Below are 72089 nucleotides of genomic sequence, written 5' to 3' on the forward strand. Positions count from 1 at the left end.
ATAATTATATTTGTCATGATTTATAGGACAAACTGTGTTTGTTTTGCAAATGACCTTCAGTGGTTAGTTGTCTGGTTTACCTTCAGTGGTTAGTTGTCTGGTTTAGCTATGTGATGTTTGCTCATACTTTTGAGTACGTGGGTAAAGTGCTGCTATTCATCTTTGCCTGGTATAGTTTTATGGTATGAGTGTGTTGTGTCAATGGACCTCTCTGTCACAGGCTACCTTGATGTGGTACAAAGACTATTTGGGGGCAACACCTTAGCTTCTTACATATCAACACTACTGCAAAAAAGCAGTCATGTGACCACTTACATGTTTGCTGTCTGGAGGCTGTGCAATGCTGAGTTAAAATGTCCTCATGAGTAGTCATCAGGGTACAGTTACACTGTTGTAAGTTCAGCCATAATGTACATGGGAATCTACACTTGTACTGAAATGTCCATTTTTGTTTTTTCATTATATAAATGATTAGCATCCTGGTGTATATTTGCCAGGGGCAGATGAGAACAGCATTGTGAAGGGGTTTTGGCAGAGACTGACATGTTGAAGTGGGTGTGGCTTGTGTGTGTGTGAGAGGGTAGCAGATGGAAGCTGTGAGTACAAATCAGAAAATCCTGGCTACACTTCTGCATTGAAGTAGGTATGACTAATACAATTTGGGGAAGATACACAAGTCATTGATTGTCACATTTGCAGTGCTGATCACATTTACTTAGCAAATGACATATTAACACCATTGCTACAGAGAAAGCTAGGCAACAGGTCTATTTTCCATACTCAGTACTGTCCAGAGTGCTGACCACCTTGCAGTGCTGTTGACCCTGTTTGCATGGAGGAAGGCGTATTACATTAAATGTTTCACTGTTTTACTTAAACAGAGAACCGACACTCGCTCAGCTGTTAATAGTGCATGACAGGAGAAGGCAAGGCCAACAGTTATTGATGTAATAAAACTTTGGCCCCAGCATTTCAAAGATAGATGACATCATACTAGCTGCCAGCGATTTCTCCCATAACACATCTTTCAAGCCTGACACATGAAAAATGATCAAAAACAGATGTATTTTGCAGTTAATCCCAATCAGGTCAGGTACTGAATGTCCCTGTTTGCAAACAGTTTGTCAATGAGCACCAGTGATTACTGCTACTTCACAAGTCTAAGCCGAATTCCTGCAACTCGAATCAAGTATCTGCTAATATTTTACATCTTCTGCTCAAATCAGCTTTTTGGCAATGGGCTTTATGAAGAACTGTATAGCATGTTTGGTTACTGGGCTGTAATCTTCCAATATATGAAAATGTATTCATATGTATGCTTCACTGAAAACATACTTTCTGATATTCATGTGTGCCTTGCAGCAATGCACTTTCAAATGATACATCAGGATTTGGGCCATTGTCAGACTCCAACATTACACAGCGTAACTACATTGTTAAATTTGGTATGGGTTTATAGTGACAATGTACATTGGTAAGTCATGATCATATTCTACTGCTATTGTCAATAACTGTATTAATGTGGACATACCTTCATCTGAATACGAAGACACATAACTCCATTCCACTACTGCTGTTTTCAAAGTCTGTGCATGTGTGTGTGCATGTGTGTGTGTGTGTGTGTGTGTGTGTGTGTGTGTGTGTGTGTGTGTGTGTGTGTGTGTGTGATCTACACAACATCCTGAGAAACAGGTGCATATATGTCTCACTTCTGCAATATGCAGTCATGATACCTTCATTCACCCAGGTTGCCAGGTTGTATTTATACATACTTTTTCAAATTGCACTCACACAATCATATCACAAACTCTGGCTTTGAAAACAATTCTCTTAACAGTATATGTAACCTGTGACACTATGACAATGTCATCCCCTATAAAGTATCTGACATTTTTACAATCAGATGCATGTGGTGGCATGTTTGTTATATAATGTGTTCTCTAGCTTGTGTAATTAGATAGGTTGGGGGGTTTAATCTCATAGCAGTCAACTTGTATGTGTGTTTCTATGTCTGAAGTGTGTGTGCTTGTAGTCAGAAGTGCATTAATCCAGGTCCTGCTGCCCTCATTCCAGTAGCATTCAGAAGATACTTTTACACTGCTGCAACTCCACAGCCCTCTCAACATTCACTTCTCAACATACACTGATGAATCATCCTCTATAAAGTGGACTCAGACTTCTGTGGTGGTGTGAGCATTAAGTATTGTGTTCTGTAGCTTGTGTAATTAGGTATAGGTATTCTAATTTCACAGCAGTCATCTTGACTGCATGTCTGTGGGTTCATCCAACTATTAGTCGGGAGACAATTTTACACCAGGATGTGAGTCTACACCTATGTCAGACACTCCTACCAACATCTTCTCTGCATACATTGATGATGTCATCCTCTATAAAGTGCATTCTGATACTGGTAAAGATAGACTTGTGTGGTGATGCTAGCATTAAGTACTACGTTCTGCATATTGTGTAACTACATAAGTAGGGGTTCTAATTTCACACCATTCAACTCATGTGTGTTTCATTCAGCTATCAGTATGGAGCCAATGTAAGTCCACAGCTATTTCAGACGCTTCTATCCAAGCATCTTCTTCTCACCATACACTGATAATGTCATATCCTATAAAGTGCATTGTGACACTGTTAAATGCAGACATCTGTGGTGGCAGTAGTCTTACATTGCATGGAATAGAGCTTCTATACCTACACAGGTGTGGTGGTCAAACCTGACCTTAGTCAACTGGTTGTGTATGTTGTTAGTGGTATATTACAGTCATTGTATGATATGAGTATGATATTTTAAGTCTCCTTTCATTTGACTCATGCTCAGGAAAACATTTTACAAAGCTCCCAAATCCAACATCCCAATTTTCTCTCTGTACACATAAAGTCTGTTCTGAGGAACACTGAGGATGTCATCATCTCAAAGATGTATACTCACATCATGAAGCAGAGATCTTCCATGATCCTTTGCATGTCATCTCCAGACCACTGGATGTGTAATTGTTAATTCTGTCATGGGGTCATGCACATGTCACATATGGACATAGGCAGTCTGTATTAAATCAAACACATACACACATACCCCTACTATCTTTCATCACATAGCTATAGCGATTTCTGTTTAAATGGTTTAATAATGGTTAAGATTTTATGTGCTCTTGGCTCGTATCCTAGTAATGTCCTATGACCCTCTGAACATGACACATATCAATGGTGTTGTTGCTATGTTGAGGTGTGGATGAAGTGTTTCCCAATCTGTAAATTGAGCTACTGTATTAATGGTCACTGGCCATTTGGTTAAATGCTCCTTCCATAACAGCTGTAGTAATCTGCCTCCTGAGGCCTGTTGACATTGGATGATGTTATGTATAATGTTGCCTTACTAAGGCATGTGTTCTTGTACTGGAGTATATCAACAATCTACATGGTTCTCATTCAGTCATCACATGCAGTATGGCAGTTGTGTGCATGTGTATATCTAGCATCTGGAAATATCTGACATACAACAATATTACATCATACTGATTACTTGGCCACATATGCCTGGGTTCATACACATGCTGTAAAGCTGTTATATAGACAAACATAAGACATGTTGGGATTCACCTGCCACCTTGTGGAATTTATTCCATGCACTATTGTGCTGCTGTTCACAAGGATTATACAGGTGTTTCTCAGCAGCATTGTGTGACTGTCAGCATTTGTGTCATTAACTATTCTGCATGAGCCACATCCACCGCAGTTGTCATGTGTCCACATATGGTTTCAGGACTCTCACCCACACATTTTCACTGATAATCATACAAGCATATGATGTATAACTTATGTAATGACATAAAATAGGTAGAGTTGTATGAGTGTGTTAACAGTTCCCCTGTTTTGTAGGTAATTCAGACCAAACATTTTATCTGAAGGTGATGTACAGCCTGATGTCCACTTGTAGCACAAGTACAGCTATAGTTTGACAGTACTGCATCACAGACATACCACTACATCACATCAGTATTACCACTTGATAGTTTGCATGAACATATATGGATGTATGTCAAGCCTTCATAGCAGTATAACATTTTCACTGGCAATGTCAGGAAGGCAGTGATCATGGGGCACATGTACTGACTGTTGGCATGTACTTACACAGGGTGCTACATGTAGTGTTTGGTATGTGTACAATGTCACGGTGGCAGCTTCCATGCTCATTGACACTAGACTTTGCACTGCTGTACTTTTTGTGCATATGGGCATAGTTGATGCATTCCCATCAGTCTCGCATACTGATGTGACATTCATAATAACATATTACTTCTTAATTCACACATCAATTGCAGATGCTTCAGACAATAAACATTGCTATTACATGTGGCAGATGCATGCAATACCCAGCTGTGTGTAGGAAATACATTCTTAATAATGTGTTGTTATCCATATGATCTATACCTATGTCAGCCAGGGATGCTTTAGTCAAGTATATCACATGTGGCACAGTGAGCTGCCACACATCCTGTCAGCCATGCAGAACTATTCTTTGGTATGCATATCCATTAGAATTTGACAATGCAGACTTCACTTCAAGGTGTTCTACTAGATGTTTATATGATACGTCTTTCTGTGTTGCACCCGATAAATACACGACTCAGTGACAACATTGATGGCATGAGTTTGGTTCTTGCAGGTATGGATTGTGGCTTATGTGTCATGCAAACCTCTTAGCTGGCCAGGATTGCCCCTGATTTCAACTCCAGGTTTAATACTGTTCTTCTCAACCCTTTCAAAAAGTGATCATTTTTGGGAAAGGGGTGGTGAATTCCCCTTACAGCATGCTGACAATTCTTACAGTTCTACACATCTGTTCCTGTCAATGCCACAGGTTAATGGCTGTAATATTTAAAAAAAAGTGTCCCTGATTGTGCCTGCTTTTGTCTACATTTGTCCAGGAGTCTGTTGGTATGTGTCCACAATTGGTTGAGAGGTATGCTGATGTGTCAGTTATACTCAAGCAAGTCATTTTGCAGATGTTCACACTATGCACACACCCTCTATTGGATATACCATCCTTGCTAAATGTCCTCTCCAGTGAGCATGTCAGTGATGTTTTTTATCATAACCATTCATATCCACTGACATGTAACCTTGTGTGACCATCACATATATACTATTATGCGTGATTATATATTATACTCACACAGGAGGTGTTGGCAGCAGTACATACTGTGCTATCTATGCATGTGCTTGTTGTAATGCTACTGAGTTGTCTTGGAAGTGACATGCATTGGAGTCTTGGAGTCATTGCCATATTTACCCTGCCCTCTGCCTCTTTCCTAATTCCTATCATTCATGTCTGTGGCCATTTTCATCAGCACACTCTCCCTGCCTAGTGTATGCTTCATTGTGTTTTCTCTTGCTGTTCCCCCACCATCTATTATGTCATTCTGCAAATAATTGTTACAGTGTACATTGCAATGACTACACTTCTCTTTGATGTGTTAATACCTCTGCTACTGCAGTATTTTCACCCCTGGAAGTCACTGTGGCTGAGTGCACAAACTGGAGGAGCAGGTTTGATTGTGAACAAACTTGAGTGATTCTTGTTTCTGTGCCCAGGCTGCTTTGCATGGTTCCCTAGCAGCTGCACTGTTGCTAGCCATGGAACTGTGCTTGTATACGTGTAAGCATGATGAACAACATGAATACGTGATTAGCGCTGCTGCTCATAGCACTAAGAACATAAACTCCATGTAGGGTTAGCATGAAGCCTACAATGAGTTCATTGAATTCAGGGGAAAGTCTAGAAATTCACATAAACAATATCACCCCAGATATTGCTTGAGAAGATAAGATTCAAAAAGGAATTTTATACCCACAAACATAAATGCACAAAATTGATAGTCCCATATAGATCCAAATACAATGGGATATTTAGGAGCAAACTATCCTGGTGATCCACTGACATAAGGCCAAGGCCTTTGATATCATTCCCCATTCAGGTATCATTAATAAACTCACCAAACTAGGCATCAATCCTTACATCACTAGGTGGGTTGCAAATTGGCTCACAGACAGGACCCACAGATTGAAAGTTGCAGATTCCAAGTCAGACTGTTGACCAGTCACAAGTGAAGTCCCACAGGGCTCAGTCCTGGGCCCTTTCCTGTTTGACATCTACCTCTCAGAAGTCCAGGCCAACACAGAAGGACTTTGGCTGACCAAGTTCACTGATGACTGCAAGCTAGGAGTCATTATCGACTCCCCAAGTGATGCAGACATCCTACAAAAGGGTTTCTCTGAGACCACTGACTGGTGTCTGAACCATGCCCTGAAGCTTAAAGCCAAAAAATGCGTTATCATCCCCTCTGGAAAAAACTCAGTTCCCTCAAATTACCACGTTGATGGGAGCCCACTGAACACTGAAGGGGCCATAAGAGATCTGGGCACACAGGTCGACAGCCACCTCACCTTCGACCACCACATTGCCACTGTGGTCAGAAAGTCTTTCTACGTGGCACATCTTATAACCAAAGGTTTTGCATCCAGGAAGAAATAGGTCACCACCCCTCTCTACTCATCCCACATTAGACCATTAATCGAATATAACACCCCATTTGACATGTACCTAACCAGACACCTACAACAGCTGGAAAGGTCACTAAAGTACCTCACAAAAAGGATCCTAGGCCTTAAACATATGTGAACACTAAAAAACACTGTTTAATCCAACCAGTTTGAAATAGCAGATCCAACGAATACCAAGCAGTAAAACACCAAATCCAATAATGTTAAGCGTGCTTTCACTTTGCCAATACAAAGCTTCATCAGAACAAAGAATTATTAAATCAAGGTGTTTAAATATACTGTGCTATAATCTAATAATTGAATAATTAATTGATTTTCTTAAAAAGATTGATTTTCTTAAAAAGACCATGCTTCAAAGGGAAACGAAGTGTCAATGCTGTAAACTATTAAAAAGTATACCGTCAATAATAAAATACAATAATCTTTATAAAATAAATATTCAGTTCTCCTCATATAATACATATATATCTAGTACTACGAAATAATAATTAATATACAAACTAATGAACATAAAAATCAGTTAAAACACCATAACCTAAAGTTATATTCATAAACGAATGTAATGCAACGAGTAACATAACCTATGTACTACTCATACCCTTAGCTCAATATACAAAAATCACCCTAGTGGGAAAATACATGCGGAAATACACACAGAACATTGAAACAACATGTAACCTTACTTGACAACATACTGAAAAAGTGCATAAATGCCTTCTACCATCACGACATGTACACTATTAACACATCACAACTTGGCCTGTCTTAATTTCAATACACTACTAATGCTAATGTTATCATTTAGGCCTGGGGGTCTACTGGCATCTGTTTTTAACTGCCAAAATAATTCTCGAAACTCGATCCTAGACTCCCAGCTACCCCCACGAGGGTCACTAACTACTTGTTCTAATACAGCAAATTTAATATTCATATTATTACAAACTAATGAATGTTTGTAAAAAGCATATGATTCTTTTTCTTTGCTGATTTCATAAAAATGTTCATAAATTCTTTTTCTAAGAGTACGTGTAGTTTTCCATATATAAAAACTGTTACAGCTTAAACATATACCAATGTAAATTATTCCTCTTGTGCCGCAATTATAATATTTAGATGCTGTAAACCTGATTCCTCTGGAAGGGATCTGAATATCCTGCTGTGGTAAAATAAATTCACACCTGATGGCACACACCACATTTATAGGTACCCCTTTTAGAATTATCTATACCAATATGTTGGATGTCATTCGTATCAAACATGTCCTTTAAGTTCATTCCTCTTCTCCTTATAAAGGAAGGTTGAACAGGGATATATTTCCTTGTATCGTTATTAACTTTCAATAAAGGCCAGTATTTTTTAATAAAAATAAAAAATAAAAATAAAATAGCATAACTTCTGTTACTCGTTGCATTACATTCGTTTATGAATATAACTTTAGGTTATGGTGTTTTAACTGATTTTTATGTTCATAGTTTGTACATTAATTATTATTTCGTAGTACTAGATATATATGTATTATATGAGGAGAACGGAATATTTATTTTATATAGATTATTGTATTTTATTATTGACTGTATACTTTTTTAATAGTTTACAGCATTGACACTTCATTTTCCTTTGACGCATGGTCTTTTAAGAAAATCAATATTTTTAAGAAAATCAATTAATTATTCAATTATTAGATTATAGCACAGTATATTTAAACACCTTGATTTAATAATTATTTGTTCTGATGAAGCTTTGTATTGGCAAAGTGAAAGCGCGCTTAACGTTATTGGATTTGGTGTTTTACTGCTTGGTATTCGTTGGATCTACTATTTCAAACTGGTTGGATTAAACAGTGTTTTTTAGTGTTCCTCTGAAAAGGTTCTGGTTCATTACCGCCTTGGATTTGAATTTTTATTGGCTTGTGCTATAATTTTGGGTTTTTTAATGGTTTTTTATCCATGGCGGAACGTGCGGCACTGGACTTTTTTTGGATACACCAGCAGTTTTGAAGGAGACCGTGAGCGATGATAGCATGCCTGTAACCAGGAAGGAATTTCAACAGGTGATGGTGCTATTATCGCAGATTATAGAAAACACTAAAATTTCTTTACCTGGTCAAAGCGAGTTACCCAGTAATCAAAATCTATTCAAGGAGCAGTACGAGAACAGGCAAGTGCTAGCGTCTTCTAAAACAGATACACTCCATGGGGGAGAAAGACGCAGCAGCCCCTGTGGTGATAATGAACAGATTTCTATTAATAGAAGGGGCGGTAATAATAAAATAGCATTTCCACAAGGGGGAAAACCTAATACAGGTACTGTGAACTTTAATTTTGATACCTGGTCCAGCAGGCATTTCAATTTTAATGAATTAAGTTTTGATAATGACTTTGAGACATTCGATGAGACTTTTAAAAAATTTAGAGACAAGTTGTACGTTTTGAAAACCAATCAACTTGAAATTGACTATTTAAATGAATGTATTGTAACTGAAAGGGTACCAAAGGGGTTAAGACTCTTTAAATACCCAACAATGTAAAGCATAATTCATTATTGTACAAACAGCTTACTGATTTATTTAATACAACAGGCAATGACATGTTGAAGGTAATGGTAAAAGATTACGAAGCTCAAAATGAAGTATTGTTAGCTGAAACAAATGGATTGCATAACAAAGTTTTTGATTTCAACAACGGGAATTTTGATGCAAGAAAATATGATAATTTTTTTGTTGAAATTGATAATTATTGTGACAAAGTTATTTTTAGGAAAATGAAAAAGTTAGACAGGGATTTAAATGACTACAGAAATGGTAGGGCATACCCTGTGTTTAACAACTTTAGAGAATCCAAGAATGTGGTTGCTGATAATTCCAGTAAAGTTGGTCAGACTGACATTATTACTTCAAGTGAACAATATGAGCTTCCTTTAGGAGAAGAAACAGTGAGGAGGAGCGAAAGAATAACAGAAAAGCAGAGACAATATTCCTATCAGAACCCTCAGATGTACAGGGGAGGGGGGGGGCAGGTTTCAGGGAAGAACACGGAATTATTAATTTTCAATGATGTTTGCTCTCCACCCCCCATTTTTATGAACGAGGGTTGCTATGATTTAAACATAGATACTGGGAATTCAAAAGTATGTAGAAAAGACAATTTTACAGTGTATAATTTTACAGATTTGGTAGTGGATGATAGTTCATTTAAATTGTTTACCAAAGGTTTTCATTTTGTGCCTATAAAGACAGGTTCTATGGTCAACACATTAATTGATATTAAGTTATTTATTAGGCAATTAAACTTACAAATTTGTTTTAAGGGTACACAGTTTAATCATAATGATTTATCTAGGAGAAGTCTATTTAATCCACCAACCAATGCTTCTTTAAAACTCTTTGAAGAAATGGTTGAGAGGGATGTGAGACAAATGAAGTATTATGTTAATCCCCCCAATGAGAATTGGTCGGAAGAAGAAAAACACTTGTGAAAAAGTTAAAAAATGAAAAAGTCAGAGTTATGAAACCTGACAAAGGGGGAGGGGTGGTATTGATGTATAATGACGTGTATGATACATACATACACAACATTTTACAAGATTCAGATCATTATACAGTAGTATCACGTAATGAAATCAATATCGCCCACTCTAAGATAAATTATTATTTAACTGACCATTTGCTTCAAGGGAGCATAAATGAAAAACGCTATAATTTTTTACATGTTGAGAATCCAAGGATCCCTGCTATATTTGGAATTCCCAAAGTGCATACAGGGATTGAGTTGCTTAAATTTAGACCTATAGTAGCAGGGGATGGCAGTATTACTGAGCCTTTGGCTATTTTTGTTAATTCCCAATTGAAACAGTTTATTAACTCAGTGCCAGACATTACTAAAGATTCTTGAGACTTTTTGAGAAGAATAACCAAGGATAAATATGAAGCAGATATATGTTTTGCTACTATTGATGTGGTCAAATTGTTTCCAAGCATTCCACATAATGTAGGCTTGGAATGGTTTCGAGAATTTTTATGTTACGATACAGGTCTAGATGGAAATATGATTAGTCTGATTTTAGATTTTACGGAGACCACTTTGAAAAACAATTTTGTTTATTTCAATGGTGACCTTTATCAGCAAAAAAAGGGTGTTGCAATGGGGGCAGTGTGTGCCCCCATATATGCCAACTTTGTTTTGTATTTTTGGGAGTGAATGTTTGTTTTTAACACTGATTGGCATAAATATATTGCATTTTACACCCGCTTCTTGGACGACATTTGTATATTATGGAGTGGGTCTAGAGATTTATTTTTGGAATTTATGGATTACTTGAATAACTGTACAGATTTTCTGAGCTTCACCTATACATTTGATGATTCTAGTATCAATTATTTAGATGTCACTTTATACAAGGATAATTTGAACCAGCGTTTTCATTTCAAGTTGTACAGGAAATCCACTTTCTCAAACATGTATTTGCATTTCGAAAGTGGACATCCATTTTATCAGGAAAAAAGGAATTGTCAAAGGTCAGTTGATAAGGGCCTCTAGAATGACCAGCGATGATGCAATATTTCTAGATGAAGTCAAATACATAAGTTTTTTGTTCTTAGAAAGAGGTTATCCCGACCCTTTGGTATGAGGCTTAGTGAAGGAGGTAGTTGATAATAGGGAAGGGATGTTTTTTCCACTTATAGGTCTTGGTGAGGTGGACATAGCCCCAGAGGGTGAAAATGTGGTGCATTCTAATCAAGCATTTTCACATACATTCTCGGCTACATCTGGGAAGGTGGAAGAAATGATTAAAAAATACTGATCTTTATTGAAAGTTAATAATGATACGGGGAAATATATCCCTGTTCAACCCTCCTTTATAAGGAGAAGAGGAATGAACTTAAAGGACATGTTTGATAGGAATGACATCCAATAGATTGGTAAAGATAATTCTAAAAGGGGTACCTATAAATGTGGTGTGTGCCGTCAGTGTGAATTTATTTTACAACAGTGGGATATTCAGATCCCTTCCAGAGGAATCAGGTTTACAGCAACTAAATATTATAATTGCGGCACAAGAGGAATAATTTACATTGGTATATGTTTAAGCTGTAACAATTTTTATATAGGGAAAACTACACGTACTCTTAGAAAAAGAATTTATGAACATTTTTATGAAATTAGCAAAGTAAAAAATCAAATGCTTTTTACAAACATTCATTAGTTTGTAATAATATGAATATTAAATTTGCTGTATTAGAACAAGTAGTTAGTGACCCTCGTGGGGGTAGCTGGGTGTTTAGGGTCGAGTTTCGAGAATTATTTTGGCAGTTAAAAACAGATGCCAGTAGATCCCCCGGCCTAAATGATAACATTAGCATTAGTAGTGTATTGAAATTAAGACAGGCCAAGTTGTGATGTGTTAATAGTGTACATGTCGTGATGGTAGAAGGCATTTATGCACTTTTTCAGTATGTTGTCAAGTAAGGTTACATGTTGTTTCAATGTTCTGTGTGTATTTCCGCATGTATTTTCCCACTAGGGTGATTTTTGTATATTGAGCTAAGGGTATGAGTATTACATAGGTTATGTTACTCGTTGCATTACATTTGTTTATGAATATAACTTTAGATTATGGTGTTTTAACTGATTTTTATGTTCATTAGTTTGTATATTAATTATTATTTCGTAGTACTAGATATATATGTATTATATGAGGAGAACAGAATATTTATTTTATATAGATTATTGTATTTTATTATTGACTGTATATTTTTTTAATAGTTTACAGCATTGACACTTCGTTTTCCTTTGAAGCATGGTCTTTTTAAGAAAATCAATCTTTTTAAGAAAATCAATTAATTATTCAATTATTAGATTATAGCACAGTATATTTAAACACCTCAATTTAATAATTCTTTGTTCTGATGAAGTTTTGTATTGGCAAAGTGAAAGCGCGCTTAACATTATTGGATTTGGTGTTTTACTGCTTGGTATTCGTTGGATCTGCTATTTCAAACTGGTTGGATTAAACATTTTTTTTAGTGTTCATCTGTCTGGTTCTGGTTCATTACCACCTTGGATTTGAATTTTTATTGGCTTGTGCTATCGTTTTGGGTTCCTTAAACATATGTACTACATGAACAGACTCAAGAAACTTCAGCTGTTCTCAGTCTCTTATCATCTACTTAGAGGTGATCTCTGCTTGAGTTACAAAGCCATGTCTGACCCAGCCATACTTGAAATGCTACACCTAAAGAAATCCCAATCCCCCAGTGCCACACATTCCAGAGACCACAACCTGATTACCACAATTAACAGAACATGCTGGAGGGATGGGTTCTTCTCCCAAAGACTGCCCATTCTTTGAAATAAGATTCCCTTACATGTCAAGCACAGCACCTCGCTGGCCCTCTTCAAGAGAAATCTTGACGAGTGGATGGGTAAAAGAAAGTTCACCCCAGGGATCACTCCAGTTGCCCTGCTGGATAGGGGCACTGTGAATTAACACTGGGTGGCACGGTGCCTGGGCAATTTTTTTGAGCTAGGCTTGTAAAGGCTCCAGGGCCATTAGCCTAGTACACACCTATGAACCTATGAACCTATAAATAAAATCTAGAATAAAAGCAGGATAAAACTTGTTAGAGTATACAACAATCTAAAGACCCCATGTGTCAAAGAAGATATTAGTAAGTTAACTAAGAAGTTAAACAAGATTATTGGATCTACCAAGGAGCCCATGATCTCAAGCTTGCATCTGCAGCCAGAGATATTTACAAATCCTTCTTAAGTTATGTTAGAAAACTAAGAAACAACACTCAGCAATGTGCAGAAGTCATAGTACATGGCAAAACCTATTCATATCCAGTGGACATTACCAATATACTAGCAAATACATTTAGTGCAAATGTTACTCATTATATGGCTGTCCAAAGCTCTACAATCCCTATACCTCTCAAACCCACATGGTCATCAATAAAAAAATGCACTAAAAGTGCTATCCAAGACTAAAAATACTATCCGTCTGAGACCAGACAACATACCAGGCCATTTGTTAAATAGTACTGAACTTGCCCTGATAGAACCTCTTCATAACCTATCTAACCTGAGCCTGCCATACAACATTGCTGATTTTACTCCATAAAGGAAACCCTACTACTATCCCTGGACCCTGGAAACTATTAGTCCTGTCTGCCTAACAATTCTCATTTAAGAGGCTATGAAACATATTAAGAGACTGGTTAACATAGTCATTAAAAATGTCAGCAGGCTAGAGCCACAGCAAGTTGGTTTTGTTAAAGCTAGATCCTGTCTATTGAATTTGGTAAGCTTCCTCAAAAGGTATTACAAGCTGTTTGACAGCCGTCACACTCTACATACAGCCTACTTTGATTTGGCCAAGGCATTTTAGACCATCCCCCATGCTAACATAATTAAGAAACTAAATGTAATATGAATTGACCCATATTACCTAATCAACTAAAAGACTGAATCCTGATGTTATGTGTGGTAGGTGCAACATCAGGGAATATGAAGGTGACCAGTAATGACCTGAAGGTTCAGTACTGGGATTGCATTTGTTTGTTGATTACTTTACTGATCTATGGACTAAAAACAAATTCCAATGGATAGCCATGTCTGTGGAGAAAGCAAACAGGAAGTGATTTTCAAATCCCTCTCTGATACAGATGCCCTCCAGCTGGACATAACATCTATAAATTCCTGGTGTATTTGAAATTAGTTTAATGTTTATCGGTCGTGTTTGGAAGCATCTTTTTTTTTGCAACTTATCTCATTTCCCTTGGTACTTCTCATGATAAAGTTGCAAGTGCTTTTGCAAAAAAGTAAGATTAAAATAAGCTGTTTGACTTTTTGTTTGTTTTACAGTTTACTTATTTGTTTCTTAGAAAGACACCCACAAAAATATGTCGTAGTAGTTACTGAGTGATGAATTACATGCATCTGAAAAGCATTATGGGCAGTAAATACAACTTACCTCTGAAGAGGAACTGTTTGTTATTTACATTGGGGTTGCACTATCAGAACTTGTCAAAGATTTGTGATATATGGATAGACTTAAAAAGGCCATTATGGTCGTTAGCCTAGTAAACACCTATGAACTAATGAACTACTAAACAATCATATGTTAATTTCCAATGTAAGGTATTCCATCTGCAAGAACTATTTCATAACTTGGCTTTCTAGGAAGTAAAAAAAAACTACTTTTGATGCATTTAATATGTGAATATAGTAAGTGAGGCATTGTGAGCTCCGTTTTTCTTGCTCATGGTACGGATTTTCAGTACTGACAAAAATATTCAAAGGTCCATCCTTATCAACAAAATAAATGTAAAAACGACTCACTTTTTTGCATCAAAGACTGTATAAATTGGTATTGTTTATGTTAAGGAGGTTATATCCAAGTCCAGAGGTCTGTTATTTACGTTTGACAATACACTTTAAGTGCTAAAAATGTCACATTTGGCAGACAAACCATCAACTCAGCCTATAGCACTGACAATGCCCCACTTCAAAATGAAATTGTAATTAAAAAACTGGGAACCTGAGTTGATAGGTCTCTGCCCTTTGTTCACTATGCAGCAATGGTTGCCTGAAAATCATTCTATATGGCACAGCTGATCACTAAGAAAATATTATCCTTAACTAACAATGTTTGTATCCTGTTGGGTTCATCCCTGAGTGGACTAATTATAGAATACAATGCTCCTTTTGGAAAGTATCTCAGCAGACATATCAAACAGTTCTTAGAAAAGAGGTCCCAGGCTTAAATCCCTAAGCTACTAGAAAATTCTAGAAGTACTGTCAGTTTCTTTTATGTTTCAGAGGAAACCTTTGCCTTGCCTTCTGAGCAATCAGGGACCGTACAGTACATGATCTCTTGTAGCTTCGCAAATCAAACAGTATGCAAATACTTAAACTAGGGATCTAAACCTGCTTCAGCAAATCAATGAAACAAGGTGTAGCGAAGGTTACACAGAGGTGGTCCCACTGAACAGAAATAAGACATTTAGTATAGTGTACGTATCCATTGTTAGAAAGAAAAGGTGGACATTATACATACGCCTGTGCATTCTGTACCCATCCCTTCTAATGAAAAAGATATGCATAATTTAATCTTCTATAGGTTACACACTCAAATCTGTATAGTTCAGTTTAACTTCTTGATGAAGGAGTTGTATTTCTCTGAACTTAATTTACTTTTGCTGTTACTTCTGTTTGTTGAATTTTGACAGGTGTTCTTTTAGTGTGTTTTTTTCAGTAAAGTTGTTAAATAAAATGAAGTGGAGAGACAGATTTATTATTCAGTGTCTCTCTCATCTCTGAAATAGACTTCCCCTGCAAATAAAGCAGTGTGATACATTATCTTCTTTCAAAGGGATTCTGGATAATTGAATGGGTATTCATAAATTCACTCCAGGTTTGACTGGCCTAGACTTCCTTGGGATGGGAAGCACAGTGTAGGGTAGGAACTGGTGAGCTGTAATAGTCACACGGCTCCGTAGCCCTGAACTTCCTATAATTCCTGTAATAATCTTGAACCAGTCGTTTATTGCATGGTTAAAACTGTTCCTACTTGTCCATTATATAGATTCCTCAGGAGGTAAATAAGGAGGCCTGGTGTTCCCATTTCTCTGAGGAACTTGCCATAGTTTGTTATTGTCCACATAGTCAGAGGTCACTGAGTAATCAATAAAGTAGAATAAATATTTTTATGGGACTCCTTATTTGCATTATGAAGTGGATATTTGCAATTTGATCTCCAGTGCTTCTGACACTTTCTAAAACCATCTTGTACATCTGGCATATCTTGGTCCATTTATTGCTGGAGTCAAGCTTGAAGGATCTTGAGCATTAATGTTTAAGCTTTTGAAAAAGTACAATTGTGAAATAATTTAAGTGCTCTTTAGAATTTTTGCTTTTGCGATTGAAATATCAACTAACATTTTCCAATCCAGCGGCCGCTCCAAAGAGCACTATTACAGCATCATTTCAAAAGATTTTAGACATTTTAGCTAGAATTCCATCACTTCCTGCAGTCTTGTTATTAGCAAGGTATTCTAGGCCCCATTTAACTTCATTCTTCAGGATGACTTATTCTACATCAATGATAATACCATCATAGGAATCAGTGACGCTAGGATCTTTGTTTCATAATTCATTTGCATATTTATGCCTTCTGTAATATTTTCAGCTTTTGCTAGGTTTGTATCATCTTATTCCTTTGTCATGCCCATTATACCTCATCATTTTCTATATTATGTCTATGATTCTTAGATCTGCGGTGGTGGTACTGCGGTAGCATTGTCGCCTCACAGTAAGATATTGTCCTGTTCGATTCTCAGCTAGAACGTCTTCTGTGTGGAGACATGCGTGAATGGGCGTACCTTCGTTGAAGGTTGTGCGACAGGGCTGGCAACTCAGCACATAAAAGTCTACTGCCAATCATTAGCGGACCAGAGTTCTGCTGTGGCGACCCCTAACCGGGAAAAGCTGAAAGACACAACAACAACAACATGTCTACGATTCTTGAAGAGATTTCTAATCTTTCATATTTTATCATCTTCTTCCTGTTTTTTGAACTTACCATTTAAATATGCCTTCTAATTTATTTTTACTATTGTCAGAAATGTTGCATTCAGTTTCACGTTTCCCTAGCTCCATTTCTATTTGTATTCCTTTTTTTCCTTTGCCCCTGTTAAAGCCTCAACCCACAACCATTTTGCATCCATAGTCTTCTTCTATTTGGAATTCTATTTTTCTTTATGTAAGTATGTACACATGTATTCACTGTTGCCACTGGCAATATTGAGATTCTGTCGAAAGTTCTTTAGGCACTGCATTCATGAGGTCTCAGCTTTTAGATCGGTCCTTCACCTCCACTATTTATTCATTCAAAATATTGTTGAGCTTGTATCTAGTTGATCCGTTGGCTTTTCTTCTTCTTTTTTTTTTGCATAACTTTATTTAATAAGACATATCAACAAATGATTATATTGACAACAGGCAATGATCTTAATTTGCTACAATAATGTACATTGCATCTTTTAAAATCGAAATACAGAAACTAATATATCATCAGCTGATACAGTATTCAATAACTATTATAAAGTCCACAAAAGGAGCAACATATATGACATTATTGATGGAAAAGCAGAATATTAAAAGCATCTCACTGGAGACTAGGGGAGACAAACACAGGATAAGGCATGAGCTATAGTACTCATGACTCAGCTAACATGAGAGTTCCAAACTGGGGCAGAACATTGTCTAACCAAGGGGTCCATTTTGACAGGAAAGTATAATCTCTACCCTTTGTTTACTGGCTATCTGTGGCTCTGTTTTGAATATTATGAGAAGAAGTTTCTTATACTCAGCTAAACATGGCACTGTGGTAGTCTTCTACTGCCTTCTTGTGTTTTTTTTTTTGGCTACTTGAAGCATCACTTGGAGAATAGGGTGAGGGGATACAAAGTTACTGAGCATGCCATACAACAGAGTATCAGCAGGTCTCCATTTTTATAGGAAATGAAGACTCTATATTGCTCCAAAAATGTGTTCTAAAATTTTTGCTGAGATGGGCACCTCTATATTATATGCTCCCAACCAAACCAGCCTTAAACTTAGTGGAGGAACATCTCTAGCACCTTGTATCATAATCATTTAGTCAAGACGATAAAAGATAACAACCTATGATGGCACCTACATGCAAATAGTCTCCATTTGCTGGAATGAGTGGTACTCATGGGCATCCTCAAGAGCTTTGAAGCTACATTCTCTGGCCATCTCCAATGCCTCAGGCCAAATACATTTGATAGCATGTTGGCATGGGGTTATACTGTGAAACAAATAAAGCAGGTAGAATAGCCCCACTTATGAATAGCCCCAGTTAGTTTGAATGTGGGGACATTTTTTATGAATAATTGCTCTATCACAGAAAAAATGGCTAGTTACAAATGCTGAGAAATGACAATGGGCTTATGAAAAGATCCAAGCTGAAAATAATGAAGATATTTTTTCTGTGGCATATTATATACCACAGAAAGTTCCTAGAAGAATCGAAAACTACACCTAAGTAGAAATAGGATACAAAACTGAGACCTTTGCTTCACCAAATCTTCCAAGAAAAGGGCAACAAAGCTATCTGGAATTGGGATGAACACATATGGGAGATAAAATTATCCTTAGCACATTCCTGGTGCCATCAATAGATTAAATGAAATGGAATGCTCTGTAAAATGTATTGAGATACTGGGAGGTTTCCACAGTTGGAGATTTAGCATGGGCAGGCAATGCAAAGGCCCAGACAAAAATATCTTTCAGTTAGAAAGTTCATTATGGGAACCAGGTAGTAATGGATACAAAAGGGAGTTTACATCACTTATCATTAACAACATCCAAGGCAATAGGTTATCTGTGCTGTGCTGTGCTATATAAATCCTTGACCAGTCTAAGTGTGGCCACCTTGTAGTATTTAACAAGCTGTGAAGGTGAATGCCACCATTCTGCTGTGAAGCATAATAGAATTCTAATGAACCCTTTGGTGCAAGGGGAGACCATAGAAATTTGGAACTGTTACATCCTGTTTCCATAGTGTTCTGCACAGGATGCATTGGCAGAGACCTTGAAGGATGTATATAATCTTACAGTAAAGGGCCATTTTGTTTAACATAAGTTTGATTTCAAATGGGAGCTCAAACAATTTCCAGTCCATTATGTGATCTTCAACAATTTTTTGGCTGATCTGTATATTCAATTTGCTTGTCTCTTTGTAAGTTGGGGTAATAACAAGCCAGAATACTTGGGTGATTGTTTGAAAATTCTGTTAGATTTACTTTGACCTGACTAAGGACTGTCATTCAATAGAACAGTACGGATTTGGAAGAGTTGACTTTATTGCCTGATTCATATAGACACCCTGTTAAATTTCCCAGCAGAGAGGGACGGTATTTTGAGGATCTGTCAGATACACTAATAGGTCATCTGTATACAGTACCTCTCCTTCATCCAAGGGCTGTAAGACCTGACTACCTTTTGAGAATAATGCTTGGCATAGACATATTGCTATTGGCTCAGTGGCCAGTATGAACAATAACAGTACCAACAGGCATCCTGCTTGAACTCCCTTTGTAATTTCAAGAGGATTAGCTAGACAGGGCCCTTCTCACAGTAAACATAAAAAATTGCATCAATAAAAGACTGTATGAACAAATATGCAGCCAGATTTTCAATAAATACACCCATTTTAAGTTGTCACATGCTTTTGCACCACCAACGGCAAGGAGGGTGTTTTAAATATTATGAACATTGCCAGATGTAAATTTTGCTATGTATATTTAAAAGTGAGATTGGCCTGTAACTAGAGGGAGAGGCTGGTTTCAAGAGTAGAAGGATAAAGGAATGGTTCCATGAAGGCAGGACAGAATTTCCTGAGACTGCAAATTTTGATGCTTCCCAAAACATTTACAGGGCTGAGGGGGTTGTGTCTTATATACTTTCAAGGGTAAGCCATTGCTACCAGAAGCAGTATTAGTCTTCAGCTTTTTAATAGCCATCAAACCTCCTGCATACTGATAGGCTATGTAAGGGTGCACACTTGATAGTCTTTAAGCATAGGGAAGATGTTGAATGGAGGAATGCTGATTGATGAGAACAATTCATGGACATCTGGATGATCTTCATCTCTATACACCTTTTGATAATTCACATTCAGCCATCCCAGTTTCACGTAAGTGCCATTCCACATTTTGACAGAAACCATGAGGAAGTACAAGTCTTGTTTTGCACAGGATAGTAGAGTAGAATGATGCATTAAGTAAGATACCCCAATAAGATTCAATATCTCGATTATTTATTTATTTATTTGTAGTTTGTTAACCGAGAAAGTCCATTGGGCCATATTGAGCCCTTTTCAATGGAGGTCTGGGGATAAAAGCTCCAAGTACATTCAAAAGAATTTTATCAGTTAATACAAGAAAGTATATACAAAGTTTGAGCAGTTAGTACAAGAAACACAAATAATATTGGTAGTTTATACAATTATAGGAGAGGAAGCTCTATATACAATACAATATTTGTTGGCAGTTAATACAGTTATTTTACCAGTTAATACAAGAAAATATATATAAAATATGAGCAGTTAGTACAAAAAACAAATAATATTGGCAGTTTATACAATTATAGGAGAGGAAGCTCCATGTACACTACAATATTTCTGGTAGTTAATACAGTTATAGGAGATAGCTGCAAGATACATTCACATTTATTGGCAGTTAATACAATGGAGATTAACTGTGAGAAAGGAAATAGGAGAAATTTAGGAGGGATGTGAGCAGGAACATTCCCAGGTGGGGGACAGATAAGAGTGTAGAAGGGGCTTAAAGGCAGAATGATTTTGGGTAGTTTGAATATGGGGAGGAAGTGAGTTCCATTTTCGTGTAAGAGAGAAGGCTAATAGGGATTGACCTGGAGTGAGAAGAGGTTTGTGCAGTTCAAGTAGGTTTTGATTGGTGGATCTAAGAGAATGGTCAGGATGGTCCATTGTGAAAGTGGAGGATAACGAAGGGCAATGGGAAGGAATGAAAATGAGTTTATGGGCAGTGGAGAGATGAATAAAAGATAGATAATTAGGGAGTTCTAACCAATTTAGTGAATGTAAGGAAATGCAGTGGTGAGAGGAAGCTTTGGAATTTATAGCAAACCTGGCAATTTTATTGTAGCAGGATGCCAGCTTAGCCTTGATGGTACTTTGAAGGTTGGTGAGTATTGCAGCTCCATAAATGAGGGAGGGGAGTAGGTAAGAGTTCGAGAGGGTTAGCCTGGTTGAGGTGGTTAGGTAGCAATTATGCTGATAAAGCATACCTAGCTTTTGGTGAGTTTTCTTGATGTTGGCTTGAATGTGTATATCAAATTTTAGCTGTTCATTAGTAAAGACTCTGAGAATCTTGGTTTGAGCGACTAGTTCAATGGGGATCATGTTCTGGCTTTTTATAATAAAGGATTTTTTTATCAATTGTGTAGTTCTTGGTGGGGGAGAAAACCATAAGCTTAGTTTTAGTTGCATTAAGGGCTAAATGGTTATTTAGCATCCGGGTCTCAGTGCAACTAAAAGCAGTTTGAGTTAGTTCCATAAGTTTGGAGGGAGAATCAGCTGAGCAGATGATAGTAGAGTCATCTGCATATTGAACAAGTTTAGCATTTGGGATGCAATGATGGAAGTCATTAATGAAGATATTAAATAACAAAGGGCCTAAGATAGACCCTTTGGGCACTCATGTGAGGGTATCAAGAAAAGAGGAGGTGGAGTTGTTCCATTTAACAGACTGTTGCCTGTTTGAAAGGCAACTGGATAACCAATTTACCGTTGGGGGAGAGAGGTTAAGGTGTGAGAGCTTTGATAGTAATAGGTTATGGGAAATGGTATCGATGGCTTTAGATAAGTCTAAGAACAGAGAGGATCCAACATTGCCAGAGTCTCGGGCATGGTTGACAATGTCGAGAAATGATAAGAGAGCTGAGGAGGTATTATGGTGGGGTCTGAAGCTGTGTTGTGTAGGTGACAACAGGTTATTGTTGAGGAGGAATGACAGAAGTTGTTGGTGAATACATTTTTCAAGTATTTTTGAGATAGGGGAGAGTATGGCTATAGGACGGAATTTAGGGATGTCATTGTTATTGCCTACCTTATGTAAGGGGATGATGAATGCCTTTTTCCAAAGGAGGGGTACATAAGATTCCTGGATGGAGCAGTTGATGAGAATACAGATGGGGTAGGCTATGTCATCAGCCGCTAATTTTATAAAGTTAGATGGAAAGTTATCTGGGGCATTAGATCAAGGTTTTAATTTACTGAGAAATCGTTTAATGGCATTGATAGGTACAGGTTTGAGGGAGAAAAACAGGAGGATGGTAGGGTTGTTGGTGGAGGAAGAGGGGTTTGTGTGGAGAGGGGCTGAGGTGGGAGGGAAGAGGGTGGAATTTGTGATGGAGGAAGAGGGGTTGGTGGAGAGTGGGGTAGAAGAGGTTGATGAGCTAGCAGGGAAAGAGTCGGTAAGTTTGATTATAGAGTCAATAAAAAAGGAGTTAAAGCTGGTGGCTATGGTATGATCAGGAGTAGATGGGTCAGGACAGGGGGTTATCTTTTCTGCCAGGTTTGAAGACGGCTGTAATACTACTCCAGAATTTCTTAGGGTTAGATTTATAGTTGTTCTGGAGTTTTGAGTAGTAGGATCTGCGATCAGAGCGAATACTCTGTTTTACTATGTTGCGCAGTTGTTTGTATTGGTTAAGAGATTGTGTGGTTTTGAGTTTTTGGTGGAGTTTTCAGAGTTTGTCATGAGAGTGCATAAGAATGATTGTACCTTTAGATAGCCATGGGGCTATTTTGGATTTCATCCTTTTGGTTCTGGGAGGGGCACAGGTATTTGTACATTAGTGAATACAGTATTAAAGTGGATGACAACATCATCCAGGGGAAGAGTTTTCAAAGGGCTCCAATTTATTTGTTTTAAGGTATCAGAGAAGGATTGCACTGTCAGATCTCAGCTTCTCAAATACCTTTATTTCATGGTGCCATTCCTCCTCTACAGAAGAGAACCAAGTCCTTCCTGCTGATTATGGCACTGTTTCCATAGTGAATGACATACCTATCAGTTTCATGAGCTCTTCATATTGTTCTCATTCCAACAAAAAGCTCACAGTTAAGGTCAGCATTTCTCAGTCTTGCTGAGAGCAAGCTGGGCAATCTACCATCCCATCATTCTGAGACTCAGAGTCGGTTATCAGAACCTGTTACTTCACCAACCTTATTCCATGCCCTGGCCTTCATTTTTGCAGCTTATGTCTTTCTAGCCTGTCAAGGGTTTATCAATCATTTTCTAAGTCCAATTTTCATTTTCTAAGTCCAATTTTCTAGCAATAAAGGGAAGGTTTCTAGCTTTAAATTAGTGGCTTACCTCATAGCCGAAGTCTACCAGTGAGGCCTGGGCATTACCAACTTGGCAGTCACTAACCACCTTTTTCTCCATAGCTTCTTGCTTCTTCCTATTGGCTCCTTAAATCTTTCCCATAATTCCTCATTCTGTCCCCAGCTCTCTAGCCTCCCTTAGTCTGTCACAGAAGCTGTTATTGAATTTGTGGATTAATGCTTCATATAAGTGTCTTCTTGGCATTCCCAGGACCAAATTCCTACATTTCTCCAAGTAAAGAAAACAGCAGTCCCACAGCTACTTCCATTTATTTCTCAAACCCTCACAGCAACACTTCTGGCCTGTGGTTATCTAAGATTGCTAATTGCTGTAAAACTGGGTGCTTTTATTTGATCATACACTTAGTCACAACTGTTCCAACATGGTTTAGATAATGTTAACAAATGGTGAAAAGATGATGGTCTCAAAATAAATGTGAGACATGTAGTATTGTTCATTTTGGTAAACAACATTATTCCAGTACCACGCAGGTGGCATACCTCTCCAATCAAGCACTTTTGTTAGGGATATATGTACTCCTGTTAATAATTTCTTAACTTTTGGACTATCAAGCCTCTACAGTAGTTTTGAAAGACCTCTAACTGATTCTCATAATTTCCAAAGGCATCTCCTCTAGATCCTAAAAAGTATTAATTCCCCTTTACTCATATCACATCACAACCATTACTGAATTTATTGACCCTTTTGACATGTATTTATCTAAGTACATCACTCATCTTGAGAGATCTCAGAGATTCTTAACTAAAAAGATCAGTGGCCTAAAAATATTTTAATTAAACAGACAAAATTATACCCTCTTGCTGTTTTCATAGGCCACTCCATCAGGATCTGTCTCTATCCTTTTGAGCCATGAAAGCTCCAACAGTCTTTGCCCTCCGATTTCTTACAGAACATGGGGTTCCCACCACTTTGGAACAAACTTTCACTACATGTCAGATGAAGTAACATCTTGCCACCATCAAGGTAAACCTAAAAAATGGATGGGCAAACTCAAATTCTCCCTTGTTTTATTCTGTAATGCCCTCCTTGAGGCCAAATTCTTCCTGTTATATTCTGTAATGCCCTCCTAGAGGCTGGAGGGAACTTTCAAATATGGCTTATTGGCTCAGCTAGTAATGGTCTGCAAACCGATTGCCTATTACTTACCTATGAACCTCGGTATAACTGGGAGTAATCACTTCATAAACTAATATCAGTAATGCTCAAGTAAAAATAAAGCTATGTCTACACAGTATGTCTACACAGTAAAACTTCTGAGTGTTGAGTTTGTTAGATTAATTAGCTGGTTTATCCATAGCACATAGTCTCAACTGCATTTGGCAACGTTGTGTGTAAATGTATGGTTTTACAGCTATCATAGCATAAGTATGATGTGTAAGAAATAAGATTAATAGGTTCATAGGTTGGTACTAGGCTATCAGCCCTAGGGCCTATACAAGCCTAGCCATAATAATTCCCTGTATATTTCTTCCCACAATATTTACTTCTCTGGACCCCTGTTTAGCAGGGTGACTAACATGATCCCCGGGGTAAATTTCCTATCTCCCATCCAGTCATCAAGGTTCCTTTTGAAGAGGGCCAAGGAGGATGTCTGCTTGACATGCATGGGCAGACTATTCCAGAATATGGGGAGTCTCTGGGTCTGGAACCTATCCCTCCAGCATGTTTTTTTTCATTGTGATGGTCCCTGGAGTGTGTGGCTCTGATGGATTGGGATTTTTTTAAGTGTAGCATGTCCAACAGCTCTGGGTTTGACATGGCCTTGTATGTTAAGCAGAGATTGCCTCTGAGCAGATTATATGTGACAGAGTATAGCTGGAGGTTTTTTTAGTCGGTCAGCATAAGGCATCTGCTTTAGGCCTGTGATTCTTTTAGTGAGGTGTTTCTGCGGCCTTTCCTGTTATTGCAGATGTCTTGTGAGGTACATACCAAATAGGGCATTGTACTCTATGAAGGGTCTAATGAGGGATGAGTACAATGGGAAAATGACCTCCTTTTTTCTGGATGAAAAGCACTTAGAGATGAGGTGTGCCACATAGAAGGATTTTCTGACTGTTGTGGCGATGTGGTTATCGAAGGTGAGACGACTGTCCACCTGTGTTCCTAAGTCTCTTATCACACTTTCAGTGTTTACTGTACTGCCACCTATGTGGTAATTCATGGGTACATGGTTTTTCCCAAAGGGGATAACTATACACTTCTTGGCATTGAGCTTGAGCCCATGGCTCTGGCACCAAGCGTCTGTTTCTGAAGGCCCTTTTGTAAAATATCCACATCATTTGATGATTCAGTAATAGCTCACAGTTTCCAGGCATCTGCAAGCTTTGTTAGCCAGAGTCCGTCAGTGTTGGCCTGTACATCACAGAAGTGGATGCCAAACAAGAGCAGTTCCAGAACTCAACCCTGAGGTACTCCACTTGTCACTTGTCTGGAGCTGGATTTGGAGTCAGCTACTTTTACAGTGTGGGTTTTGTCAGCAAGCCAGTTGGCAACCCATCGAGTGATGTAGGGATTTATGCCCAGCTTAGTAAGTTTGTCTATGATTCCAGAGTAGGGGATGGTGTTGAAGGCCTTGGTGAGGTCCAGGTAGGGGTGTCAAAGGCCTTGGCGAGGTCCAGATAGGCTGGGTGGACTGCCTTACCCTCATCCATGGCTCTGGAGACTGATTCAAAGAAGTCAATTATGTTCAGGAGACACAACCGGCCCTTCAGAACCCAAACTGGGTGAGGTCCAGTGTTTGAAGGTTGCCAATGTCTTTGTTTATAAGCTCCATGATAATAAGTTCCATACCCTTGCAGATCAGACTCATCAGACTGATGGGATAGTAGTTCCCAGGATCCAAGGTGGATCCCCCCCTTGTGGAGTTGGATAACTGTAGCTGTATGCCACTCAGTGGGCACGAACCCTGAGGTGAGGCTATGATTAAACATGATACTTAGGTGAGGTGCCAGTTCATTTTGTAGTTCATGTAGTACACAGCCCGGGATGTCGTCTGGTCCCATGGATGCTGTATTCTTAGCTTTGGAGAGTGCGGTTTTTACCTGTGTAGCCATGATTACTGGAATTTGGCAATCTTTCTGTATTGAAATGGGCCCTTTAGGGGGTAAGAGAGGGGTGAAGTTGGCACTAAATCGATCTGCAAGTATATTGGCAATGTCTGTGGGATCAGTATATTTAATGCCATTCTGTTGTATCTCAGAGCAGATCTGAGCATTGTCATTTAGATTTTTGACATAGCTATAGAAGGCTTTATGGTTGTCTTTGGAATCTTTGGCAATTTTATTTTCATAACTAGCTTTGGAGGATTTTATAAGGGATCTCAGCTTCTTACTGAGGCTGGTAAGGGAGTTTTTTGCATCCTGGGATTTCTGTCTTTTCTGCAACAGTTTCTTCCTTCTGTTATATAGTTTGTTTATGACAGGGGACCACCAGATTGGCTTCATTTTTTGGAGGAGCACATCTTGGTTCTATTTGGGATTGCACGATTCATGCATGAGTGAATGTGCTCGTACAGTGCTTTATTGTAGGATTTGGCAGTCGAACTTTCAGTTCCCATCTGCATGGGTGTCATGAAGTTTGTCACTTCTGACTTGAGTAGCATAAAGTTGGCCTTGGAGAAGTTTTTTACGGATGTTTCCTTACTGGGGGGGGGGGGGTGTGGATGTCAAAGGTGATTAGCTTATGGTCAGACCTAACCAATGAGGGGATCACCACTTGTGTGGAGCATTGATTTCCCATGTTGGTAATGACCAGGTCCAGGATATTGGAGCCTCAGGTGGGACTGTGAATTAGCTGACTCAGGGCATTGGAATTTATGAATTCCAAGAACCGTTGGGCAAAGGTATTGGTACATGACTATTTTTCCCAGTTAATTGCAGAGTAGTTGAAATCACCCAGTATTAGGGTGTTTGGTTGTATCTTAATATTTTCCAGTATGTTTAGAAAGGTTTAATGAGAATCTTGGGGCATGGTGATGGATCTGTAGCAAGCTACAATTTGGACTGGAGTTTTACCTAGTGTTAGTTGCACCTGGAGAATTTCAGATGCATTGTGTTGGGCAACTAGCTTGGAGGTGTGAATATCCATGGTGAATATGGACACTCCTCCAGCTTTAGTGTTTCAGTCCTGGTTTGGTGGCCAAAAAATGTGGTAAGAGTTGTAGCCTGGTATTGCAGGGGTGCGCTCTGGAGCCTTGAACCAGGTCTCAGTTATTGCACAGATATCAATTTTCTCCATTTTTAGGAGTGCCTCGAGAGAGTGCATTTTGAGGTTTAGTCTTCTAGCATTGAGTAGCATTACTTTCAGATTTTGCATACTTGTACCTGTTATGGTGGTTGTTTTGTCCTTTGTGCCTTGCCTAAGAAAGACACTATAGGAGTGGTAAGAGCCTTAGCCAGTAACCTGAATCCCAGGGGCAATAGTTGCAGACCATCTCTGTCAAAGCATCGTGGTTTGTCGATCATGTCATCCCAGGCAGACAGATACTGTATCCCCTTTGAATGACCCCAGAAGCTTAGTCAATTGTTGAAGTCAATCATTTTGTCCTTATACTGTGGTATCATTCTGGGGGAAGGCAGGATGCTACTCAAGGCTAGGGTCATACCTGCCTGGGCCACATGATCTGAAAGCCGTTCCCTGTCTCTTTTCATGTAGTTCAGGGAGGTACATCTCAAGTCATTCACTCCAGCATGAACAATGACAGTCATATTTGTACTTGTTGTGGAGTGACTTGAGTGGATGCGTTATGTGGCAGATCCTGGCACCTGACAGGTAGCTGACTGTAATTTTCTCCTTGTTCAGTCTGGTGAGTGGGACATCAGTGCGCCTGACTATAGAGTCATCTATGACTAAATTGTTCAGTAGATTGTCTTGCCTTAGGGGCTGTTGTTGGGTGGCACACTGGTGTTGTGAGCTATGTGATACTTTGGTTGTGATTGGTGTTTGTTTGCGTTTCAGCTTCAGAGATCCTTGTTGCTTGGGCAGGTTAATTTTAAGGGCCTCCACATATGTGGGTTTAGTGTTGCTATGTGTGGGTGTTGGTAGTGAGGGTTTTGAAGGGTACGTGTTGCTTGAGGTGTAGTGCGGGTGTTAACCTTCTCCTCTTGATTGTCTAGCACAATCTTGGCTGGAGAGAGCTTTGCTTCCAGTTTGGCTATGTAAGTGCATCCTCGCAGATTGTAGTATTGGGTGGTAGGAGGAGAGGGTTGTCTGTGTACATGAGGCAATTGCTGCATTGCCCTGGTATGCCAAGATTGACCAGGTGGACAGGAGAAATCACTGGAAGCTGACCCTTGGACATGCCTGGTTAGGTGCTTTTTTTTTTTTTTTTTTTTTTTTGTAAAGTACAAGAGCTGTTAGCCCTTACCTTGGCAAGGTAGTTTGCAATTATAGGCTGTTTAATGCCTACTATTAATTTCTCCTTATTAACAAGGAGAGTTGAGTGCTTGTAAAAGTTTATGGTTTCCTAGTGCTTTCCAGCAGGTTTTAAAGCAAGTGCTAGTCACAGGGACTCCAACCAGAAAGAGTCAGGAATCAATGCACTCTGCTCCTACTCTCACCAGGATCAGAATATAAGCACAGATTCCAAGCTGTCACCTATAAAGCAGTTATTAAGCTTTCTGGTGATCAGCACTCTCCAGGAAATTAATGTGAGAAGTCCACATGTATCTTTTACTTAACAGCTATTTGATGAAAAATCCTCTACTTTTTCAGTGCTGCATTTTCAGTACAGGACAATACAGTATACATATGTAATAACCCTTCGTATTGAGCGTGTGTGGGGGGGGGGGGGCTGCTGTTGAAGTATCATGGATTTGACTAGTGAGCATTCACTCACCCTATTCCTGCTCAAACTGTGGGATCAGAAACAATCTTCTCCTCAACACTTTTCCACATTGTCTTTATGCTATCTTAGGTTCAAAAGAAGTAAATTAAATTGAATCAGCATAAACAAGTTATTAGACATTATTTGTGCAGCTAACCTATATCAAACTTCAGCTGTCTTAATATTTTCTTGAAGACACTACTAGGTTGTATACAGCTATGGTTGCATTTCCTAAGAGAAAAATCATTATGTCCTTCATTTCATTAGTATTCAGACTGCAGAAATTGGATGTTTTCAACATTTTGTATCATGACATAAAGAACAGAATGTTTGTCTAATTCCACTTATAGACTGCCCATTGTAGGTAAGGCATGCTACAACTATAGGAAAAGCAGCAATGCCAGCACAACAATACTAGCTGAAAAGCGCTGTGATAAATTAGCAATACCGTAATACAACAAGACATAAATCACTTTGACTCAGGTAGAATTCCTTGTTTAACATCACAAGTACCCTTATCATCTGCTACTAGCCAGGTAAACAACTTCAAGGAATCATTATTTCAGGACAGGTTTATACAAGTAAATCTTAATGTACACAAATAAATATTGAAGTTTTAGAAACAGTAACCTCTTAACTTTTAAAGGCGAATCTCAGACTGTTATAAAACAGCATTAATCTTCAGATAACAAAATACATTACAGTGCAAGGAAAGTCATGATTACATTGCAAAATCAGACAAAAGTAAACCTGTAAAGTGCTTCTGTAGCAAGAGACCTGACTGTAATACTGCTGTTATAGTTAGGTCTCCTAGAAGTGATGCTCTTTCACTTTGAACTTTTCTTGAATATCTTAGCTCATCTATCTGTGGAAGTTGACAGATATCAGTCTGTAAATAATGTATTTGAATTAGAGCAGTATTTAAAAAATGACCATGAATTTTTTCCTACAATTATATTTACAAGCTTTAATGCGACAGCACAAGCTAAGAGCTTTACTGACTTTCAAAGCCAAAAAAACACCTGAGCTTTTTTTTTTTTTTTTTGTAACTGGTAAAACATGGAATACGTACAACTCCATGCATTACAAAGAGTTATGATCAGGTCTCACCAACCAAAATCAATTATTATGTGTCATCAACATGGATGCCAAGATTCACCTCTCAAATTTCAAATACAAGGTGAATTTCTTAACATCCATGTCTAAACACATCAGAACATGGTTACAATACACCATCTGTAACTAAATAAATGCCAAAAAATCAGTCATCCATAACCCTTGCTTTTCAATACAGACTCACAGAGACACTAACGCTCATACAGCAAAATACAGCAAATATCTCATTCCCAAAACAATTTCTTTTCCAAGATGATGTGATCCAATCCACATTATTTATTTATTTGCTTTTGTTTAGGCAGAAAGCTTGAGCCCAAAGACCCCTTCTCAGCAGAAGCCCAAGGAGAAAAGCTCCAATACAGAAAAGAAAAAAATATAAGACATTGATAAACAATGTGTGTTAATCTAAACATAGACAAAAATATGATAATGTTGCATGAAACACAAGAAAATGCCACAAACCTATATACATTGCATACAAAGCATGATAACAATGTTGAAAAGTGTCAATGGCCATAGTCCACATTGTGATCGAAACTCAGTTTGTTAAATATAAATCACATTATACTGGAAAAAAAGTAAAACAGAAGGTATCTGTAGTACCACAACACTACATACCTTATCTGCATATGATCTTACAGTTTCATCAGAGCTAGAAAGTAGTAAAAATAGGGCAAAGCAGAACTGATACTATAAAATGTACACACTATCCAGGAGAACAGGAGGACATAACCAAGAGTCCAGAGGGAATTGCTTAACTTCTAGTTTTAGTTTTTAACAATAACCACTGAACATTACAAAGGAGGCACATGTAAGTAATCACTTTTGTTTTAAATTCAGAAATGCATTAAAATAACCTTATTTAAATAGGAATGTCTTTTATTTGCTGTATAAGAATTGTAGGTAAAGTCCCTGGGAAAAATTGAATTACAGCAGCATTTAGTGGAACATCTAACACAAAACAAGAATGTTTATAATTCAAGATAAGGATGAAGGCCAGTGATATGTTCAGGATTAGACCCATAGTAAGAGTTGATAGAAGCCCAAGCACCCATGCACAAATTAGGTAATGTCTGCTTCTCAGATTTGATGTGATTCAAAGACATTTACAAATTACATGTCTCCAGATAACTATAAAATGCAAATTCAATGAGTATGAATCACTCAGCTGAGCAATTTAACAACTGTTCAATTGAACATCCTACTACCCTATGCTAGTAAGCAGTGTTGTTACCTAGCAGACCACATGCAGTCATATATTCTCTCCAGACACACAGACATAGGCACGGACACAGAAACACACACACACACACACATCTTGCACATGAGCACACACACACACACACACACACACACACACACACACACACACACACACACACACACACACACACACCAGTGGCAGCTGGTGACTTCAAATCAAAGGGGGGGGGCTGCAGGAGACAGATGAATGGGTGGGGTCAATGAGAATGGGTGAGGCCAACTAGAAAGGGTAGCAGCTATGCTCAAAACCACAGAAACTGTATCTTTAATTAAATACACTGCCCTGGGTGTCAAACCATCATTATGAGAGTCCAATCAAGACAAAATGAAGTGTAGAAGAAAAAAATATTTCAATGCATTGGCTGCATGATAGCTTACTTAATAGCTAGATGGAAATAAAAAAGTTGTGAGGCATGAAAAAATAAATTACTTTTTAAATGCATTACTGGAATGCCAGTCAAAATCAAGTATAAGAAAAACAAGCAGCACTCAACTCAAACCACTTCTCCTTCCACTGCAGTTCTAATTATAATTTATATTCAGCTTTATTAAAGTACCAAGTAACATGCTGAAAGTAGCAATCACTGTGATACCCCCACTTGTAAAAATGTTTCTTATCCAAAAAAGATTTGCTGCCTGACAACAACTATCTTCTTGTTTCATGGGGAAACATGATAAAAGCAAACAAGAAATGAGCTCAACATGTTGTACCTTTTGGCTTTTCCCGGTTAGGGGTCGCCACAGTGGAACTCCGGTCTGCTAATGATTGGCAGTAGATTTTTACATACCGAGTTGCCAGCCCTGATGCACAACCTTCAACGAAGGTACACCCATTCATGCATGTCTCCACACAGAAGACGTTTTAGCTGAGAATCGAACAGGACAACGTCTTACTGTGAGGTGACAACGCTACCACAGCACCACCACCGCAGCACATAACAAACAAGCTCAACATACATTTCTTAAGGGATTACTGCAGAGGTTATGGACCACCCATGATAGATTGGCATTCTATTTAGTTTGCAGGTAAAGCCTGCAAAGATGACTGCTAGTCTCCAACAAATGTAATGAGCTTCTTAAAACAATGTAATCCTGTCCTTTATTACAAATACTGTTATGCATTTCAATACCCAAGGCTTATACGTTATCTAGTTATGTAAGTATTCTCTGCATGGCAACAACAGAAAGGCTTTCAATGTTGGCAATTCCTTAACAGTATGCTTATTAAAAGTTACTTGCATCTTACAATCTCAGACAAGCTTACCTGATGGTCATTAAAGCATTGCTACTTAAACAAAGAGCATCAGCCACTTTCTGAATAATAATAAGCATAAATCAACAGTATAAAAACATGACAGAAACCAGAACATTCTGCAAAATCAAGGACAGATGAAAAGCCACTGTAGTACTTGTGTCTACCTTGGATGGGGGGATACTCTGCACATTTTCACTGCATAACTGCTCCTTGCCTTACTTGGGCACATCCAGAGTCACTACATGGGGGAGTAGGGTGCAACAAGTATGTCACAATTGGAAATGTCTCTGGCTGACTGTGATGGCCCTGACACATTTGTCATACCTCTCAACCTCAGAGCAAGAAATCTGGACAAAGCCATAAATAAAAGTAGGACAAAGGCTCAGAAATAAGAACATTTTTTAAATATTGCTCTTATAAACTTAGAAAGATAATAGAATAGTAGGTCTTGCATTAGTATGAATTTTATGAAGGGTATGACTTCTGAAACTGAAATGTCTGTCATTATTTTCTAACTTCAGTCTTTAATGATTTGCCACTAATTTGCCAAAAAAAACTAATTTTATGAAAAATGGATCAAAAATGTGATGCAAAAATATAAAATAGCCACACAATACAGCTGGGAACCTGTCAAAGAAGGGACACTTTTTAATATTAGTACTGCTAACTTGAGCAGCTGACAAAAATAAAAGAATCTACATCCATTTCTGAAATAAAAGTAATCTATGACTGATTATTACAGTTATTTATTAATTGTAAACCCTCCATGTTTTCTTCCAGAATTGTCATTTTGCAGCGGGATTATTAGGGGAAGAGTAACATTTTGAGCCAAAATTGGGGACAGTTGAGAGGTTTGGATATGCCTAATTCTATAAAGCAATTAATTTGCACATACCGCTCAACCTGTTAATGCAGGAAATCTGGACAAGGCCAAATATATTTGGGGAACATATAAACAGTACTAAAAATTGCTCTTGTATGAACTGAAACAGTTGATAGAAAAACAGGTCTTGCTTTAGCATGCATTTTTCTGAAGGTTATAAAGTCTGAAACTCAGTGTCTGTCATTATTTAGTGACTTCATTCCTAAATGATTTGTCAGAAAACCACACATTTTATGAGGAACAAACCAAAAATAGGAAGCAAAAATCGATTCATTCTGCATAAATCTGGACAGTTGAGAGCTATATTTCAGCCGTGGCTGTCTTTTAGTTTGCTGCCCTTCCCCCTCACAAAATCATGGTCGAATGGAGCCTCCCCCTCTGCAGCCATTCCAATAAACCATTACTTGGCTATTTCACCCCATTTATCATAAACACTAATGTGTATACTGCTTTACTTCTGCGATGATTTGGACTTCATTTGAAAGTTTTATTTTGCATTTTACAGCGCAAACACTAATAGATATTTGCTAAACAAAGCAATGCAGTCTCACAATGAAAACAGACTTAGCATTAAAACTTCTTTGCCCTTGAAACTCACATTCATTGAAACAGCATAGTATAGTACCACAACACTACATACCTTATCTGCATATGATCTTACAGTTTCATCAGAGCTAGAAAGTAGTAAAAATAGGGCAAAGCAGAACTGATACTATAAAATGTACACACTATCCAGGAGAACAGGAGGACATAACCAAGAGTCTAGAGGGAATTGCTTAACTTCTAGTTTTAGTTTTTAACAATAACCACTGAAAATTACAAAGGAGGCACATGCAAGTAATCACTTTTGTTTTAAATTCAGGAATGCACTAAAATAACCTTATTTAAATAGGAATGTGTTTTATTTGCTGTATAAGAATTGTAGGTAAAGTCCCTGGGAAAAATCAAATTACAGCAGCATTTAGTGGCATATAGAAATACATCAAACTAATATACAGGGAACATCTAACACAAAACAAGAATGTTTATAATTAAAGATAAGGATGAAGGCCAGTGATATGTTCGGGGTGGGATTCGTAGTAAGAGCTGATAAAAGCCCAAACACCCATGCACAAATTAGGTAATGTCTGCTTCTCAGATTTGATGTGATTCAAAGACATTTACAAATTACATGTCTCCAGATAACTATAAAATGCAAATTCCATGAGTATGAATCACTCAGCTGAGCAGATTTAACAACTGTTCAATTGAACATCCTACTACCCTATGCTAGTAAGCAGTGTTGTTACCTAGTAGACCACATGCAGTCATATACTCCCTCCAGTCACACACACACACACACACACACACACACACACACACACACACACACACACACACACACACACACAGACACATGCGCGCGCACGCACACACGCACACACACACAGTATAAGGATTTATGTACATAAACTCACACTCTGCCCTTTTGTACAGACATACAAACTCATTCTCTCATATGATCATATTACACTAGAGTATTTACCTGGATCAATAATCTGACTGGGATGAGGCTGCACTGCTTTATCCCATGCAGATTCTCCCCATTAATATAGGTGCTTGTAGCAGAATCAGAATTACATGCACTTATGCATAACCAGCATGTCTCTACATGGATTTTGCATAGGACAGACATCTACAAATCACCATACTTCAAATATTTCCTTTGATGGCAGTGCACAGGAATAGTAAAGGACATCATTAGCATAAGTTGCACTCATATACTACCACATGCAGCTGCAAAAGTTGTCACTGTTCTCTACAGCAGATTTGTAATGGGTGAAGAAAAGGACTGCATTCTTCATATGCATCATATATGGGGACAAGCCTTGTGTAATATACAAGAGAGATAAGTATATAAAACATCTCTTGGAAAGCAATTTTTTCAAGAGAGCGGGAGGGACATATGACAAAATGTGGACATTGTGCACAATGTCCCTATATTCTAGTATCCAATAGTATTTGTATAAAGGGTTATGGCTATGTTCATTTGAAAAGAAAATGTAATTGTCAAAGCAAATGTTTAGTTTACATTGCAATTTGTCAAGTATATGACCATTTTTATATTGGAAAAACCATTAATGGTTTAAATAAGCACATCTACCAGCATGCTTACGACATTAAGAAAGGCAATGTGAACAACACCTTGGCTAAACACACAATGGAGCATCCATAGCATTATTTTAAATTTTCTGTCTTAGAACAAATTCACATAGAAGAAAGCAGGGGAGGGCCAGTAGATTGGTTCCTTGAATACAAGGAACTGCTCTGGCAGCTCAGATGTAATGCTACAAAAAAGCCCTGTTTGAATGACATGTGTTCTATATTTTGGTTTTTAAAACTCAAATCTGAGTTTCATTTGTAGTAACTGTCATTTCATAAAGTACATGGTTTGATACACTGGTTCCCTGGATAACAGGAATTTTAATAAGTAATATAAGATGTTTTAATAAAACACTATTTACAATTATTGTAAAATAACCTATGTAAGATGGGTTACTGCATTGGACATTGCAAGTTATTTTTTTACTTGCCTGCTTGATGTTATGAAGTTGTACTTTGATTAGGGTTGATTGCTTGAGCTTTTAGCCTATGATTTTTTTAAGATTTAAACATGTGACACACAAGTTTTGTGTATAATCAAGTCTTTAATGTTTTTAAATTATTCTGATGAAGTCTTGAGGCAAATGCCAGACGAAAGCACTCAACAATAAAAAGGTTCAGTGGTTGAACAGTTTGTCTCCTTGCCCTTTTGTTTTCTTGGTTTGTAAGTGAAATAATGTATCTCTTTAGAGGATCAGCTTTTTGCTTACATTGTGGTCTCACTAATTCATTACGTTTTAATTTTCAATTTCAGATGTTTCACCTGCAAGAAATAGTTGACTACTTGTCTTTCTAGGAGATAAAAAAAAACTACTACTAATTCATTCAGCATGGAAATATAGTAGCCTATGCATTAATTATGTAATTATCATTATAGGTTCAGTCTTTCTTGATATTGTTACAAGAATTCTCATCTATGAGAAAAAATATTCAGGGAGCCATCTGTATCCAGAAAATAAAATGCAAAATCAACACACTTTTTGTATTAAAAACTGTATAATTTGGTATTGCTTGTTTAGGATTATACATTAAATCAGATCTTTACTGATTCTCAAAATGTCACTTGTGAACTTTATGCAGTGATCCATATTTGGTTGTGGTTATAAAATGTTATATATCACATTACTTTGGTATGGGTGAAGGTGACTTCTTTTACTGTCTCAGTAATTGTAAACTAGTAAAAGTTTATATATATATATATATATATATATATATATATATATATATATATATATGGGTCTACTTTCATAGACCGAAGCGCCACTTTACCGACACCCGGAAGACCGAGATGGAACGACCGAACAGGTAGGTTACCGAAAACGCGATATCCCGACGGCTGAGAGACCGACAACGGCAGCGTGTGAGCGCAATACGGTAAGTGTGCGAAAGTGACAGATGTAGTATTGGGGAGCGGACAGGTAAGTGTACGATACTGAGGGATTTTAGGATAGTGTGTGGAAAATGTGAGTGTGCGGTGGTGTCGGACTAAGGGTTCCGGTGAGGTAAGTGTGTGGAAGTGACGAGAGCTGTGTAGGGTAGTGTTAAGTGTGTTAGGGTTAGAATGCGGGTGGAGTGAGTGTGCGATAGTGATGGGCTGAATGTTTTAGGGTGTGTTAAGTGAGTTAGGGTTAGGGTGCAGGTAGGGTGAGTGTGCGATAGTGACGGTGTTGGGGTTTAGGGGTGTGTTAAGTGAGTTAGGGTTAGGGTGCGGGTTGGGTAAGTGTGCGGTAGTGTCGGACGTTAGGGTTAGGGTTTAGGTTAAGGTTAGTGGATATGTTGTTGTGTGCAATGTGTATTTGGCATTTTTTGTGTCGGTGTTTTGGTGTTTGGTATGTTGAGTTGTCGGTGTGGTGTGTTGTCGGTTGTTTGGGGTGGGGAAAATGTGTGTCGGTGATTCGTACGTTCGGTCTATGAAAGTAGACCCATATATATATATATATATATATATATATATGCATATATACATATATATATTTTTTTCAAATATACTTTTTATTACTTTTGCAAGATTTTATAACAGAAAGAAAAAAAAAAACAGGAGCATACCAAGAAAAAACATGATATATTATAAACAGTTGTCAGTCTTGCTATACCTAAGGATTATAACCATGTAAACAAGCAGCAGACAGATTCTATCATAACAAGGCAAATAACAAAGAAAAAATAAAATAAAAATAAAAGGTGATAAAGGAATAACATCTGTTCTAAACACCCAGGGTAGCTATATCCAAAACAAGAACCTTAGGGATAGTAGTAAAGAGACCCCCTTATAAGAACTGATGTGATATAGGAAAAGATGTAGTTTATCCATATTTACCTGGAGGATGAGTGATGGTTAGAGGAAAGTATGTAAGTTTTATTTATGAGTAGAATAAAGGAGGAAAAGGGGTATAATGTTAGAGATCACTATTCACATTATTTACAACTATTTACAACTTAGATGCCTTAACAAATGTGTAAAGGGATATCATACTAGTGTGATTAACAATAGAGTATCATTAGCATTTATTTGTTATAGGACTGAAAAGTACAAACACAAAGGTCTTCACAGATTTTGTTAATAGTAGTAATTGTTGTATAACGATTACTTTGTTTGAATTAAGTCAAAGCGACTGCACCAGTATTTCTGGAAATAGTCTTTTTTCTTTTTACTGCTAGAGCAAAATTTATGAGCATATATATACTCAATAGCCATAGTTTTAAATTTCTCCCAAGAGATTACTGAGGGATTTATCCAGTTCTTAGGTATAAAGTATATGAGAAGAACACACACAGTTATTAAGATGTGTCTCCAAACTCTTGTTATAGGTTTAGGAGTAATATCCAGGATTGGGGTTTGCCAGGAAAAGGTAGCCTTCTCGTACCCCATTTTTTTCTAGTTGAGCTCTAAGAGAGCACCTTTTTGCAACTCCAAAAGATGTGGAGTAAATCTTCATGTTGGAGAGAACAAAAAGGACACGCTAGGTTTTAGTTGAACCCAAATTTTAATAAAATCGCAGAAGTATAGTAGGAGTTATTACTGATCATAAGTTGGGTATAAATCAAATTCTTGAAAGGGGTTAAATTGAGGGTATTCTGAATAGCTTCATATTTGGACTCAGTAGCAATTTCACCTTGAATGTCACCCCAGTATTTGAAGCATAAAAGCAATTGTTGAGATTTGATGTTTATTAAGAGCTTGAAGGCATGAGCTATCATTTTGTTCCTAAGGGAAAGGGTTTTGATAATTGATTGTGTTAGAGGTATGTCTTGTTCACTCAGTCTGGTGTTAGTGAATTTTTATTTTTTTAATAAATTAAGTTGTCTTAACATGGGGTCATACCTACTTGGGGACCCAAAAAGTTCTTAGAATGGTAAAATTGCCATACCATGGCATTTTTAATTATGGGGAGCCTAGATAGGTCTATCACTTTATTATTAATTTTTATATTTGGGTTTAGGTGACTTGGTTGGAGAACAAGGAGAGTATCCCGTAGATTAATAGAACATAGCAATGCTTGAAAGATATTAATTTTATATTTTAATGCAGGTAGAATTTTAGATTTATATTCACTGTCAAGCATTAAATATGGAATAGAGTGAGGGTTTAATTTGAGTGATTAAATATACTTGCACCAGATTTTGACCCAGATTGGGGTCCATGTATCGACCGATGGTTCATAGTTCACAATTTGGATTAAATGGCTTACATTTATTATATTATAGCAAAGACTAAAATCGGGGAGGCTCAATCCCCTTTTTTCTTTTGTGAGTATTAGTTTTTTATAAGAGATTCTGGTTGATTTAGGAAACCAGAGGATTTTTGTGATGGTGGTTTCCATTTTATTGAAGAAACTTTTTGGATATTTAAAACAAGTTATATTTTTCAAACATATGACCAAGTGGCGTGCTTCATTTCCAGGCATTCTTTTGAACCAGGCACCAGTGACACTGTAAGTCTAGTTTTGCAGTTGCTTTGTTTCTGTGATTTAGCACAATAAATTACTATTGATTGTTATATTAAAAGTACACAAAAATTATAGCATTATTAAAATAGAAATGCAAATCTATAGCCTGTCTGATGTTATAATGATATATTTCACTTGACATTTGTCTGGCATATTTGGAACAGATTTTTCTCTTAAAGCATAACATAAATTAATTTCCAACCTGAAATGCTTTCTGCTAGTCTTTCGTTCTCATATACAGTTTTATACTAGGCAGGGTTGAAAGGATGAAAGGCTCTGTCCCAGGAAATAAGAGATTAAAGACATATATGCAGTCTTGCATAGGATATAATTCCACTGCGGGATGTATATACACACACACACACACACACACACACACACACACACACACATACACACACACGTGAAAACACGCATGACTACAATCTGGAAGAAGAACCCTGATTAATAACACTGGCATGGATTTAGGATGTGATATGAAAAAGTAGTCTGTGGTAAAATTCACAGAGTTTATTTCAGTGTGTGTCAACAGGGTTTCTCTTTTAGTGGTATTATATAGACACGGTGGATCTACTTTATACAAACTAGCAACCACAAATAAATCGGCTAATAAATATGCTAGTTTTTAATGAAGTTGCCACTTATTGTGCAACCTTAAGCTTCATCTGCCATGCACAGACACACAGATGTAATACACATGCATGTACACACACACACCCACACACACACACACACACACACACACACACACACACACACACACACACACACACTATAAAATTATTACTCTTTTGAGTTATTTTAATGCTTATATAAACATTGTAATGCAACTTTAACATTTTAAATATTGTCATAGCTGCTAAACTGCAGATAGATTATTAAGTGGTTAGCTGTTTTACTTTCACCTTCAGGGATGGAGTATGACCTGAGCACTGTGTCAGAAACATGGATTTTCATCAGTATCTGCAAGACTTTCTCTGGGCATGCTGTTGTTTTTTTTTCTCTTCACCTACAGAGATGCTGCTTTGGTTGATCACCTTTGTATTATGGTGCTTTTGTCCCAGGTCTTCCTGTAAAGGAACTTTTAACTCTGTGGAACTAATATGACTAACAAACAAGAACGAAATACTGACCATATCTTAACAAGTTTATATTTAAAGATGTTTTAACATCTTTCTTATTACTCAGTCTGATGGGGTGCTGGCTCTCCATATAAAAGAAATGTGATTCATACACTCAGATGGAATAGCGGTACATTGCTCTGACTTGGAATGCTTTCATCCATCGTCCAAGTTAAAGGTAAAAATGAATACAACAAAAATATGGATGATGACTACATAATACATAGTAAGCTGATGTACAAAAGTAATATAATATTATTATTTTTCAAAAATAAGCACAATATCCAAATCTAAAAAGGTCACAAATAATTAATTTTAGATATAATATAAATTATGAATAAGAATAAACACAAGCAAAATCAGTAAAAAAAAACTTACAGCATGTAAAATCCTCAAACATAATTTGGTCTAATAACTGCATAGTGGTATTATCATTATATGGGACAAAGTATATGCCTTTCAATCAGCTATGTGCCATGTAGATGTTTAAGCAGTTAGAATAGAAAACAAATGCATTAATACAGAGGGACCTTTATGTCATTTCAGGAAATATTTTAGCAGAATCATGTAATGAGTGAGTGATGCTGTTTTCACTGAGTTCTGTCATTTACATATGATAAGACTGTATTTTTGAACAGATTTAACTTGCATGAATCTTTTATAATGGCAGAAAGATGCCATTTGGTCAGAGATATTAATGAAATGGTATCACTTCATTTATCTTTATTAGTAGATATATGGACAATGGTAGCTCCATTAAATATGGTATGCTTCTATGTCAAACATTTCACTAAAACAGAGATAGTCACAATCCCAGGCAAACATGGCCATTTGATCCTAGAGATCTGGACAAGGATAAGCAGCAAAATGGAAAAAAAAATAAGTTCCCAGCGGAGAAATAAGAGAAAAGTAGCTGTATGGATTTGCTAACTGACCGTCTAAGTAGTTAACTGGCAAGAAGTGTACTTTAAATTACAGCCAGAAAATAAGAAAAAGAGATTCACATAGCAAGCAGCTCAAACCAGAAGTCAGGTATACATGAAGAAACGAGAAAATTCAAATTCCTCATGAAAAGAGCAGTGTTTGGTTAACCTGTAGAAAGTGAGAGACAGCAGGCCAAGAGTAGATGGAAAGGATGACTGACATAAGCATACCAGCATCAAAACAGTTAAAGGTTAAGCAGAAGCTGACAAACTAAGACCAAAAAGAAGGTAGACTGAAAAAAAGTGAAATCACCCGGGAAAGCAAAACAAGCAAGAAGAAGAATCAGAGGAGATTGCTGAGATTAATCTAATAAAGACAATGCTAAGAAGAACAAGCATATCTAGAGAAAATACTGGCTGTGAAAAAAGCTTGTTGAAAAGCAAAAGTAAAGAGCAAAAGAATGTTTTGTTCTGCACATTGGACGATAGATTTTTGAACATATCTTGAAACTTAAACGTGAACTGCTGGAGAGAAGTTATCTTATGAAAACTGAGCAGACAGCAGAAGTGAACAAAAGACTATGAGACTGGAAGATGGAAGTTTGGAAAAAAGAAAGGAAAAGGCTATCCAGAAATGGAGCAATTGTGCATACAGAGAGAAAGGAGAACTCTAACAGGAAAGCAGAAAAGATCCAGTTTGATGTCCTTTGATGATGGGATAGGGGTAGCAAGAGCAAGGTCTATATGACAGAAATTATAAACACTGAAGGGCAACATAAGACCTTGATTTAGAAATGAGAAGGGGGCACAACAAAAAAGGTATGAGATCCTTAATTTGTAAAATATATAAAATACATATAAAGGTCAGATCAGGAAGACTTGGATATATCTAAACTACAGTCCAAAAAAGTGGATTGCATATGAAAGGCATAGAACTAAAATGCTAAAAAAAAACTATGAACTGCAATGCAAAATCTCATAAAAGAGCAGAACAGAACATGAAACAGGACACAAAAATGCACAAAAGGGAAAATAGAGATGACCAGTTGTGGATCAGACTGGCAATGTATTATAATTAGTAGAGTGAAAAAGAAGAGCAGGGATTACAACAAATTAGCATTTGGGAACAAGACAACATAAAGAAGGGGAAATCAAACAAGTCAATGAAGGTATAGGATAAATATGAATCAAATTATTGATTGACATGTGGAAGAAAAAATGAGATGCAGGAAAAAATGTGGAAGAAGGAAAAAATGGACTAAGAGAGAGAAAGAAATAGCCAAAGTCCAAGGACATATGACGAGAGAGTAGAAAATGACAAACCCTACTCTGGGAAAAATGGGAGAGATTCAGTTATAGATGCCAGCCAAGGAACAAGTAGTACGACTCAGAAAGAAGGCCTGGAAGAGGGAATTAGCCCAGCAGAATAACACAATAGTAGATGAACAAAATGTAAAAATGATGACCTGGAATATTGATGGATCTTCCAAGCCAGTCAGAAGAGAGACAATACATGCAGATGTATGTGATATATTATATTATTAAAAGAAACTATATTTTAAGAGAAATGGAGAAAATATTGAGTCCAGAATGCTTAAAGGGAAACATAGATGACAAACCAGGAGGAGAGGAAGGGAGAAAGCCATAGTTTTCAAAAAATGGATGCAGACAGTAATAACATATAAAGTAAGCAAAAATAGAAAAGGTCAATGGATTATTGAGGATGGGGTAAGTATGGGTATTAGAAGTACCAATGGTAACCTATATGCACTTATTGGATACATGACAACATATCAAATAGTAGTATAGTGAAAGTCAAAACACTAAATGAAAAATCTTGAAATTTTGAAACATTACAGTGTTGAATTCAGAAAACCTTCTGCTAGCATACATGTATTACATATGTATACCATAACAGCACAGAGTCAGTCAGTTACTAGTGTACATGTATTACGTATGTATAACATAACAGCACAGTCAATTACTAGCATACATGTATTACATATGTATACCATAACAGCACAGAGTCAGTCAGTTACTAGCGTACATGTATTACGTATGTATAACATAACAGAACAGTCAGTCAATTACTAGCGTACATGTATTACATATGTATACCATAACAGCACAGAGTCAGTCAATTATTAGCATACATGTATTACATATGTATACCATAACAGCACAGAGTCAGTCAATTACTAGCGTACATGGCTAATCCACTACATTATTCTTTCCTAAAAACGCTTACTCCAATGGTATTGTCTTATATGTCTGTAATTAAATACTAAATATGTCCCTACATGCTATTTGTTTTGTCTTATGAACACAGCTACGTACTTTACATAAGTCTGTGAAGCAATTTTAGATATTATGCTTATATTGTGTGCATTATGAATACAGTGCTGTATCTTGTAAATTTATCTGTTTAGCAATTGTTTAAGTGGAGCTTTTCTCCCTGGGCCTCCGCTGAAAATGGACCTGTGTCCAGTCAGACTTTCCCGGTCATCAAATGTAAAATAAAATAAAATAAAATAAAAAATAAAATGTATCACATTTGTATACCATAACAGCACAGAGTCAGTCAATTACTAGCATACATATATTACATATGTATACCATAGCAGCACGGAGTCAGTCAATTACTAGCGTACATGTATGACATATATATACCATAATAGTACAGAGTCAGTCAATTACTAGCGTACATGTATTACATATGTATACCATAACAGCACAGAGTCAGTCAATTACTAGTGTACATGTATTACATATATATATATATATATATATATATATATATATATATACCATAACAGCACAGAGTCAGTCAATTACTAGCATACATGTATTACATATGCATACCATAACAGCACAGAGTCAGTCAGTTACTAGCATATATGTATTAAATATGTATACCATAACAGCAAAGAGACAGTCAATTACTAGCATACATGTATTACATATGTATACCATAAAAGTACAGAGTCAGTCAATTACTAGCATATATGTATTACATATGTATACCATAGCAGCACAGAGTCAGTCAATTACTAGCATACATGTATTACATATGTATACCATAACAGCACAGAGTCAGTCAATTACTAGCATACATGCATTACATATGTATACCATAACAGCACAGAGTCAGTCAATTACTAGCATACATGTATTACGTATGTATACCATAACAGCACAGAGTCAGTCAATTACTAGCATACATGTATTACGTATGTATACCATAACAGCACAGAGTCAGTCAATTACTAGCATATATGTATTACGTATGTATACCATAACAGCACAGAGTCAGTCAATTACTAGCATACATGTATTACATATGTATACCATAACAGCACAGAATCAGTCAATTACTAGCATACATGTATTACATATGTATACCATAACAGCACAGAGTCAGTCAATTACTAGCATACATGTATTACATATGTATACCATAACAGCACAGAGTCAGTCAATTACTAGCATACATGTATTACATATGTATACCATAACAGCACAGAGTCAGTCAATTACTAGCATACATGTATTACATATGTATACCATAACAGCACAGCGTCAGTCAATTACTAGCATACATGTATTACATATGTATACCATAACAGCACACAGTCAGTCAATTACTAGCATACATGTATTACATATGTATACCATAACAGCACAGAGTCAGTCAATTACTAGCATACATGTATTACATATGTATACCATAACAGCACAGAGTCAGTCAATTACTAGCATACATGTATTACATATGTATACCATAACAGCACAGTCAGTCAATTACTAGCATACATGTATTACATATGTATACCATAACAGCACAGAGTCAGTCAATTACTAGCATACATGTATTACATATGTATACCATAACAGCACAGAGTCAGTCAATTACTAGCATACATGTATTACATATATCTACCATTACAGCACAGAGACGGTCAATGAGCAGTATCACTCTCTTATTAGTGAAACATGGAAACAAGTGCTAACATGGGTCTTGTAGCAGATGTGTGGGGATATGGGTGGGTAAAGGGGGAGTCCAGCTCTCTACACATGTAGTGAAGTAGGTATTTTGATGCCAACTTTTTAATATTTTAATATTTTAGCATTTTGATTTTTTAACTTGATACATTCAGTATTATGACTTTCAATTGCTGTGCAGTCACATGGACTCTCACCTAACAAAGAATGTGATACTCTAAAAAGTTTTTTTACCATAAGGATCTGATGGGATATGAGAAGATAAAAATTTCAAGGAAATAATTTACTGCTATGACAGTCATACAGAAAACAGATTATTTGGTAAGAAATAAGGTAATCTAAATCTGAAACAGGACAGGGAAATGAACACTTCAAAGAGGAAGTAATAGACATTTGGAAGCAGCACTATTAAATTGGGAGGGAATATGCATTTACACTCAACTGCCTGGTAAAAGCAAGTAGACTGAACAGAATACTGTTGGAGAATATTTTGAGAAATTGGAAGAGATGGGGATACTATAGAGGCATATATCTAACTATGAGACAGTAGTCATTAACTCCATGATGACTCAGAAAAGGCATGAGTATTCAGGTTGGACCTGCAAAACTTATACATGAATGAATCAAGAGTCTAGAGAAGATCTGAGGAACCCGTTAAGCAAAACACTTAAGTAAATGAGGAAAAAGCGAGTTGCAGAAAGAAAGCTGGTGGAGTGGAATAAAATCAGTAATAACAGGAAACATAATGAGGCTTAAGGGAAGAAGAAATAAAAAGTGAATAGGCAGTTTGAAGAACTAGATAAAAACATTGATAAAAATTAAGTTGAAGGGCTGAGAAGAATAAAAATAAAAATACACCATACGGATTAATGAGACAGTGGCAGAGGTAGAATTAGAAAGCAGAATTAGACAGTTACAGGCAAAGAGCAAAAATCTATATATGTATGTAGCTATATATATATATATATATATATATATATATATATATATATATATATATATATATATACTGGCCAAACAGAAAATGAAGTGAAGGAGGTGAAAAGAGAAAAGGAACAGAGCAGAAAAGAACACAGAAATAATTACTTGATTGAAATAATTCAGTATGGAGATTAACAAGGAAAAATGAGGACAGTGGCTAGAGGTAGGGAGGAGGGAAGAAGGCTGAATTCAGTAAGAGAAACCTTGCATGCAAACATGCAATGGAAGGCAATGTGAAGGAGAGAAAAGCTTGTTCTATAAGCAGAGTTCTATACGTCGAGTGCCAAAGGAATCTGGCAGGTACTAACTTAGGAATATAGGAAAATACAGACATCAAGGGAAATAAACAATACTAATAGAATAACAAGAGTGATAATAATGAATAAAGATAAAGAAGCAGTAGATGAAGGAACCCTTGGCCTCATTTCATTAATAAATATGGACTTATAGATTCTAGTAAGGGTGCCGATAGACAGGACAGATAAAATATTATGACATAAAGTACAACTAGGTTTATGAATGGGTTTATGAAAAAAGTAAGACAAGTTGGTGAAACTATTGAAGTTCATGTATGAGGAAGAGGTGAAGGAGAAGGACAAATAATGGATCAGTCTGTTTTACTAGCAGAAGGCGTTTAAGACTATGAAGTGGAAATTCCTGTTCGAAACATTAGAAAGAAGGAAGACATAAAAATTCTGTAGGTAAGTCACAGTGATATACGATAAGCCATAAACTGAGATAATGATGAATCGATGTGCTTCAGAGGGACTAAGGTAAGAAAAGAGCCAGTACAGGGATGTATGAATTATCTGCATGAAAGAGATGATTTGGTTAGTATCCAGAGAGATAAGGGAGGGGCAATAATTGTTTGTTCCAAGAGGGGTTACCTATTTTAGGCGTTCAGACAACGTAATGATAAAAAAAGAATTGTCGGAAGTTAGATTTTGATCATGCTGATGCTTTTAAACAGGAGACTGATAAATGTTAAACCCAGGCTCAAGAATCAAGTCTGAAAGATATTTATGTCAAACATCAATTAATAGTGTCATTTGCTTCTGAGAATCCATAAACATTCTTGCCAAGTACCTGGTAGACCTATAGTTTCCAGCTGTGCATAATTGACTGAACCACTCTTATGACTATCCAATCCAATACATGTCATCCATGCTTGTCTGTTAAAATCACCTTCATATTGGTTTCCTAGTTAAAAGGAAAAACTGATCTTGGGGTGAAACAGTTACCTATCTGCCCAGAGACTCCTTGTTCATTCAATTGTACTGACAACCACACAAAATGCAGGGGTCCTGGAGTCAATCTCTGGACCATAGTCAGAGTTTTGTTTTCTTGTTAAGGCATAAACTCTGACTTAGTAATCAGTTTTGTGGCAATGGTGACAACTATCTGAACTTAAATGGGAATTTTTACTAAAACTTTTCCTGTGTAAATTAATGTTCAGTATCCCATCTAAAGCCTTAATTATCATAACATCCATAAATTCAATGCAAAACATTTTACCCTTCATTGCAGATTCCAAACCATACTTGTTATTTTTCAAATATTGCACAAACTTATTGCACAAACCTTCATAGTTTGTAATGATCACTCCTCCATACTGCAAAGGAATCATCCAGGTATCTATACCAGGTATCCAAATGTGGAAGAATACTTGGAAAAAGCATAATTACATTAGCATACATCTTAATTCACATACTCATCATTTTAAGCAAATGTTATTGGCATTTTCATTAATATCAATTTAAATATGATAAAGTATATAAAGACAATACAGTATATAACAGGATGTCAAAAATGCATCTGCTATGTTGCGGAGTACATTTTATTGCAATAAGTATATCTTAAAACATTTTACCCAAATCCTAGCATGAGTAAAATTTACTAGATAAGTTTAGTTTATTTATAAAATACTTAGTATATATACTTTTAATGAATGCCTTTGTTAAGTAGATAAACTACAGTCACAACAGAAGATTCTAGATGTCAACATGCTTTTTAATATGTGCATCTAGGATCAAGAGCCTGACAAAATACTGATCTTGCTACCTTTTTTGTGAGTAAAGGAAGTGCATATCATTGACATATCTGCATATCTGCACTATCTCTAACTTTCAGACCATGGATTGTCTACAGTTGAGAGATAATTTATCCAAGTGGCCACTGAAGTATTTAGCTAAGGTAATTACACATTTAACGCTTATGTATTTGTATACAGTTTTCAAACATTTAATTTGTCCAAAGTCATATCATTTCCTTTGTGTAATATTTGGTAATCAATAACACACCTTTTGTTTTCTATTCTCACCAACAGAGAACATATATTTGTCCTTTTCCAGACACATTTCCACATAGCCAGTTTTACACAGAAAACAACATATCACAACAAGAAACACCGTATTGGTCCACTAACAGAAAACACAAAGGCACTATAACACATATGTTAGGTAATACCTTTTATTAGACCAACTCAGATTTTGTATTTGCTCAAGCTTTCAAAAGCTTTCAAATGCATGAACTTGTAAATATAAATTTACACCACAATTGCATCATCTTCATATTCCCTATTTATGTTCAGAGAGGCTGCCATCTTAGAAAAAAAACATTTGTAAATGGACCCCAAAGGTGTCAGACAGTTAAGATTGCTTTGCACACATTTAATGCAGTTAAGATGAAGCACTACTTACATTATCAAATAAACTTTTTTATTCAGCTATGGACCATGTAATTCTTAGGAAAATTCAAAACCAGACACTAGTATATTTATTAAGGCATCATTCTAGTTAAATAGTATAACTATAATAGTGATTTGCAAAATTGCACTACAATATAATTTACAAAGAAATTACATTATATTTGTTGGTGTGTATGCAATGATTTAAATTATTAGAAGAGTATAATGCACATACTTATTATGCTTATTGCTATTGTTTTTTTTTTATTATTATTTAGATGCCCTTTCCTCCATTGTTGACCTTCCATCATTTTTCCCACATATGCCATTCCTACCTTCATGGATGGTAAGCACTAGAGAGGTAACATCATACAGTAGCTTTCAAGATTTTTTTTTAATGCAAGGTAACTTTAACTTAAATGATGAAGAACTACTTGATTCCCAGCAGATCAAGTGAATAATAATGCTCCCATGTGTATTACAACTGATCATCTGCAGGTTCCCCCTATTATTTAGGGTTTACAGCAAGAATTTCAACTACTGCCTCTCGTAGTAGTGTTCCAGTGGCAGTAAAGTCCCACTCAGTCCTCTTCAAAAATTACTTGATCTGGCCCCCTACATACAGCTCTTCCAGGAAACATAGAGTACCTCTTTAATCTTCATCTTCTGTGACATTATTAAGACTTCATCAATCTGCACCAGAGAAATGGTACATATGTTTTTTTTTTCTTACAACTCCTAATCACACAACACAGAAATACATTTACATGACTTTTATTTAGCCAATCATGTACTATAAATTGCCTCTGCCATTTACAAATACTCCCACATTCTGCATCACTAGTTAAAATATCTAAACCTACACACAGCAGACTAAAATAAATACATAGGTTCATAGGTATGTACTAAGCTAACGTCCAATAGGGCTCTTATAAGGCTAGCCATGCATCCCAAATGTGAGCTGCAAATTTAATTTACATAGGGGATGATTTACTGACTGCCTTTGTCTATCAGAGACATAGGCTTCAAACCAGGGGGTGAATTTCTGATTGCCCATCCCTTGGTCCAAGTTGTGCTAAAATAAGGATAGGGAGGAACTCTGTTTCAAATAGATGGGGAGCTTGTTCCTGAGACTGGGAATTCTCTGAGAAACATCTAGCAGAGAAGCCTCTCTAACATGTCCTATTTTATGTTGCAAACAAAACGTAGGTCTTTTAATGTAGTACTTCTGATGTTGTTCACTTTGCAGATGTGCAAATGCTTCATCAAAACAAGGTCTGGGGATGCCTTGTATGCTAAACAAAGATCACCTCTCAGAAGTATGTATGATACCGAGTAAAGAGACAGAGCTTTGCAGCAATCAGCATTGGACATCTTTGTGTTTACTCCCTGTATTATTTTTGTAAGGAACCTTTGTGGGCATTCCAGTTGCTGCCTTTGTCTGGTCAGGTACATACCAAAAGAAGCATTATACTCTATGGAGGGTCTGATGAGGGCTGAGTACAGTGGTATGATGACTTTTCTGGACCTATATACAATGCCCTTGCTTATGAGTTGAGCAACATAGAAGGATTTCTTTACTTCCTTGGACACATGTTCGTTGAAGGGCAGGTTACTATCTACATGAGTTTCCAGGAATCAACTTTTAGGGGTGTTTTATTGATGATATAGTTAACCAGGCTGGCCAGCTTCCCAAAAGGTGCTGTAATCCAATTTTTGGTGCTGAGTTTTCAGCCATGGCTTTTGCACCAAACATTTGTCTATGCCAGACCTTCCTGAAGGGTGTTCACATCTTGGTGGGGATTCAATGATTGCTCTCAGTTTGGAATCATATATGAACTTGTTTAGGCAGATGCCTTTGAACGTGGCTTTGACATCTGAGAAGTAGATGCCAAAGATGACTGAGATTAGCACAGAGCACTGGTTACTGGCCTCTTTGTGGAGGTGGCTAAAATTATCTAAAACTGAAGGAAAAAAAATAAAGAAATGCTGTGCTGGTCCACTAACAGAGAACACAAAGGACCCTCAAACACAGATGTGATATAATACCTTTTTATTAGACCAACACAAATTTTACAATTACTCAAGCTTTCTAGCTGGCATGAACCCTTTGTTAGGAATTATTATGTTACTGATTTTAGATACAGTGTTTACATATCCACTTGTGCCTAGAAAAGCAAGTAAATAATTTATTTCATATTAGATAAAATAAGAAAACTTGAAAAACACTAGTGTGCATAAATTGAAGCTCAGACTACACCTCAGAGATAGACACTGTGTGTGTGTGTGTGTGTGTGTGTGTGTGTGTGTGTGTGTGTGTGTGTGCGTGCGTGCGTGCGTGCGTGCGTGTGTGTGTGTGTGTGTGTGTGTGTGTGTGTGTGTGTGTGTGTGTGTGTGTGCGTGTGTGTGTGAGACTGAAACTGTAGAAGACTTGGTCATGCCCAGCTATAAAAATCAGAGTTTGGCATGTTACATTAGAGTCAGTGTTCATTTAGCAAGAGAAGATAATAATAAGATGGCCTGTTCTGACATTTAATTATTGAATAATTCTTAAAACAAGACAAGTGTAGAGAGATTAGAAAATTCCACAGAAGAAAAACAAGAAATTATAATTTGCAAGTTGTTAGTCCATCATAAACAAGCATTCTTTGTGAGACAGATTCTTTGGTTAACACTAAATATGATTTAGCAATAATGTTCACAATGATTAGAAAGGCAGGGAATGCTAACAGAATAAGATATGTGGTTGCAATGTATGTATGTTGTATGCCGATGATATACTATGGCGGCTATGGTTTAGCTAACTGAGAGAAACAGAGAAAGAAGGTGTGAGAGAGAGAAGAAAATAGTGTTGTTACGTCAGCCTCAGGATCTGTAGAACAGCAGAATTGGACATTGTTTTATTATATTGTAAAATTGTCTGAATATTAAGACCTAACTGACTGTCAGGTTTTTTTGTTATTACTGTTCTGACCAGCGTATTACCTTATTTGAAAGCATCTACTCTCTTGTCATGAATAGAATACAGGTGCTAAAACATAGACCCTAATAATCTTAATACTACTGTTAATATTCTGAAATATTCAGCAGTTTGAATTCAGAGTAAATGTATTATAAATCATACATTACCAGAAAAACTTGTCGATCTTCAGTATATCTTATGTATGTCGACTGTTAGTTGTGTAAAAGGAAAGGTTAGGTACTATAGTGTTTCATAAAACCAGTATCCAGGTTTATTCTACTGACTGTCAGAGTAAACAATTGAATTAACTTAATCCCCATTCTACATCTTTCCAAAGGTATACTTAAATATCCTTTAAGAACCGTAATTATGACATCCAATACAGAATGATCATACTAGAAAAAGTGTTCTGACACTGTCTTGTCATTTTATTGGTAACTGTGTGTCAATGGACTTTTATCCTAGTTTTGAGTAGATGGCATGTCTCTATAACCTCTCTCTTGACATCTCCTGCATTTGATTAGATAAAGCACATTTTTAAAACTGCACATAACTGAACCCCATATTTTGAAACTTCCTTTTTGTGAAATTGCTGTGTTGGAATCTGTACAAATCATGTGACATGTTTTGCATCTTGGACAGTTACAGGGTTTTGTAAGATTCTGGACTGCATTCTGTTCTGGTCTAAGTGTGCGCCTGACAAGAAAGTTCTTTAGATTTGGTGGTTGTTTAAATAACAGCAGTTAGAGTGCTTGAAAAAATCTCCCTCAATTTGTCATCCTTGCAGAACATTAGTTGGAGATCCCTAACGATCTTGTACAATTTTTTAAGTTCTGGATGATATGTTTTCACTCATAGAACACTGTCACAGGGATTCCTCTCTATATACTGAAGCAGCTGTTCTCGTGGTAGCCGAATTGCTCTGTCTACAGCTCTGTCAGACTCCTGAGTGATCTTGAGCAAGCATGACATCTTTAGGTTTTGCCAACTGTGTGTCGCTTTCTGCCTCACTAGAAAATATGCAGTGATATCAAGGTGCTTGACTGTAAACTGACTTCTTTGCGTGCTTGGATGATTACTGCTTCTCTCCATATTCATCTGTCTGTCACTTGGTTTCCTGTGGGTGGATGTCTGCAATGTCTTATTTTAGTTGGTAACCTTACTATCAAGGAAAGTTACACTTGAAGTTGAATACTCCAAGTAGAGAGTTTTGTGTGGATTTTGTTGAGCCCTTGGCAGAATTTCTTAAGAGAGTCAATGATATGTATCCAGAGTGTAAATAAGTCATCAATTAAATGGAAATAAGTAAGTAGCATTTGTGTAAATTGTTGTAGAAATTCCTCTCCTAGGTTTTCCTTGGAGAGATTTGCATACTGTGGAGTCACTGTGGTGTGCATTGCAGTACCCATAGTCTGAACATAGTTTCCCATACATCAGATTAAATTCTATAAGTTGCCCCACTATAACTGGTGTAATGCTGTGATGTTAAGTATTTAAGTCAGGAAGCAATGCCATCCTTCTGTGTGATGTTTTTGTAGAGTGATGTCACATCCATTGTGGGGACAGGCAGCAGTGCCATCCTCAAGTAGGATGTTTGTGCTGAGTGATGTAGCACCCAGTGTGAGGACAGGTAGCAATGCCATCCTTGTGTAGAATGTTTGTATAGAGTGATGTAATACTCATGTTTGCAAAAATAGTCTTAGGTGGTAGGTCACAATAACCTGACAGAATGTGAAGACAATAAGTCATGTCATGAATATAGCTGTTCCTCTCACTGACTAGTGGTTTTAGAATATTCTTCACAAGCCGAGAAATCCCTTCTGCCGGGGTCCCTTTGCCTGATACTATTGGTGTTCTTGGATTTCCTGGTTTATGAATTTTGGTAGCATGTAGAAAACTCTTGGCCTAAACTGATTTGAAATGAAGTCAGATAGTTTGTCCTAGATGGAATCTGGCAAGGATTTAAAAAGGTTATTCAGTTCTTTTTTTGGATTAACAGTCAGATGTCAGTAGTAAATGGAATCAGAAAGCTATCTATTAGCTTCAGTCATATAATTAGAACAGTTCTGGAGAGCTAGTGCAGACCCTTTGTCTGCTGCTTTCATGATGATGCTGTGGTTCGATTTCAAGGACTTTATTGCCATTCTTATGAGGGAAAAAGATTGAAACAGGTCTGTCTTTGTACATTCAGGATTCAGTGATGCATACTTTCTCTAAAACAGTCACTATAGCTATCCATCTTTGCACTGTATGCACCTGGAGGAGTGAAGGTGGAAGATTTTTTGTACCTGTTTCTGGATTCACATTACATGGGTTCTCCTGTATTTCTCTATCAACTAATTCTCTAAGTCGAAATTTCTGAGAAAATATTCTTCAAGTTCTCCGCAAAACTATCGCCTATCAAATGGCCTAGTTGTACAAAATGTAAGACCTCTCAAAAACATTGATAGTCCACTGAGCGTCAGTGTGTGGCAAGAAGGTTTAACAACAGAGAGATGCCCAGGTGTTAAGGATTCTTGTCCTGTAGTGCTGTCAGCCATCACTTAATTGTGTAACAAAATAGCATGTTGAAGGTTGTGTAATTTCTTCTTTTTGGAAAGAGAAATTCTTAATAGTCTGCTATAAATCATGTCTATTTTTTGCTGAACCACAGGATATGGCTCAGCAGATATCCTTTCTAGTGAGGAAAATATGTTACAGTATTGTTTTTGGAAAATATTCTTCTCTCCATAAATGACTAGAATAGTGCAATTACTTTCTCAAATGTCTTTCTGCAGAGCTGCTCTACATACAAAGAGTTGTAGGTATCACTTAAAGGATTCTTTATAAATAAGACTTTGGGAATAATATTCCTTTTGTTGCAGTGGGATAAAAACAATAAGCCACAATCAAGTTGTGCTTCTTTCTTCTTGATATTATGCACCTGCCAACACATATGGCAAATTATGGCATTGGCCATAATTGAAAACAAATTAGCAAAATGCCATGTTGTTTCAACAACAGAAACTACAAAGTCACTGGAGCAAAGACATGCCCCGGGATTCATGAAGCTTGCGCCAGGCGCACAAATAGCGTAGGCGTTATAACGCCAAATATGGCCGCCGAGCGATTCAGGTACGATCTAATTCCACGTGCACTACCGGCGTACGCCAGATCTGCGCAGCCCCCGGCGTAGGTATGCAAATCACCCCATGTGCAGTGTTGCACCATGCAAATGAAGGCATATAGTGATTCATGAAGTGGTGCAGGCGTAGCGTAAGCCCACGGAAATGTAAACCAAAAAACACGGTTTACATTTTCCCAAACATAACATCGGAGCTATGGAAGAGGGCCAGACCCAGGTATCACAACGTGAACATATGCCAATGGCGAAATACACAGCCAATGGCATAAGAAAAGATGCACAACACATAAATAACAACATTTAATGTCATCTCCACAGTAACGCACAGCAGAACCGCAGGGCATGTGTGCGGAAGCTGTAACATAAAGAATAATATAAAAATTTCATAAAATCGCAACGTAATAGAAATCAGGTTTACAGCATAACACACAATGGTAGGCACGGAACACCACAACCAAGGTGCAAGGGTTGCTAAGGGCTTGCGATAGTGTTTGGTGCGGTAACTATGAATTAGTAGTCAATGCCATGCAAATGAGGCAGATAATACTGAATCGCAAATGTCCCGCCGGAGGAAGGTTGTACCATAAGGCGCAGCGGTATAACACCAAGGAGTGGCTCAGAGGAGATACATGACATCAGCAGAGGGGTGTGCCACTGTAGCACTAAGCACATTGGAGCATTGCAAATCTGGCCTGTCCGTTGCTAAGCAAAGCTGCAGGATAGGGGTGGGGAGGAATCGTTTAGCTGAGAGCACACATGGTGGCCAAAAGTGCATGTGTATTAGGATGAAAACGTGCCCGAAACCCAGTAATCGGACACACGCGCTGCAAATAATAGCAGAAACAGGAAGGTCAGGGGAAGGAAAGGAAATGCAGAAGTAGGATAATTGAAGTACTAATGAGCAATCAACACCAATCAACCCACGAAGGCCAATCGACGGCAGCTGACAAGTCCGCTTGCAGAAACCTGCAAAACAGGATAGGGGAGGCATGTGAATGCAAAGAAAGGAAAGGAGGTATTGGATTGCAAAGATAGGACATCTGACACAGCAGAGCAAAGCAAACCAACAGCAGACCAGCAGTATCACACATAACGCAAGATACGCCAGGTCCAGGAAAACACAAATGAAAGTAGGCTGCAGGATGCACACCAGAAAATGGTAGGTGCAACACGCAGAAATGTAAAGGGAAGGTCAAGAGGTAATCCATGGCAGGCAAATGTAATTCAACACCAAAGGCATCACAATAGTAGTTCCGGCAGTAAAACACATGACATAACCTGTAGCTACGAATGTACATACACACCCTATGACATCACCGGTGTTCACAGCACAACAGTATAAAGTGTATAAGCACCCAACACACACCTGTGTATTCCCAAACACTGCACCATAGGTGTAAACACACGGGGAACTTTTAAAATGTACATGTTGGGAGCTGCCATAGCTGTGATTCATCAGCATGTGTTAGAGACTGACGGTGTTGTGGAGGATGATGCCGACAACCACCGCAGGCCTCGGAGGAGAAGGAGAGTGCTCAGACCAAGGGTAACCTACCAGGGGCTACATGACCTGGAGATAGTAGAGCATTACAGGGTGGACAGGGACATCTTACAGCAAATAGTGGAGCTGTGCTGGCCATGCCTGAGAACCAGAAACAACAGAGGGGAACCCATCCCAGTGGACACGAAGGTATGTGTAAGCCTGTGAATACTGGCCACAGGTACCTTTCAAAGGCCAACTGGAGATATAATGGGTATCTCACAGGCATCAGCAGCCAGGGTACTACACCAGTTCCTGGATGCCATGTAACCTCATGCCAATGAGCAGATATACTTCCCCAGAACTCAGGAGGAGTTGGCCAGCAATATGCGTCACTTCCACCGTGTGGCACAATACCCGGAGGTACTGGGTGCGATAGACTGCACGCACATAGAAATCAAGTCACCACCCAGTGAGCAGGGTATGCGCTACATAAACCGCAAGGGATTCCACTCCATCAACTGCCAGGTCATGTGCAATGCCCAAGGCATTATCATGGATGTGTGTGCTGGCAGGCCTGAAAGCTACCATGACTCCCATATCTGGCATGCCTCACAGCTGTATCAGGTATTTGTCAGGGGGGACATCCCACATGGCCATCTCGTGGGGGATGCTGGCTATGCACTGGAGCCATGGATGATGACTCCCATCAGAAATGCACACACGCCCATGCAAGAACGCCATAATGAGGCACACGCACAAACCAGAATCATCATAGAGCGTGTGTTCGGAATGCTGAAATCACGGTTCCGGTGCTTGGATACATCTGGTGGAGCCTTGCAGTACTCTCCAGGCACGTGTGCCCACATCATCATAGTATGTGCCATGCTACATAATATGATCCTGCGGAAGCAGCTGCAGAAGGGACAAAATGGTGAAGGCCCTCATAGCCCACCGCAATTGCCAAGGACAGTACAGGCACAGAGGGATTCAGACCATGAACACACTGTGCCAGCCCCAGTAGGCAGACGGAGGCGTGCCCAATATGCCTACGCCTTGGCAAAGAGGGAACGTATAGCACATACACTGACCGTGTAGGCCCCTATGGACTGACACCACTCCACCTGCACACACAGTAAAATGGATGGCACACAAACATGACCACCTGTAAATTGTAATGTATAGGTGGCCCAATGTGTGACTCCTACATAGGCAGCCCTCAAACTTTGTAAACACAACAGCCAGTGCAACACGGAATGCCAACACCTGAACAGTACATGAGTCTTACAGCATATGGTGGTGCTGTGTGCCTGTCACGTTCCCTATATATATATATATATATATATATATATATATATATATATATATATATATATACATATATATATATATATATATATATATATATATAGATATATATATATATATATATATATATATATATGTACATATATGCATATATATAATACAGATAGAAAGGGCAATAGAGGGATATATGGTGATATAGATGGATTCAGCGATATCTGCAAATATGATAGATAGTTCAACGACATTCATAACATCTTGGAGGTACAAATAAATAGGATACCGCCAACCATGGAATGTGTAACATACCGACATGCGTAACCACGAGGCTGAAAGACTGATAGAACCCAGTACCGGAACAGTACATCCGCGAGTAATAGTATGATGATATGAAGGGACGGTTAGTCACCGCTGATGGTGTCGCGGTCCACGTAGGTACCGTGTTCAACCGTGTCTGTGAGAGCCGTAGTCTGTGTAAGTGTGCGTTGAGGGTGCCATGTGCGTTTCTGTGTGACTGTAATGTGTGTGTGTGTCTGCAACATGTGTATGTTGGTGCCAAGTCAGAGGCAGACCGGTATGGTAGGTGTGGGTATCGCTAGCCGTAGGCATACGGTTACTACCTGTACCACAGTAGGAGGGACATCCCCACCCTGGGCAGGTGTGTCCTGACATAAAACAGTACAAAGGGCAAATGTCCGAGATGGTAGGACATAAATATGTCCCATATATAATGTAACAGTCGTATTTAATAGTTATGCCTGTATGTAAGAAACTTAAATGTTACATGCAATATGATAAGTATCCAAAGTCACAACAATAGGTATGTAGTGAGGATAAAAGTATGTGCTACCTGTGTACTGACCGTGGCTACATGTTGGCCTGTAAACACTGCTTTGTGTCCCGCAAGTGTCCAACAATGACCATATGATAGGGTGGCAACCCATGGCAAACAGGCTCTTTTAACAACACAACCACAATGACTGAAAATATCTGGGACAGAAATACAAGGGATAGCTGTCACCTACACATATCCCCTGATATATCGCTGCAATTAAGGAGGTATACAAGTAGCAAGCTCACCTGCAGACGATATAGAAACCAATTAACAATGGCCCAACGTACAATCCCGTAACATAAGTCTACTAACTGTTAGCTCTCTAATCAGGGACGGAGCCCACACACAGATATACGGATTATGTAGAAATGCAAGGCCCACAAACCGTATATGTTACGTACAACCACCGACATCCCCCACACTAGAAACTAAAGCAATACAAACTGTAATAGCAGCACAAACATCCAGTCAGTCAATTACATCTGCAGAACCCTCAACATACCGTGTGAGAGACACAATTAAAGGCGACATGCAAAATTGCAGGCGTTGTATAATGGAACAAACAGCCATGTTACAGGTATTGATTGCAATACTCCGTTAACAGACGTCGGGATGACAGGTACACCCACATGTTGAACCAAATACTCTACCTGTCACACACAATCCACGGGGGACATGAATCCAAACTATACTTGTCTCCATGCATAGCAGTTGCAGTTACTCATAACAAAACACAATACAGACCGTCTCCCCGAAGGTAGGGCAAATAGGCAACGCCCAAGTGGAGAATCCAATTATACCCCACTGCTGCCGTGTAATGTGCGAATGGAGTAGCTGCACAGCTTATATGCAAGTAATTAGTCACTCAGGAACACCAATTGGCGGGAAGATTCCACATGTTTCAGGTATCGACGTATATAAGGATGATTTGCCAGACAGTATGCTCATACTGAAAAACAGTTGAAACACTGTGAGAGAGATAGAAACGAAACGCCGTAATGACAACAAGGTATGTAGAATGCCCGATATGTAAGGTTATGTATAGCATGATCTGTATTAATTAGTTTTACTGTATGTATAGCCTGGTTTGCATTAATTAAACGTGTCCGCAATGCATAAAGTGGGGAAAGGTATTGATGTAGTGATGTCTTGCTGAGCATACTAACGCTTGTAGAATCTGTGCGTCCAGCAGTGGGACACAAGGTACACAGCACAGACACCAGAAGGGATGCTACATGAGGCCATTAAACAGAACAATGCCATACAACCCGCTGTCAGTGGTAGGGTATGTCCAACAAGGACGTGCCATAGCAGGGGATAGTATATGTTGATATACTGTCACAGCACGCATGTGTATGGGTAAATAACGTTAATGACATATGTAAGGTGGTCCCGCTGAGCAAGTATGCTTTGCATCATGGGATACTATGTGAAATATGTGTAATGTATAGTATTATAGGTAGATATGACAGATATTCTACACAGCATAACAGGCGTATCATGCATACCACAGGTATCGTCTATTGGTATGTACAATAACAGGATACATATGGCCTGTAGGTATGGGACATAGTAATAGCATGATAGCTAAACTAAATGGAAGGGCTACCAAGTAACCATGCACAAAGGACATGTAATAGCTGCACAGGTGCATAGTGGGGTACTATGCAGTCTGTCAAGTCCATGTGTAAGCACAACTACAGTGTTCACACTAGTGGCACCTCTCCAGGGTAGTGTCCTGTGAAGAGCAGAGCCAGGTGTCACCTGCACCACCGCACAGTACAGCCACTGCAGTGATCCCAGGCCTACATGTGTCTCCCAACCACCAAGGGAGGTATCACATGAAAAGTGCTACTGAGTGTCCCTGCGTGATGTACAGAGGACTTATGTTCCACAGCATGGTGAGTGTCCTGTTTGGGAATGTAACCCAGAAGCACATCCCACTCATTGTGGCGTGTGTGCACATATCCATGAGCATGTTGCTCACAGTGGCCTCTGCTTATGTTGCGTATGAGGAGTATATCCATCAATAATGTTGTGGACATGGGCCCTGTCTGATCAGCAGAGGTCACCCCTGAGTATGTAGTATGCAAATGTGTACAGATGTGGTGTCCGTAGTGCAGCCACATATTTAAACTGTCAGAGCTCAGTAAACGTCATGGCGTGTTAATGTTGTGGCATGTAAAGCTGTAGCTGTTGTGTAAGGTACACCCTAAATGGGGTGGTATACCCTTGAATGTGTGTAGATGTCTTGAGTTCAGAGGTACAATGGGTGCCTATGTACCAGTTACACACCCACTACAGATAGGTGTGGCCATGTAGGAGGATATCCACGCCACAGTGGCAATACGGTAACCACAGGAGTGGGTGCGACATATGTGTGTACTGCAAACATGTACAATGTGATATGTATGTAGGGGACTACCATCCATGTGATAGTCAGTGGGTGAATGGTGTAATGCAAAGGTGATGTGCATGCACCTTGTGTCATGCAGCTTGATGCCACGATAGTCATATTATGTATCTGTCACAGCGACACCCGTATGGTTGGAGTCAGTATCAGCTGGTGGAGCAATCATGGCACCCGGTATGTAGGGGTTCTAAAGTTAGGCAGATAAAGTCCCCTGTGCCAGCCTGTTCCACAGGGAAGCATATACTTAACATGAGGGGGCCCTATGACTGAGGACTGTGGTATGCCAAAGTACCTGACATGTAGTAGGTACTATGGTATGCTGGACTCACTGTGTGTCCTGTCCATGAGCCACATAGCATAACATCCTGAGACACAGGGTACGATGTGCAGGTGGATATGTATGTTGTCAATACCAGAATGGGGAATGGTGCTGAAAGGCAATGAGAGGACAATGTAGGATGTGTGGACTCCCGTACCATCAGCAACTGCCCTGGTAACTGTATGAAAGGAGTCCACCATGTGTAGGGGCCATGGTCTGGCCTTAACAAGCCCAACCCGGGTGGCAGCAGAGGACGGGAGACCAACAATGTCTCTGAGAATGACGTCCTTGATGATGTGCCCCATAGCCATGCAGAACAGTCCAGTCAGGTGTGTAGGACTATAGTCCCACTCGTGCAATGCGGTGCCACCTGTGTGTAGTGTGATAAATGCTGCTGTGTGCCATTCAGGGTCTACAATGTCTGAAACAAGGCTATTACTGAATATGGTGGCCTAGTGGGGAGACAAGTAATTCAGAGGTTGGTGGACATCACAGCCTGGGACGTTGGAAGGTGACATGGGGCCAGTGTCCCAGGACACATAGAGTGTAGGTCAGTACTGTGTAGGTGTGACCACAGGGACACCACAATGTTCATGTATGGATTGCGGCCCTGTAGTGAGTGAGAGGGTGTACTATCAGCATTGAATCCATCCTCCAGCATGTTGCCAACAATACCTGGGTCTTCAATGTTCCTGAGTGACTGTTGTATGTGACAGCAGATGTGGGTGTTGCCATCGAATACTGACATACCACCATAATGCCTGGTGGTACACCCAGAATGTGTGGCAGTCATGTTTACGTAGCTAGTCTTGGAGTATGTGATGAGGGACCCTGTGGCCCCACCCTGGCTGACCAGTGAGCCACCCCACACATGGGAATGTACACCACTGTGCAACAGCCTACACCTGTTGTTGTACATCATATGTCCATGGAACATGACCACCAGAGTGGCGTCTGTTATCTGGTGTGTACCATCATGGCTCTGTGTGGAATAGCATGATCCATGCAGTTGTGTACATGCTAATTAAGTGCACTGGGGTATGTGTCAGCATTTGTATGTGCATTGTCCATCTGCACAGGTGTCATGATGTTAACAACCGCTGTCAGCAGACGTCTGTAGTAGGTGTAGTAGTACACATGTACTGTGTATGCTGTGATGGGTGTGTTTCCGGGATGTGGCTAAGAAGGTAGATTAGCATATGTTCAGAATCCACCAATGAGGGGATAATCCCAGGTGTGTAACACCAGTCACATGGTGGTAGTGTTCATGCCAAGGGTAATGTAGGTCTTGGAGGTGGTGTGTATGTGTTGATCCAGCAGAGTGGAGGGTATGACTCATGGATGTGTCGGTACATGAGTGGCTATCCCAGTGAAGTGTGGGGTAGTGTCAGTCACACATCAGTAGTAGCTGAGGCCCACTGTCCACTATACCACCATAGAAGGTATGTTACCCGTGGGGTATGATGTTGACTCTGTCGCTTGTTACAATGTGTATAGCGGTCCTGGACACAGTTAGTTGCACGTGGAGCACCTCTGATGCATTGTGCTAAGCAACTTGCCAGGATGTGTGCAAAACATAGTGGGATATGGGAACCACTCAGCTGTGGGTGTGCTGGTCCAGGTATGTGCCTGGAAGGTATGGTCCGTCTATAACCTGTCATTGCAGGTGTGCTCTGCAGAGCCTACAGGCAGGTCCCAGTCACTGCAGAGATGTTGGAGTGGTGCACTATAAGGTGTGCCTTGCCTGCGTGCGTCACAGGGGAAGATGCAAGCAATGTGTCACATGACCCCATGTCACGCATGCCAGTTACCGCCCTGCCGGTGACAGTTATAGGAAACTGTGCAGGACAGGCAGTATAGCAGCAGCAAGAGCCTAGCATGTGAGCTGTACTCCCAGGGCCGACAGGTGCAAGTCATCTGTGCCACAGCATTGTGTTTGACCAGGACAGTCATAGCGGACAGATACCACATGCCTGTGGAATGACAATAGGAGCATAGGCAACTGTTAAAGTGACACAGTCGGTCATTGTACAGTGGTATCGTGTCTGGACGAATGCAAAATGCTCCCCACGGCTAGGCCCACACCCTCAGGGCTATAAGACTGGTGAGCTATTGCATGTCCCTGCACATGTAGTCTGTGAATTGGCATCACAGGGCAGTCACACTAACATGGCGAATGACAGACATATCATACCTGGTGAGGTGTGGCATGGGTGCATAGGTTATGTTGCAGAAGCAGTTACCCGACAGCAAGATGTAAGCGACTAATGCCTTGTGTAGCCTGCTGTGTGGAACTGCAGTGTGACACCCTACAGAGTCAGCTATGACTGGTGTGTTGTGAATGTTATAACACACTATTGGCTGTATGTGGTGGGCACACATGAGTCTGTGGGCTATAAGCTGGTGATGTTGTCTTCCATGATGGGGGCTACCTCTGGTGCCTACAGTGAGTATGGAGACGTACTGCACAGGTTATCCTCGTAGGTGTGGCCAGTGGTGTAGATTATGTGAGACTATGTGATGGGTGGGGTGTGTTGTGAATGTTACACATCCCCAAATGACTGTCAGGTGCAGTCAGGGTTGGCGACAGCATTACCCCCAGCCATAGCTGTCAGCCTCCTGTCCCCAAAATGAGGAACATTAGCCCTCATACAGTGTGACAAATGGGCGAAACGTGGAACACTTACAACTGGCTTACTAACAGCGTCAACTAGGAAGGGCATATGATGGCTAAAATAGGCTGGTGTTACGTATAAAACAGATATTCCAATGAATTACTATGATTCTCATCTATCTAGCCATGGCTAGCAGGTAAACTATGTACAACAATGAATGTGTGAGAGACCCTTCCAATGTGGAACCTTGAGGAACATGCACCTTTTAGAACCCCAAATGAGGTACGTTCCCCGTAATGAGGTACACCTGAGAGCTGTGGGCCCAGCACGGCTGCAGACGTGCATCCCCACAGGCTGTAGTGCCGTATGTTGGGAAGTGAGCATTGAATGTGTACACGAGACAATTGCTCTATTGCCACATGTACGACATATCCCTCATATAGACAGGCAGTAGCACTGGTACGTGACAGTTGGACATGCCTGCATTTACAACCATGTCCCACAGGATATGTGCGTGCGTGTGTACAACAGCTGTCGTACCTTAAGCAAGCTGGGAAGTGTAGGACAGCCAGTGTAACTGTGGGAAATGGTGTGGAATGGGTGCTATAGTAATCATTAGCTCATGACATGCTCACATGTTCTGAACAAGTGCCTAGCATGACCATACAATACAGATAGGGTGTTGGATAATATCAACCCACAAGTGGTGATGACAGTCATTTAGGGTGGCACCGCACTATAACCCTGCTGAGTATGGTGTGCATGTCCATGAACCATTAGCACTGTAGATGTTAGCAGTACAGATGTACAAGATAGCACGGATATTTGATTACACATACCTTTGCATGTCACAGGTGTGTTCCACCAGTGGCCTGTTGACAGACCCACAACTACAAAAGGTGCAAGAGTGACATGTGCACAGCACATCTCTGCCAGATACAGTAGAACAGGGTTAATGTGTTGTACCCCACCCTCATTGTAGCCCATACCACACACACAAATGTTAGGCATCTGTGTATGTAATGCTGTGAATGGCCATGACCTATCAGTTTAGCTGTGTCAGTGTTGTGAACAACATACAGAATGGGCTGTGTGTGTGAGGTGTGTGACATATGTGCACAGTCTGATGGATGATACCAGCAGTGTCACCGCTAGGTGAACATCCCTCTACCCATAAACTGCTACCTAGGCTGTGGTCAACATTATGGACACTGTGTAAGGGATGGTGCTGTGCAGTGCACCCCTGACATGATGACGTCTCCAGGCCCCTTAGGTAGTCATCTGAGGTACCCATGTCATGTCAGGGTGCCATCCATGAGCACGGAGATCAGTGGCCAGGCATATACAGCACTGTGGTGACCAATATTGGATCACATATCACCTGTAAGGGGTAATGGCTATGCATGGATGTGCGATAACAGCCTTCACAATCCACACCTCCACTATGCAGCATGCCGTCTACCTTGCAGAAGGACATTTGCTACACCATGATGATGGACATGCTACATGTCCATATCCTGATCTATATGACATATGTCATGGACAGCCACCATCCTAATACTAGGATCGCCACAGGCTGGTCAGATCCCTGTGCCATATGTGTGACATACTCCCACCATACCATGCAACCCTGTCCATCAAAGCTGCAGATGTCATCCCAGTCATACATGGTGTGATGGCCGCATGGTAGATGTACTATCAACTGACTGGATCAGTAATGTGGCACTGATGCAGCTTGCGGTGGTACAATGGCCTTCTGTAACAGCATGGAAACTGTGCCCGCACATGCTATGGTTGATGACCATCCCTGCGAATGTCGTTTGACTATCCATTGTCCCATGTCTATCACATGTGTAATACAGGCAATCCGTGGCAGGATGTTGAACAGTTGTACAGTGCTGTGTAGATATCTATGGCAAAACACATGCATGTACAGGTGTCCATGCGTATGTGTGCATTATCACTGCTCAAGTCCATTCCGGCTGTGTCTGTGTTGATATGTGACATATACACAGCATCCAGGTCAACAGTAGTACCGTGGATACATCGAGGCATGTGCAGATAGGTAAGAACACAAGTGCAGGCAAATAGACATGCCCACAGCAAGACAGCATGTACATGGAGTATGAACACTGTAATGAGGTGACACACATATATGGTGATGATATCCAATGCATAATGGGTGTGACATGTGTGACACAAACACATCAGTCGTGTCAGTGTCATGGTGCTTTGCAAAGATAACTGTGCAGATGCAGTAGATGTCATAGAAATGTATGTGCAGCAGTATCTCTGTACATCTCTGAAACTGTGACCTGTCACCATCATTATGTTTTACAGATAATGCCCCGTACATGCCTCCCAGCATACATGCACCAGGAGGATGATGTCCTCATCCCACAGCTCCATGACAACTATGACTTGTTGTTCAGCCATGTGCCACAGCATGCCCAGCAGCGGGATGACCTGTGGCAGTATCTACGCAGGAGGGTGAATGATGTGGGTGGCCATAACCACACCTACCAGCAGGTGCACCACCAACCCAGCCCCCACTCACACACACCGAGGAGCTACTGGCCAGTCTGGGGACACCCAGGGAACAGCATCCAGAAACACTAGCTGCCATCGTGGAGGTGGGTGTCTCCCAACCAATGAGCTTGGAGTTGCCTGGTAAGTCAGTAATGCACATATGGCTATTATATCCCATGTAGTTGCATGTGTCACTGTACATAATGTAAAGTAACAACATATGCCAGGTATGTGGACACACATGCTGCATACTACAGTATGCTACGTTGTGTTTGCACACATGTGCATACTATATGCTATTACACAGGTGAATGTGTGCACATGCACAGTGCAACCTGTGGCTGTCATACAGTCATGGATAATGTTCATACTGGTGTGTCACCCCTATACAGGTACCTCTGGCGTGCCGCACAGACATGGGTCCGTTGCAGGTGAGACTGTCATCAGTATCAGGCATGTTACAGTGTAGATCTATTTGCCATGTGGCCAGTTAACACATGCACACCTGATGTTTGTTCCAGTCAAGATATGCAGGTCGCACAACCATGCATTCACACACGCCACCCATGTGCAATATATTCACACGTAATGATACACAGACATGAAACCACAGTACTTGTCATTGCGACATGTGTGGTCAGCTGTGCATACAACGGTGGAGGTGTTCTACAATGGAGGCATATGTAGTATGCATTGGAACAACATGTGTAGTATGCACACAGTACCACACAGTGAGCTGTGATATGGGCAGCCCACAAGTGTCACCATTGTGTCATATGCCCCTGCATCGGGTGCACACATTGTGATGTGCCACCTGACATGTCCCAGACATGTAGTGTTCTGTCTGCAATATTGTCACACTATCACATGACCTATACCCACATACCAAACATACAACCCGTTGTCTGCATAGACCTGTGGAATGTGACATATCTGACATGTATGGGTGTATGTCATATGGGACTGCACAGACATGTGGAGAAGATGCCCATCACACACAATTGGCCACCACATGTGCACACATGGCCATGGGGGATGGCCAGAGACATGTAGCCACACAGTACATGGGATGTGTATACACCCTGTTGCACATTGTCCACACATGGTCCAATTATAGCCTTAGTTGACCGATTATACAGTTGATGTGGTACAGTGGACACCCTAAAAGCCTGTGCACAGTTACTGGAGGTGTCACTGAAGTCTACCATATACGATCTGTCGAACATCACAACTGTGTTGCAGTTATGGCTATGCAATGTGTACATATTATGCATTCTACAGCAACATACATGACTCATGTTGCCATGCAATGGCACAGTGTCTGTACTTCACACTGTATAGCAATGTAGATGGCTCACACTACCCTCCCGTGTTCATGCACATTTGCTAAACATGCATTCTATCTGTAGGGCATACATACAACACTGCAATGTGAAGCTCATTATGATGCTGTACATGTGTCAGGACACCATTGTGTCAAACATGTATGCATGTTAATGCACATGTCAGCAAATTACATGTCAAGGTCACATCAGCCATGTGTACTGTTATCCTGTTCTGGGCCACATGGTGTATCACGGGGATGCATGTATACTACCATGATTGTGTGAACTGCATGGCTACTGATATGACACCTGCTTGCTGTAGTGTGCACCCCAGGGAGGTATGCTTACTAACACTATTAATGTCTGAGCTGCATGCCCTCTGCTCTATCGCAGGCATGCTGCATGCCATCTGACAAATCACATGCATGGTGTGTCTGTGTGTCTGTGTGTGTCTGTGTGTGTGTCTGTGTGTGTGTCTGTGTGTGTGTGTGTGTTTGTGTGTGTGTGTGTCTGTGTCTATTGTACTTTACAGTATTTCTTTGCATTCACAGGTGATGTAGGTGCGTTACCCTCCTGCGGTCTATCTGATGTTAGTGTTCCCACAGATACTAGCGGTGATGAACATATGCATGAGGTACAGGCAGGGTTGTCAGGGGCTGAATCTGTGCCACTGGTTACCATCCCAGCTATGTCCCCCTCTTCCCCGCACACAGTTCTGCTGCCAACACATACCGCATCACCGGTGGCCATAGAGGAAGGACAGTCAGCGTCTGTTGGCATGGAACAGGAACGTGTGGTGGCTACAGAAGGTGTGTCTACACACCATAGTGTCAGTGTAATGACTGCAGATGTGCCACACAGGCATGTGGCCGGTGCTACTCGTAGGAGGACCTTTGGCAGACATGCACCTGCAGGACAGAGTGCAGCAGCTGGTATCACCAGACGCATGTTCCAGACTGTAATGGCGGCACAGGCACGTGCTGAATGGCAGAACAGAGAAGGGCAGAGGCTGCAGAGGACTGCTATCCATACCCTAAATGACAACATCCAGGCATTGGCAAATGCTCAAAAGCAGAGTGCTAATGTTCTGGATAGGCGACTAGGTGAAATGGTCGGAATCTTTGACCGAGGCATGGCAATCCGCGAGCGGGAGCTGTCTGTGCTGGAACACCTGGTAGGAGTGAGGCGTAGGCCACGTGGACATAGGCCAGCAACACCACCTAGTGTAGGTCGACGTGAGCATGCCACCTCACATGCCCGCTCCCATAGTGCCGGTAGCAGTAGCAGTGCAGCTGCTGCTGCGCTGTCAACACCAGGACACAGCAGGCCACGTGGACGTGGCCCTAGACGGTCTCAGCGGGGACACGTTTCCAGCGAACGTGTGTCGTCGGACAGTAGCCACTCTGTACCTCCACCTGGTAGTGCCCGTGCAACCCCAGGCAGGCACAGGTCACGTGGCCATGGACGGACACAGTGAGCTGTACAACCTGCACTGTACAATCTGGGGCTGTCAATTATACCCCGTGTAGGCATCACAAATGGCAGAACTATGTACACACATACACGCACACAGCAAACACAACTGTAGGGCTCCACAACATCCACATGCATTCTGCACAGACATGTCCAGTCAACTCACTGGCCCTTACACACACACATGATGTTATCCATTGGTGCAGCCTATGCCCTGGCAAACATATCACCCTGTGCATATGATGAAGCCTGTGCCGCATCCCTGTCATCCACACCATCGGTGCAGGGTTATGCACAAATATTCTGATGCACAGGGTGAACAGCATAGTGAGAGGTGTATGTAATACCTGTGTATGCATAGTGAGGGATGTGTATGTTGCAGTGGTTGTGTGCAGCCTATGCCCCTGGCAAACATATCACCCTGTGCATATGATTAAGCCTGTGCCGCATCCCTGTCATCCACACCATCGGTGCAGGGTTATGCACAAATATTCTGATGCACAGGGTGAACAGCATAGTGAGAGGTGTATGTAATACCTGTGTATGCATAATGAGGGATGTGTATGTTACAGTGGCTGTGTGTGAATACTGAGTTGTGTATGTGACATAGGTTGTGTACTGTTGACATGCACCAGTCACACCATGTAGTGCAGGTGCAGCATGCATTGTGATGTGTTCACGGTATGTGTCTCGGTTACATCTGTAGCACCATGTTGGTTGTGATACCCTGGTTCCCTCCTATGGTGTACTTGCATGTGCCTAAAGGTAGCAGTGTTTGCAGTCCCCCACGTGTAACTGTGGGGTACACACAGGCACGTCTGGCAATATCAGCATGCTACATGTACCTTCATCCTGACTGTTGGACACACAAACATGACACAGATGTCCGCACATATACTGCACCTGACACGTGGTCGGTGCCACAGGCTACACTGGACAGAGACGTGACATACATAGCAGGACACATTACAGGTATGGTGACATGGTGCAGGGGTTGTACACAGCAGCCTGGCCAATGATGATGTGAGGTGTCACTTGTTAGCTGGAGGCCACACTGTGCAGCAGTAGGACCCTGTAAAAGTACATGAACATGGCTGCAGTCACGGGGTGTACACCACTATAATGCACACCCCATAGTGTGCAGCTGGGTTCCCTTGCCTTTGTGGTCATCACCCTCACAGTACTATGCACCCACACGACGTGTCACAGAGAAGGGACATGCACAGGTAGCCAGTATGGCTGAGACCTATGGCATCAACAGGGTTGTTCAATGCATCACCATTACGGGTTGGTCATCACGTGGGGCCAGTGATAATTTCCCACCGTATATTAGCATACACACCCACACCAAGCACCAGACATACATACAGACACACACACTCTGAGGTGACCACACATGCGTATACGGACAGCCGATGTGTGTGATGCACCTCACCGGTGAACGTCATGCTTCCCACACTGACATATGTACAGTCCTCTACAATGGTGTACAGGGATGTGTAGCAACTGGGACATATTCCCCGTGATATGTGGCATCCCTGGTCACACATTCGGACACACATGGCAGTGCTGGGAATGATACACCAGCCATATGATGACACGTTTGATGGACATGCAGCAGTATTGATTGCATTATGTGTACCAATGCTATATCTGGCAAATGTGCTGCTATATACACACGAGAGGTTGTAGGTGTTACAGGTGCCATATGACATATAGTTGTTAACACCTGACCACTGTGTATGCATTATGTCAGCACCATCACGTAACAGCGACATAGCGTACAGTTAGCACATGGCATGATAGGATGGTGTGTGACACAACTCTGAGCCACCCCCTGCACACATACATCTAGACAGGTGGTTCACCACATTATGTACACACATCCCTCCATACGTGCTGTTTGTATGTCACCGTATACAGATGTCAATGATGGGTCTGCATTGCGTCTGCATGTCGTAGGTAGGTGCAACTATGTTACAGACATTGGCCACTGCACATGCATGTTTGCT

This window comes from Protopterus annectens, chromosome 3.part0, assembly GCF_019279795.1.
Source record: "Protopterus annectens isolate FY-2018-M chromosome 3.part0, PAN1.0, whole genome shotgun sequence".
NCBI lineage: Eukaryota > Metazoa > Chordata > Ceratodontiformes > Protopteridae > Protopterus > Protopterus annectens.